This window comes from Pyrus communis, chromosome 8 (genome assembly GCF_963583255.1).
Source record: "Pyrus communis chromosome 8, drPyrComm1.1, whole genome shotgun sequence".
Lineage (NCBI taxonomy): Eukaryota > Viridiplantae > Streptophyta > Magnoliopsida > Rosales > Rosaceae > Pyrus > Pyrus communis.
In genome coordinates, this window is record NC_084810.1 from 9,938,144 (window position 1) to 9,989,620 (window position 51,477).

Here is a 51,477-nt window from a genome sequence, read left to right on the forward strand (position 1 = left end):
AACAAGCAATGCTTCTTGCCTGCACGAGCCTAACGGCACAATGCTTCTTGTTTGCATGAGCTTAAAAAGTGACACTGAACGCTCCTGGCCTGCAAGAGCATAAACTGTGTACGGCAAAACAAAAAAAAAAATCACCATCAAAATTGCCAAAACACATCACCCCCTTGAACTACGTCATGACTTGATCCCTCCTCAACCGAGGATACATAGGCAACTTGAAACTTCAAAAACTTCAAGTACAGTCACATCATCAACAAAAACACAAGCACTTTGAAGAATAAAAAAAAAAATCAAAATGTGAATACTTTATTTCTTTAAAGGAAGAATTTGGCCACAAAGCCTTATTACAAAAATAAGCAAAGACAAAGAAAGCTTAAAGCACAAAAAATAGAAGACACTACTTGCAAGCTATGTCCCTAAAAGTACGGCGACGATCTGCAAGCAAGCTTTCCAAAGTCTTCAAAGTCTCTACATCGGTGGGAAACAAGGTAGGTATTTCCATGACCATACCTCTCCCTTGCTCTAGGCGTAAAATCCCTTCTTGATGCTGAAAAAATGTAGCTTCCTGCTCTGAGAGAACACCTTGAAGTCATGATGCTTCAACTTCCAACTACCCTTGCTTTTGTCCCAACACTTCTAGATGCGCCTGGACAGAAGCTAAAGAAGTCCATGTAGCTTGATAACCTTCTGAAGCAGCTTACTGAGAATATCGAACTTGGGCAATTGATAAGTCTATTACCGCAAGTTATTAAGCTCTAATCTCTGGACTCAACTTCTTCAAGGAAATAGCATGCAAGGAAGAATACTCAGTTGAGGTAGCCATAAGTTCAGCAATCTTGACTCTCAAGAGTAAGGAGTCAATGCTAAGGTTGTCAATCGCAGAAACAAACTTCGACAAGTCCTCCTTAAGCGAAGCAAGGTCCTCCAACTGGCACTTTGAAATCTTCTTCTCAATGTGGCTCTTAAAATCCATGGTCGCGCAAAGCTTGATGTGATGGATAAACTGCTCAGTGTCACTAATGTTTGACCCTCTCATAGAGAACTCAGAGCTACTTGGCAAAGGTGTTGGACACATAACGGGCTCTTGCATACCTTCACTTACACACGGCAAGCTTAGGCAAATTGGCGGATTTGGAACAAGCTCTGCAAAATGCGGATCCCTAATCTTCACTTGTGTAGGTAAATTGCCTCCAAATAGCATCTCCATATAGAAATGAACGCCTATGTTCACCGAGTCAAATTGAGGAGGACTGAACACTTTCTTCTTCCTATGACGAAAATTGACATCACTATCATCTAAAGCATCTTTATGCGGTCACTTGTTCAAAACTTGTTGACACTGCCACAGAACAAGCTCAACTTTGTGTGAATCAACTTCATCACCCGCCTCTTCAAAAGCATCCAAACATTGAGAATACAAGCACAGGCATTAAGGGGTTAAAGCCTCAAGTCCATCTTGCAAATGAGTTACACTAGCACAATTAAAAGGCACTAGCTGCGTAGGAACCACGGAACAACCCTCTCTTGGCATATCATTGTGTGAATGAGAAGAATTAGTGCCACTTATCGTCCCCAAGTCTTCACAGTGCACCTTCGACCACCAACCTACATAGGCACAAGTCACTAGATTGTTATTAAACTCGTCCTTGGCGGAAAGAGTGATTGAAGCATTTGTGCATGAACAAGTACAAGACTCATAATGCATATACACGACTTACAAAGATTCCGACAGTGTGTTTTACTTCAGCTTGCCTGGCACATGTTGCACAAAACGAAATTGCATGCTGAAATGGTAAGGGCTATACAGCTGAACAATACATTGATCTCCTTGTCGCAAAGAACCATACCCCAAGCAAAGACTTGTAAGATAAGACAAGTCTGTTGAACGAAGGTGCGAATAATTTATCACTCCCCGCCGCGTTGAACCAACCCTTGCTAGATGATCCATTCTCAAACCTTCACAACTTGAAAACAACGCTTGCGCTTGCAAATCATCAAGGCTTTTTGCATAAACTACGCCAGAGTACTTTGTCATCAGAGGCCCCAGCTTGGTTAAAGTTGGTGAATAAGGCTCTGACTTGTCTAAAGTCAACGAACAAAAATGAGTGCCAAAGTACTCACCCAACCAACCGTACACATAATGGTAGGGAAACACCGCAGCATGATCTTCGATGCTCACCAAGTTCGAAACAACACTCAAGCCGTTGTAAATATTGGCTAAGACTAGAATAGCAAAGCTAAAAGATTCGCCTACATCCATCTTGCTAGCAACTTTGAAGACTCCAAGACGGATAAAGTTGACATCATCTTTAGGGAAAACAAACTTACAAACCAATAAGCTAAGAAAGCGGCTAGGTAAGATTCTTCCAAGTGCTCTGACACTACGCCAAGATCCTCAAATGCTTTCAACTCCGTAGAGGTACAGCGCCTAACTGGACCAATGGCACCTGATGGATCTGAGTCTCCCTTCGACTTGGTTGTCTTGTTACGACCACTTTTCTTCAAATGCCTCTTGTACTTCATGAGGAAATCTTCACGCTTAACTTACCCTGAGCCTCTTAGGAAAGCTTGTGATACGCCCAAAACAAGTAGCGGCAACTTGCAAGCAAACCTTGGCTGTTGCGATAAGAAAACTCATCCACACTAGGAATAACCTCGTCTTAAAATTTTCCCTAGATTGGCAAGCCTCCTATCTTGTGGAGATCCCAAAGTGAAATCGACATCTCCCCTTAAGCTGTGTGAAGTGTGTTAGTTACTGAACACCAATGCTAAAAAAACACACGAATGACAGAAGGATAACGATCATAGCTAAACAAAGATGTGTGCAGAGCGTGATAAAGGCCAACATTGGTGAGCATATCTTTGGATCGACTCAAGACATCTTCAAGCCACCCCTAGTAAAACTCATCAAAGGCGGCTTCTTCAGTAGTCGACAAGACGTCATTCCAAGTCACAACTCCGCTGCGAATACAATCGCTAAGAAGCTCAAACAGTGTGAATGATTCAAAACAAGAATCCTCAATGTACATGCCTTCTTCTTTGTATTTGGACAACAAAAATCCGTCACCTCCCAAGACACTTCAGAAGACCATAACTTGATGTGCATCGAGTTGTCTTTTGCAGGAAGAACAAGCACCTTAGGGCTGATCAACAGCGCATAAAGTTTCAATGTCGTTCCCCTATCTTGCGGATCACTTTCCTTCGCAAGAATAGTGATAGTATTGCTCTTAAAGCACTTGAAATACCATGGCTGCAACAAAACAAACAAAACAACATAAGCACAAAGGTGGGATGGCAAGAAAAAAACAAAGAAGAAAAAATTGCTTCGCTAAAGCAAAAGACATGCAAGACAAACCTCATAAGCGTTGAAGGATGACGATGACAAAGTCACAACAACAAAAAGAAATCAGCCACAAAAGCTTGAAGAGCACGATAAAGAGGGCAGCTACAAGATGGACCTTCAACGCACGCTACAGTAGCAAAGAAAGCCAAAATGCTACGCAAACTCGTAGCTATTACGTAAATAGTTTCTTGCACTGCATAACAAATAGGCCAAGTACAAGACAATCCTTCAACACGCTCTACAGTAGCAAAGAAAACCAAAATGCTACACAATCACACTATGCAAACCCATAACGATTGTGTAAGCAGTTTCTTGCACTGCACGACAAATAAGGCAGCTACAAAATAGTCTTTCAACGCATGCTACAGTAGCAAAGAAAACCAAAATGCTACGCAACCCCACAGCGATTACGCAAGCAGTTTCTTGCACTACACGGCAACGTGACCACTAAGGGAAAACTATGACCAAAAGGCACTACACAGCGCATACTTGCTGCAGTCTTTTGTACAACACCACACTATAAAAGTGATGCACTGCAACAAGCTCCAAGCAAGAAAAACCCACGGCAAGCAAGCAGCAAAGCCCACAGCAAAGCATAGAAGCAAGCACATGGCAAGGATGTGAATTGTGAAAAAAAATACACACCCAATTGTCCTATAAATAGGGGTCAATTTCTTCTTAATGCTATAAAGGAATACATACCTAAATAGCAAAAGAAAAATCAAAACAAGGAAGCACATTGCACCTTCCAACCGAAAGAACGAAGCAAATTCCAAACAAAAAAATGGCAAGTTTCAGCCAATCTGCGCAAGTAGGACGTTTTTAGTGATAATTCGACTTTCCAGAGGAATTTTGATGCAAGCCCAATTAGAGAAGGAATCTAAGAGGCTGATGATTGTTGTGTCAAAATTTCATAATTTTCCCAAAAGCCAAACATTCCAATTTTCAAAGTTAATCCCGCAGAAGTTGTTTTCCCATAATAATTGCACAGCTATAGGAAAATGATGAGTTGAAGGCTTTCCTGATTTTTCCTAGTGGTGTTTGATATATGCCTGAAAACATAAGAGATAAAGCTACTTTTCCCATATTTTTTTTAGAATTTTCCAAAAGAGATATCGACCTCAAACTTGGCATGCAAATCAGATGACATGTTTCCCAAACCAAGGACAAATCTTCAAAGTTTCCCAAAACAAAAGCATGTTGTTTTGGCACCAAAAATCAGCAAAGAAAAGAAAAGGAAATGAAAAACAATAAAATAAGGAAAGGGCTTTAAAATTTCCAAAATAACAAAGGAAAGTACCTTTCCTTGCCAAAATACAAAAGGGAATCCCTCCAAAGCAAGGACAAATCTTCAAGTTTCACAAACTAAGAGGGAAAATACCCCTTTGGCCGAAAAAAAAAAAAAAGAAAAGAGGAAAGAAAAAATTGCACATCCTACTTACCCAAGGACAAGCATTAAAGCTTTCCAAAACCTTGAAGGAAATCATCGAAGCTTTCCAAAACCTTGAAGGAAAACATCAAGGATTTCCAAAATCTTGAAGGAAATCATCAAGGCTTTCCAAAACTTTGAAGGAAATCATCAAAGCTTTCCAAAATCTTGAAGGAAATCATCAAGGCTTTCCAAACCTTGAAGGAAATCACCAAAGCTTTCCAACATTTTAAAGGAAATTGAAGGAGGTTCCTACCTAAAAAAGGAAAAAACATTTTTTTCCTACAACCACAAGGAAAAAATTAAAAAAATACAACAAATTTATTTTTGCCAAAGATTATGGAAAATCAAATGCGCACAATAAGTATGTGCCGATTTGTCATTTTCAAATTTTCATTCAAGATCAAGCCTCTACGGCCCTTGAAGAAAAATTTTCATTTCTTTTAAGATCAAACCTCTATGGTCCTTGAAGAAAATTTCATTTTTCACTCAAGATCAAGACTCTACGACACTTGAAGAAAAATTTCATTTCATTCAAGATCAAGCCTCAATGGCCCTTGAAGAAATGTTTCGTTCAAGAAATACGCCTCAACGGCCCTTGACGAAATTCATCACTTCATTCAAGATCAAGCCTCTACGGCCCTTAAAGAAAACTTTCATTTCAACTCAAGACCAAACCTCAACAGCCCTTGAAGAAATGTTTCGATCAAGAAATACGCCTCAATGGCCTTTGACGAAATTCATCACCTCAACTCAAGACCAAGCCTCAACGGCTCTTGAAGAAGCAAACTAATTCAAGATTAAGTCTCAACGACCCTTGAGTTAGAACATTCACATTGCAGGACTTCAAAACACATTTCCAACATGTGGCAAGCACATGCCTACAACACACCTTGAAGTGTGGGCATTTGTAGACATGTAAATTTCGTTGCATACAAATGATGCATCACAAAGCTCCACGTGGCATATGACTCATCACAAATGGACAAGTCATCAATGACATGTGGCACAAATCAAGCAAAAGAAGCTTAAAACTTCCCAGAATTCAGCCAAAGAGAGAAAACCTCTCTTAAAAAAGACAGCAACGGTTCAAAATGTTCACAAAACCGGAAAGAAAGTTAAGATATCTTCATAAAACAAGCAAGAATTGAAGATTGCTCATAAAATAAGCAACAAAGACCCTATAATTCGACCAAGGGAGTAAAGATGACTGAAATTAAGACACAAAACATCCCTAAATTCTCCCATGGACGAATTAGGACATAAATCAAAGCGAAATCCACCCAAAGGCAAGCTTTGAGAAGCCTATAAATACAAGGTCCTCCTACAAGCATAAGGGTCAAAAAATTTTAGCATTCAGAAGAACCTCTGCCAAACCTTTGAAGACTGAAACGCTGCCAAAGCTCTCTTCGAAGAATATACAACCAAAGCCGAAGCTTTCTTTCCACCAAAGCTGAAGCACTTTCTTGAAGAATCAACAAGCACTTGTGCCGATTCCTTCAAGACTTTGTTGCAAGCTCATAAACTTGTAACGACGTTCGTTTCAAGATCAAGTCGTCAAGACCCTTGAATCAACGAAAACCCGCATCAACATCATCTTTGCCGCACCTTAAGGTGAAGACCATCCACATGTTGTTTTCAAGCTCAAAACTTGAAGCAATCGTTCAATTGTTTGTCCGAGATCAAGTCAGCTCGACCCTTGGATCAATAATCAACCTACACATCTACATCAAATTTGAAGACTGAATCAAAGGAAAATTGTAAACAAAGATTGTAACCCACAAATTCAAATCAATACAAATCTACTTTGTGCACGTGTTCTCATTTCATTCGTTACAGAATTTTCGTGTTTACATAGCCATGGCTAGGGTTGGTGGCAGTCTTTTCTTTCTACTTTTTGTTGTTCTCTTTCTTACCTTCTTTTATTGTTTTCCCCTGCTATCTTTTCCCTTCAATATGTTCCTTCCAACGCACATATTGTTGATCCTACTAGCCTATGTCCTCAAAACCAATCTTTTCTTTTATCTAACCCCTGGTATCGCCCCATCTTCACCGGCCTTCTCCATCCTTGCAATTCGTTTTTTTCTTTCTAACGTTCATCAATATCATACCATATCCGATTTGCAATCACTTTCAACTGCAATTTGTTGTAGTACATCGAGAGGGTGTGTAGAGCTCCGGTGTTCACATCGGCTCGCGTGTTCGCACCACCACTTTCTCTTAGTCTGCCTTCCTTGGCAATGTCGCAAGTGGAGATCCCACTGGCTTCTTTGTTTTTTTTTTCTACTTGGTGACTGCAATCGGAGAGGTTTTCTTTGATGGATGATGGTGTCTTCCTTCCTTCCACCTATGAGGCGTCGATTGGTCGGATTTATGGCATTCATTGGGGTCCATTGTGCGTACTGAACGAGAGGTGTTGCGGCTATAGTTGTAGAAGATTAGGGGTTTCTTTTTATTTTGAATTGTTTCTGTATTTCGGCCTAATCTCTTGGTTATGCTCATGCTGTTTTGTCTGGAAGGCCCACGTTTTCTTTGTATATTTGTTTGGGGCCTCGACTGTGTAAGTTTTGTTATGTAAATTTTGTTTTTTGTTGGCAATAAAATATGCCTTTGTACTCAAAAAAAAAAAAAAAAAAAAAAAGCAAAGAAAATACCTTTACTAATTAATATCATTCATTTAAAAAAAAAAAATTGTAGAAAACTAAAGAAAAAAAGATGAAAAAGAAAGGGCGGAGACTTTAGAATTTTTTGAGACCACATCTCTCCCTCACCCACCCCCAACTCAAAACCAAGCCGCCCCATTACTTGCCGGTTGCTCCGCCGTGTTCTTCCTTTAAAACCTTGTCCTCCCCCACGCCGAGAACCCACAATGTCCCTAACAGTCTCACCCAACTCTCTCCAATCCTCCACATTCCCATTTGCCATTCATTCCTCACAAAATTACAACCTAACCCAGCCATGGCTTCCGCATCTGCTTCTTCGGAAGCGACCCACAACCCGAATGTCCTGCATTTCGACCCGACCCAAAAGAAATTCGGGACCAAAGACCGAGGACCCGGAAGTCCGGGAGGTGGTTCGGACTAGGCCTGGCAATTTCTGACACGACCCGATAACCCGACACGACACGACACGAAATTAACAGGTGTTTGGGTCGACACGATAACGAATCGGGTCTTATCGGGTAACCCGATAAGCACCTGTTAAGATAACGGGTTGGGTCGGATATACACGTGGGTAAACACGATACACGATAAGCAGAATATTATTTTTATAATTTTATAACCCTAAAAAAATACTGTAATAATTATATACATTAATTTTACAATTTTATACCCCTAAAAATTATAATAAATATATATATATATTAAATTAACTATAAAATTTATAATAATTATAATAATTATATATACTATAATAATTATACTCCCAAAATATTAAGTCTATCTATACTAATTATATATATATATATATATATATATTAAATTTTATAAAAACTATAATAATTATTAATTAATAATTTAATATGCATGATCATGCATTGCATATTTGCATGATTTTGCATCCATTGAAATTTGATGCGTCAGGACTCAGATGTGATTTGTTTCCATTCTCAAATTTCAATAATCAATTTCTTGCCATTGCCATTTGCCAACTTGCCGCCCTTTTTGAAAAAAAAAATGGAGGGAAAATGAAAATGTTAAGAAAAGTTGAAAATAAAACAAAAAAGTGAGGGAATTAGGGAAAGATGTTGGAGGGAAAAGTGAAAATGATAAGAAAAAGTTGAAAAGGAAACAAAAAAGAGAGGGAAAAATGAAAATTAATAGAAGTAGTGAGAAATTTTTTTTTTTTTTTTTAAGTTATTAACTTTTTATCACACACATGACTGTCATGACATATCTCACTATTTTTATAATGACACACGTGACATGTGATGTATGTACTATTCCGTGTACCAGTCAATTATAATTTATACGTACAAAATAAATAGATTTAAATCTACTTAATAAATATATATATATATACACACACACACACGGAACTTGATTGATGGCATACGAATTCTTCAAAACTAATTTCAACGATCCCAACCGTCAAACTTGTTTGTATATGCTTTGAGATCACATCAACAAAAAATCATAAAAAATACACATTCAGAGATCAAGTAACGGGACAAAGCTTTTCAACGGTTATAAACGAAAAATCACGATTTAACGGTTATTTTAACTCTGATTTTGATGATTTTTTATAACTACACTCCTTGACCCTATATGAATACAATGAATGAATTCGATCTTCAATTTAAAATATTTACACAAGTGGATACCACAAAATCTTTTGTTATACTTAATGAAAGTATAAATAAACTCTAAGTGTTAGTCAATTTTTCGTTTTACGAATTCTCCAAAACTAATTTCAACGATCTAAACCGTCAAAATTGTTTGTATATGCTTGGAGATCACATCAGCAAAAAAACACAAAGAAAAAAACATTCAGAGATCAAGTAACGGGACAAAGCTTTTCAACGGCTATAAACGAAAAATCACGATTTAACGGTTATTTGAACTCCGCTTTTGATGATTTTTTATAACTACACTCCTTGACCCTATATGAATACAATGAATGAATTCGATCTTCAATTTAAAATATTTACACAAGTGGATACCACAAAATCTTATGTTATACTTAATAAAAGTATAAATAAACTCTAAGTGTTAGTCAATCTATCGTTTTACGAATTCTCCAAAACTAATTTCAACGATCCAAACCGTCAAAATTGTTTGTATATGCTTGGAGATCACATCAGCAAAAAATCACAAAAAAAAAACATTCAAAGATCAAGTAACGGGACAAAGCTTTTCAACGGTTATAAACGAAAAATCACGATTTAACAGTTATTTTAACTCTAATTTTGATGATTTTTTATAACTACACTCCTTGACCCTATATGAATACAATGAATGAATTCGATCTTCAATTTAAAATATTTACACAAGTGGATACCACAAAATCTTTTGTTATACTTAATGAAAGTATAAATAAACTCTAAGTGTTAGTCAATTTTTCGTTTTACGAATTCTCCAAAACTAATTTCAACGATCTAAACCGTCAAAATTGTTTGTATATGCTTGGAGATCACATCAGCAAAAAAACACAAAGAAAAAAACATTCAGAGATCAAGTAACGGGACAAAGCTTTTCAACGGCTATAAACGAAAAATCACGATTTAACGGTTATTTGAACTCCGCTTTTGATGATTTTTTATAACTACACTCCTTGACCCTATATGAATACAATGAATGAATTCGATCTTCAATTTAAAATATTTACACAAGTGGATACCACAAAATCTTATGTTATACTTAATAAAAGTATAAATAAACTCGAAGTGTTAGTCAATCTATCGTTTTACGAATTCTCCAAAACTAATTTCAACGATCCAAACCGTCAAAATTGTTTGTATATGCTTGGAGATCACATCAGCAAAAAATCACAAAAAAAAAAAATTCAAAGATCAAGTAACGGGACAAAGCTTTTCAACGGTTATAAACGAAAAATCACGATTTAACAGTTATTTTAACTCTGATTTTGATGATTTTTTATAACTACACTCCTTGACCCTATATGAATACAATGAATGAATTCGATCTTCAATTTAAAATATTTACACAAGTGGATACCACAAAATCTTATGTTATACTTAATGAAAGTATAAATAAACTCTAAGTGTTAGTCAATCTATCGTTTTACGAATTCTCCAAAACTAATTTCAACGATCCAAACCATCAAAATTGTTTGTATATGCTTGGAGATCACATCAGCAAAAAATCACAAGAAAAAAACATTCAACGATCAAGTAACGGGACAAAGCTTTTCAACGGTTATAAACGAAAAATCACGATTTAACGGTTATTTTAACTCCGATTTTGATGATTTTTTATAACTACACTCCTTGACCCTATATGAATACAATGAATGAATTTGATCTTCAATTTAAAATATTTACACAAGTGGATACCACAAAATCTTATGTTATACTTAATGAAAGTATAAATAAACTCTAAGTGTTAGTCAATCTATCGTTTTACGAATTCTCCAAAACTAATTTCAACGATCCAAACCGTCAAAATTGTTTGTATATGCTTGGAGATCACATCAGCAAAAAATCACAAAAAAAAAACATTCAGAGATCAAGTAACGGGACAAAGCTTTTCAACGGTTATAAACGAAAAATCACGATTTAACGGTTATTTTAACTCCGATTTTGATGATTTTTTATAACTACACTCCTTGACCCTATATGAATACAATGAATGAATTAGATCTTCAATTTAAAATATGTACACAAGTGGATACCACAAAATCTTATGTTATACTTAATAAAAGTATAAATAAACTCTAAGTGTTAGTCATTCTATCGTTTTACGAATTCTCCAAAACTAATTTCAACGATCCAAACCGTCAAAATTGTTTGTATATGCTTGGAGATCACATCAGCAAAAAATCACAAGAAAAAAACATTCAACGATCAAGTAACGGGACAAAGCTTTTCAACGGTTATAAACGAAAAATCACGATTTAACGGTTATTTTAACTCCGATTTTGATGATTTTTTATAACTACACTCCTTGACCCTATATGAATACAATGAATGAATTTGATCTTCAATTTAAAATATTTACACAAGTGGATACCACAAAATCTTATGTTATACTTAATGAAAGTATAAATAAACTCTAAGTGTTAGTCAATCTATCGTTTTACGAATTCTCCAAAACTAATTTCAACGATCCAAACGGTCAAAATTGTTTGTATATGCTTGGAGATCACATCAGCAAAAAATCACAAAAAAAAAACATTCAGAGATCAAGTAACGGGACAAAGCTTTTCAACGGTTATAAACGAAAAATCACGATTTAACGGTTATTTTAACTCCGATTTTGATGATTTTTTATAACAACACTCCTTGACCCTATATGAATACAATGAATGAATTTGATCTTCAATTTAAAATATTTACACAAGTGGATACCACAAAATCTTATGTTATACTTAATGAAAGTATAAATAAACTCTAAGTGTTAGTCAATCTATCGTTTTACGAATTCTCCAAAACTAATTTCAACGATCCAAACCGTCAAAATTGTTTGTATATGCTTGGAGATCACATCAGCAAAAAATCACAAAAAAAAAACATTCAGAGATCAAGTAACGGGCAAAGCTTTTCAACGGTTATAAACGAAAAATCACGATTTAACGGTTATTTTAACTCTGATTTTGATGATTTTTTATAACTACACTCCTTGACCCTATATGAATACAATGAATGAATTTGATCTTCAATTTAAAATATTTACACAAGTGGATACCACAAAATCTTATGTTATACTTAATGAAAGTATAAATAAACTCTAAGTGTTAGTCAATCTATCGTTTTACGAATTCTCCAAAACTAATTTCAACGATCCAAACCGTCAAAATTGTTTGTATATGCTTGGAGATCACATCAGCAAAAAATCACAAAAAAAAAACATTCAGAGATCAAGTAACGGGGCAAAGCTTTTCAACGGTTATAAACGAAAAATCACGATTTAACGGTTATTTTAACTCTGATTTTGATGATTTTTTATAACTACACTCCTTGACCCTATATGAATACAATGAATGAATTCGATCTTCAATTTAAAATATTTACACAAGTGGATACCACAAAATCTTTTGTTATACTTAATGAAAGTATAAATAAACTCTAAGTGTTAGTCAATCTATCGTTTTACGAATTCTCCAAAACTAATTTCAACGATCCAAACGGTCAAAATTGTTTGTATATGCTTGGAGATCACATCAGCAAAAAATCACAAAAAAAAAACATTCAGAGATCAAGTAACGGGACAAAGCTTTTCAACGGTTATAAACGAAAAATCACGATTTAACGGTTATTTTAACTCTGATTTTGATGATTTTTTATAACTACACTCCTTGACCCTATATGAATACAATGAATGAATTCGATCTTCAATTTAAAATATTTACACAAGTGGATACCACAAAATCTTTTGTTATACTTAATAAAAGTATAAATAAACTCTAAGTGTTAGTCAATCTATCGTTTTACGAATTCTCCAAAACTAATTTCAACGATCCAAACCGTCAAAATTGTTTGTATATGCTTGGAGATCACATCAGCAAAAAATCACAAAAAAAAAAAATTCAAAGATCAAGTAACGGGACAAAGCTTTTCAACGGTTATAAACGAAAAATCACGATTTAACAGTTATTTTAACTCTGATTTTGATGATTTTTTATAACTACACTCCTTGACCCTATATGAATACAATGAATGAATTCGATCTTCAATTTAAAATATTTACACAAGTGGATACCACAAAATCTTATGTTATACTTAATGAAAGTATAAATAAACTCTAAGTGTTAGTCAATCTATCGTTTTACGAATTCTCCAAAACTAATTTCAACGATCCAAACCGTCAAAATTGTTTGTATATGCTTGGAGATCACATCAGCAAAAAATCACAAAAAAAAAAAAATTCAAAGATCAAGTAACGGGACAAAGCTTTTCAACGGTTATAAACGAAAAATCACGATTTAACAGTTATTTTAACTCTGATTTTGATGATTTTTTATAACTACACTCCTTGACCCTATATGAATACAATGAATGAATTCGATCTTCAATTTAAAATATTTACACAAGTGGATACCACAAAATCTTATGTTATACTTAATAAAAGTATAAATAAACTCTAAGTGTTAGTCAATCTATCGTTTTACGAATTCTCCAAAACTAATTTCAACGATCCGAACCGTCAAAATTGTTTGTATATGCTTGGAGATCACATCAGCAAAAAATCACAAAAAAAAAACATTCAACGATCAAGTAACGGGACAAAGCTTTTCAACGGTTATAAACGAAAAATCACGATTTAACGGTTATTTTAACTCCGATTTTGATGATTTTTTAAAACTACACTCCTTGACCCTATATGAATACAATGAATGAATTTGATCTTCAATTTAAAATATTTACACAAGTGGATACCACAAAATCTTATGTTATACTTAATGAAGGTATAAATAAACTCTAAGTGTTAGTCAATCTATCGTTTTACGAATTCTCCAAAACTAATTTCAACGATCCAAACGGTCAAAATTGTTTGTATATGCTTGGAGATCACATCAGCAAAAAATCACAAAAAAAAAACATTCAGAGATCAAGTAACGGGACAAAGCTTTTCAACGGTTATAAACGAAAAATCACGATTTAACGGTTATTTTAACTCCGATTTTGATGATTTTTTATAACTACACTCCTTGACCCTATATGAATACAATGAATGAATTAGATCTTCAATTTAAAATATGTACACAAGTGGATACCACAAAATCTTATGTTATACTTAATCAAAGTATAAATAAACTCTAAGTGTTAGTCAATCTATCGTTTTACGAATTCTCCAAAACTAATTTCAACGATCCAAACCGTCAAAATTGTTTGTATATGCTTGGAGATCACATCAGCAAAAAATCACAAAAAAATAACATTCAGAGATCAAGTAACGGGACAAAGCTTTTCAACGGTTATAAACGAAAAATCACGATTTAACGGTTATTTTAACTCCGATTTTGATGATTTTTTATAACTACACTCCTTGACCCTATATGAATACAATGAATGAATTTGATCTTGAATTTAAAATATTTACACAAGTGGATACCACAAAATCTTATGTTATACTTAATGAAAGTATAAATAAACTCTAAGTGTTAGTCAATCTATCGTTTTACGAATTCTCCAAAACTAATTTCAACGATCCAAACCGTCAAAATTGTTTGTATATGCTTGGAGATCACATCAGCAAAAAATCACAAAAAAAAACATTCAGAGATCAAGTAACGGGACAAAGCTTTTCAACGGTTATAAACGAAAAATCACGATTTAACGGTTATTTTAACTCTGATTTTGATGATTTTTTATAACTACACTCCTTGACCCTATATGAATACAATAAATGAATTCGATCTTCAATTTAAAATATTTACACAAGTGGATACCACAAAATCTTTTGTTATACTTAATGAAAGTATAAATAAACTCTAAGTGTTAGTCAATTTATCGTTTTACGAATTCTCCAAAACTAATTTCAACGATCTAAACCGTCAAAATTGTTTGTATATGCTTGGAGATCACATCAGCAAAAAAACACAAAAAAAAAAACATTCAGAGATCAAGTAACGGGACAAAGCTTTTCAACGGCTATAAACGAAAAATCACGATTTAACGGTTATTTGAACTCCGCTTTTGATGATTTTTTATAACTACACTCCTTGACCCTATATGAATACAATGAATGAATTTGATCTTGAATTTAAAATATTTACACAAGTGGATACCACAAAATCTTATGTTATACTTAATGAAAGTATAAATAAACTCTAAGTGTTAGTCAATTTATCGTTTTACGAATTCTCCAAAACTAATTTCAACGATCTAAACCGTCAAAATTGTTTGTATATGCTTGGAGATCACATCAGCAAAAAAACACAAAGAAAAAAACATTCAGAGATCAAGTAACGGGACAAAGCTTTTCAACGGCTATAAACGAAAAATCACGATTTAACGGTTATTTTAACTCCGATTTTGATGATTTTTTATAACTACACTCCTTGACCCTATATGAATACAATGAATGAATTTGATCTTGAATTTAAAATATTTACACAAGTGGATACCACAAAATCTTATGTTATACTTAATGAAAGTATAAATAAACTCTAAGTGTTAGTCAATCTATCGTTTTACGAATTCTCCAAAACTAATTTCAACGATCCAAACCGTCAAAATTGTTTGTATATGCTTGGAGATCACATCAGCAAAAAATCACAAAAAAAAACATTCAGAGATCAAGTAACGGGACAAAGCTTTTCAACGGTTATAAACGAAAAATCACGATTTAACGGTTATTTTAACTCTGATTTTGATGATTTTTTATAACTACACTCCTTGACCCTATATGAATACAATAAATGAATTTGATCTTCAATTTAAAATATTTACACAAGTGGATACCACAAAATCTTTTGTTATACTTAATGAAAGTATAAATAAACTCTAAGTGTTAGTCAATTTATCGTTTTACGAATTCTCCAAAACTAATTTCAACGATCTAAACCGTCAAAATTGTTTGTATATGCTTGGAGATCACATCAGCAAAAAAACACAAAAAAAAAAACATTCAGAGATCAAGTAACGGGACAAAGCTTTTCAACGGCTATAAACGAAAAATCACGATTTAACGGTTATTTGAACTCCGCTTTTGATGATTTTTTATAACTACACTCCTTGACCCTATATGAATACAATGAATGAATTCGATCTTCAATTTAAAATATTTACACAAGTGGATACCACAAAATCTTATGTTATACTTAATAAAAGTATAAATAAACTCTAAGTGTTAGTCAATCTATCGTTTTACGAATTCTCCAAAACTAATTTCAACGATCCAAACGGTCAAAATTGTTTGTATATGCTTGGAGATCACATCAGCAAAAAATCACAAAAAAAAAAAAATTCAAAGATCAAGTAACGGGACAAAGCTTTTCAACGGTTATAAACGAAAAATCACGATTTAACAGTTATTTTAACTCTGATTTTGATGATTTTTTATAACTACACTCCTTGACCCTATATGAATACAATGAATGAATTCGATCTTCAATTTAAAATATTTACACAAGTGGATACCACAAAATCTTATGTTATACTTAATGAAAGTATAAATAAACTCTAAGTGTTAGTCAATCTATCGTTTTACGAATTCTCCAAAACTGATTTCAACGATCCAAACCGTCAAAATTGTTTGTATATGCTTGGAGATCACATCAGCAAAAAATCACAAAAAAAAAACATTCAACGATCAAGTAACGGGACAAAGCTTTTCAACGGTTATAAACGAAAAATCACGATTTAATTGGTATTTTAACTCCGATTTTGATGATTTTTTATAACTACACTCCTTGACCCTATATGAATACAATGAATGAATTTGATCTTCAATTTAAAATATTTACACAAGTGGATACCACAAAATCTTATGTTATACTTAATGAAATTATAAATAAACTCTAAGTGTTAGTCAATCTATCGTTTTACGAATTCTCCAAAACTAATTTCAACGATCCAAACCGTCAAAATTGTTTGTATATGCTTGGAGATCACATCAGCAAAAAATCAAAAAAAAAAAAACATTCAGAGATCAAGTAACGGGACAAAGCTTTTCAACGGTTATAAACGAAAAATCACGATTTAACGGTTATTTTAACTCCGATTTTGATGATTTTTTATAACTACACTCCTTGACCCTATATGAATACAATGAATGAATTAGATCTTCAATTTAAAATATGTACACAAGTGGATACCATAAAATCTTATGTTATACTTAATAAAAGTATAAATAAACTCTAAGTGTTAGTCATTCTATCGTTTTACGAATTCTCCAAAACTAATTTCAACGATCCAAACCGTCATAATTGTTTGTATATGCTTGGAGATCACATCAGCAAAAAATCACAAAAAAAAAACATTCAGAGATCAAGTAACGGGACAAAGCTTTTCAACGGTTATAAACGAAAAATCATGATTTAACGGTTATTTTAAGTCCGATTTTGATGATTTTTTATAACTACACTCCTTGACCCTATATGAATATAATGAATGAATTCGATCTTCAATTTAAAATATTTACATAAGTGGATACCACAAAATCTTAGATTATACTTAATAAAAGTATAAATAAACTCTAAGTGTTAGTCAATCTATCGTTTTACGAATTCTCCAAAACTAATTTCAACGATCTAAACCGTCAAAATTGTTTGTATATGCTTGGAGATCACATCAGAAAAAAATCACAAAAAAAAAAACATTCAGAGATCAAGTAACGGGACAAAGCTTTTCAACGGTTATAAACGAAAAATCACGATTTAATGGTTATTTTAACTCCGATTTTGATGATTTTTTATAACTACACTCCTTGACCCTATATGAATACAATGAATGAATTCGATCTTCAATTTAAAATATTTACACAAGTGGATACCACAAAATCTTATGTTATACTTAAAAGTATAAATAAACTCTAAGTGTTAGGCAATCTATCATTTTACGAATTCTCCAAAACTAATTTCAACGATCCAAACCGTCAAAATTGTTTGTATATGCTTGGAGATCACATCAGCAAAAAAACACAAAAAAAAAAACATTCAGAGATCAAGTAACGGGACAGAGCTTTTCAACGGCTATAAACGAAAAATCACGATTTAACGGTTATTTGAACTCCGCTTTTGATGATTTTTTATAACTACACTCCTTGACCCTATATGAATACAATGAATGAATTCGATTTTCAATTTAAAATATTTACACAAGTGGATACCACAAAATCTTATGTTATACTTAATAAAAGTATAAATAAACTCTAAGTGTTTCAACGGTTATAAACGAAAAATCACGATTTAACGGTTATTTTAACTCCGATTTTGATGATTTTTTATAACTACACTCCTTGACCCTATATGAATACAATGAATGAATTTGATCTTCAATTTAAAATATTTACACAAGTGGATACCACAAAATCTTATGTTATACTTAATGAAGGTATAAATAAACTCTAAGTGTTAGTCAATCTATCGTTTTACGAATTCTCCAAAACTAATTTCAACGATCCAAACCGTCAAAATTGTTTGTATATGCTTGGAGATCACATCAGCAAAAAATCACAAAAAAATAACATTCAGAGATCAAGTAACGGGACAAAGCTTTTCAACGGTTATAAACGAAAAATCACGATTTAACGGTTATTTTAACTCCGATTTTGATGATTTTTTATAACTACACTCCTTGACCCTATATGAATACAATGAATGAATTTGATCTTGAATTTAAAATATTTACACAAGTGGATACCACAAAATCTTATGTTATACTTAATGAAAGTATAAATAAACTCTAAGTGTTAGTCAATCTATCGTTTTACGAATTCTCCAAAACTAATTTCAACGATCCAAACCGTCAAAATTGTTTGTATATGCTTGGAGATCACATCAGCAAAAAATCACAAAAAAAAACATTCAGAGATCAAGTAACGGGACAAAGCTTTTCAACGGTTATAAACGAAAAATCACGATTTAACGGTTATTTTAACTCTGATTTTGATGATTTTTTATAACTACACTCCTTGACCCTATATGAATACAATAAATGAATTTGATCTTCAATTTAAAATATTTACACAAGTGGATACCACAAAATCTTTTGTTATACTTAATGAAAGTATAAATAAACTCTAAGTGTTAGTCAATTTATCGTTTTACGAATTCTCCAAAACTAATTTCAACGATCTAAACCGTCAAAATTGTTTGTATATGCTTGGAGATCACATCAGCAAAAAAACACAAAAAAAAAAACATTCAGAGATCAAGTAACGGGACAAAGCTTTTCAACGGCTATAAACGAAAAATCACGATTTAACGGTTATTTGAACTCCGCTTTTGATGATTTTTTATAACTACACTCCTTGACCCTATATGAATACAATGAATGAATTCGATCTTCAATTTAAAATATTTACACAAGTGGATACCACAAAATCTTATGTTATACTTAATAAAAGTATAAATAAACTCTAAGTGTTAGTCAATCTATCGTTTTACGAATTCTCCAAAACTAATTTCAACGATCCAAACGGTCAAAATTGTTTGTATATGCTTGGAGATCACATCAGCAAAAAATCACAAAAAAAAAAAAATTCAAAGATCAAGTAACGGGACAAAGCTTTTCAACGGTTATAAACGAAAAATCACGATTTAACAGTTATTTTAACTCTGATTTTGATGATTTTTTATAACTACACTCCTTGACCCTATATGAATACAATGAATGAATTCGATCTTCAATTTAAAATATTTACACAAGTGGATACCACAAAATCTTATGTTATACTTAATGAAAGTATAAATAAACTCTAAGTGTTAGTCAATCTATCGTTTTACGAATTCTCCAAAACTGATTTCAACGATCCAAACCGTCAAAATTGTTTGTATATGCTTGGAGATCACATCAGCAAAAAATCACAAAAAAAAAACATTCAACGATCAAGTAACGGGACAAAGCTTTTCAACGGTTATAAACGAAAAATCACGATTTAATTGGTATTTTAACTCCGATTTTGATGATTTTTTATAACTACACTCCTTGACCCTATATGAATACAATGAATGAATTTGATCTTCAATTTAAAATATTTACACAAGTGGATACCACAAAATCTTATGTTATACTTAATGAAATTATAAATAAACTCTAAGTGTTAGTCAATCTATCGTTTTACGAATTCTCCAAAACTAATTTCAACGATCCAAACCGTCAAAATTGTTTGTATATGCTTGGAGATCACATCAGCAAAAAATCAAAAAAAAAAAACATTCAGAGATCAAGTAACGGGACAAAGCTTTTCAACGGTTATAAACGAAAAATCACGATTTAACGGTTATTTTAACTCCGATTTTGATGATTTTTTATAACTACACTCCTTGACCCTATATGAATACAATGAATGAATTAGATCTTCAATTTAAAATATGTACACAAGTGGATACCATAAAATCTTATGTTATACTTAATAAAAGTATAAATAAACTCTAAGTGTTAGTCATTCTATCGTTTTACGAATTCTCCAAAACTAATTTCAACGATCCAAACCGTCATAATTGTTTGTATATGCTTGGAGATCACATCAGCAAAAAATCACAAAAAAAAAACATTCAGAGATCAAGTAACGGGACAAAGCTTTTCAACGGTTATAAACGAAAAATCATGATTTAACGGTTATTTTAACTCCGATTTTGATGATTTTTTATAACTACACTCCTTGACCCTATATGAATATAATGAATGAATTCGATCTTCAATTTAAAATATTTACATAAGTGGATACCACAAAATCTTAGATTATACTTAATAAAAGTATAAATAAACTCTAAGTGTTAGTCAATCTATCGTTTTACGAATTCTCCAAAACTAATTTCAACGATCTAAACCGTCAAAATTGTTTGTATATGCTTGGAGATCACATCAGAAAAAAATCACAAAAAAAAAAACATTCAGAGATCAAGTAACGGGACAAAGCTTTTCAACGGTTATAAACGAAAAATCACGATTTAATGGTTATTTTAACTCCGATTTTGATGATTTTTTATAACTACACTCCTTGACCCTATATGAATACAATGAATGAATTCGATCTTCAATTTAAAATATTTACACAAGTGGATACCACAAAATCTTATGTTATACTTAAAAGTATAAATAAACTCTAAGTGTTAGGCAATCTATCATTTTACGAATTCTCCAAAACTAATTTCAACGATCCAAACCGTCAAAATTGTTTGTATATGCTTGGAGATCACATCAGCAAAAAATCACAAAAAAAAAATTCAGAGATCAAGTAACGGGACAAAGCTTTTCAACGGTTATAAACGAAAAATCACGATTTAACGGTTATTTTAACTCCGATTTTGATGATTTTTTATAAATACACTCCTTGACCCTATATGAATACAATGAATGAATTCGATCTTCAATTTAAAATATTTACACAAGTGGATACCACAAAATCTTAGGTTATACTTAATAAAAGTATAAATAAACTCTAAGTGTTAGTCAATCTATCGTTTTACGAATTCTCCAAAACTAATTTCAACGATCCAAATCGTCAAAATTGTTTGTATATGCTTGGAGATCACATCAGAAAAAAATCACAAAAAAAAAAAACATTCAGAGATCAAGTAACGGGACAAAGCTTTTCAACGGTTATAAATGAAAAATCACGATTTAACGGTTATTTTAACTCCGATTTTGATGATTTTTTATAACTACACTCGTTGACCCTATATGAATACAATGAATGAATTCGATCTTCAATTTAAAATATTTACACAAGTGGATACCGCAAAATCTTATGTTATACTTAATGAAAGTATAAATAAACTCTAAGTGTTAGTCAATCTATCGTTTTACGAATTCTCCAAAACTAATTTCAACGATCCAAACCGTCAAAATTGTTTGTATATGCTTGGAGATCACATCAGCAAAAAATCACAAAAAAGAAACATTCAGAGATCAAGTAACGGGACAATCTTAAAAACAAAAACTCTTTATCCTTGCACATTTAATATTTGTAATAGATTAGTAGTGTATGTATTATTTTTTTTATTAGGCTTTCATTTTCGAGTGTAGATATAGTACTTGAACGAGAAATGTTTTAATGTTTTCAAGTAATATTTATGTCGCAATGTGTGGTATGTGCAAATTTTAAGAAAATATATTTTTTTCTTAACTGGTCATAACGGGTCATAACGGGTCGGGTCACTTTACCCGTTGGGTAAAGTGACACGACCTGTTAAGGACCCGTTAAGATAACGGGTGTGACACGACACGACCCGTTAAGATAACAGGTGTTACACGAAAACGACACGAACACGACAGACACGACCCGTTTGCCAGGCCTAGTTCGGACGCTCATGACGAGCTTCAGTGACAAAGAGCCGTTGTTGAAGACGTTAAATAAGTATGTTAAGACTGTGAGGACGGAGCATTGCTTTATGCTTTTTGAATAGCTTGGGAAGGCTGACAAATGGCTTCAGTGCTTAGAGGTCAGCTCAATTTTCAATCTTGTGTGTGTGTGGTTTTTTTTTTTTTAATTTAAATTGTTTGATTTTTTTGCTGTGGTTTGATCTGTGGACGCCATTAATAGTCGAAAACTTGATTAATCGATTGGGAAATGATAAGCACACCCTTTTTCTCCTCTTACTGCTTAATGTTGTCGTTGTTTCTGATTGATTTATTCAATCCGATGACCAGAAACAAAGAGAGACGTGTGGGAGGCTAAAAATGGTGTGTGGAAATCAGCTTCCTAAACGATGTGAATTTGGTATGTACAGTTATTGTGCATGATACACTATATAGGGTAATAGAATGCAAGGAGAAATGTATATGTTTTAGAGACCAGCAGGCATTTTGAGTACACGGTGTGACATTTTAAATAATGGCAATGGCATGAATTTTATGGGTTTTTCGAAATCGTGTGAGTTCGATGTGCTTGTAATGTGAACAGTTAGTTTTTACGTTTCGGTGCATTTGATAGTGGTATACTGCTAATTTTATGTAAGACATGTCAGTTCCTGTGTGAGTATTTTCTAGCAGCAATTGTGATAAGATGGAAGATAGTTTCACGTATATAAGCCACACTCAGGTATTCAGATGGATGCAAAGACAGCGGTGGTATGTTGCTGATAATGGCATGTATTCAAAATTGATCTCGGTTATGGGCAAGAAAGGTCAAACTTGGATGGCAATGTGGCTTTTCTCTCAGATGCGTAATAGTGGGTGCCGGCCTGATACTTGTGTTTACAATGCACTCGTCTCAGCCCACCTTAACTCCAAGGATGAAGCGAAGGCTTTGGACAAAGCTCTCGGATACTTTAACAAGATGAAGGGAATGGAAAAGGTGCCAACCCAGCATTGTGACATACAACATTCTTTTGAGAGCTTTTGCACAATCTTGAAATGTAGAGAAAGTTAATGCTTTGTTTAAGGATCTTGATGAGAGCGTTGCTTCCCCTGATATCTATACGTATAATGGTGTAATGGATGCATATGGGAAGAATGGAAATATCAGAGAAATGGAATCTGTGCTTTCTCGCATGAAAAGTAATCAGTGTAAGCCTGACATCATCACCCTTAATTTGCTGATTGATTCATATGGGAAGAAGCAACAATTCGATAAGATGGAACAGGTAAACCAACACTCCCTACGTTTAATTCAATGATCATAAATTACGCTAAGGCAAGGCTTAAGGAGAAAGCGGAACATGTATTGCTGAAGATGACTGACATGAAATACACGCCAAGCTTCATAACATATGAGAGTCTTGTCATGATGTATGGGTTCTGTGATTGTGTTTCAAAAGCTAGGGAGGTATTTGACAGGTTGGCTGAATCTGGAAGGGAGTTAAAATTTTCAACGCTTAATGCGATGCTTGATGTTTACTGCATGAATGGTTTGCCCATGGAAGCTAATAAGCATTTTGTGCGTGCAAATAGTATTGGGGTACGCCCAAATGTATCAACGTATAAACTTTTATACAAGGCTTACACCAAGGCCAACATGAAGGAGCTTCTAGAGAAACTGCTGAAATCCATGGAAAACGATGGTATTGTCCCAAATAAGAGGTTCTTTCTAGAGGCTCTTGGGGCAGTTTTCTCTTCACCAGGGAGTCCAGAGTCTGTGAGTGCCACAACTGGTTTGAGCAGACCGCAGGATGGGGAAAAAACGTAGGTAGAGAAGATTAATAACTTGTTTTACATATTTTTCTGATTTTCTTCTGGTAGAATCAGGTTCGATGCAAATATAGCATAGAGTTTTTGGCTCCACCACCAGATTACTGTGGGACCAGGGAATCACTTGGTGATATAGTAAGTGGTATTTTCTCTGGTTTTTTATCGTTGTGAACACTGAACACCATTTATTTTTGCTTTATGATGAAAATTTCCAATTTGTGTTTACAATGTATTGTTTCCGGGGTATTGTTAGTAATTTGTCTTTAGTTATATTAACTTTCTTATTTGCAGTGAACCTCTTAAACCCTCGTAATTCTGTCTGTTTGGTTTTAAGTCGATATCTCTTGTTGAACTCCCTGAAGTCTTGATTTTAAGTAGTTATAAATTTGTCAAAATGAGTTATGTTGGAATAACCATTGTTACAGTTGGATTAAAGCTGAGAGATCATTTCTCCAATTGAGCTAAAGTTGAGGGACTATTTCTCTAGTAAGATTAAAGTTGAGAGACCATAACTGCACGTTGTGATTAGTTAAGGGACCAGTGGTAATAAATTTTTAGTTAAAGAACCATTACTCCAATTAAGTTAAAGTTGAGGGGCCATTGTTATAATTTACTCTAATAAAAAACCAAATTTTATTTTTTATAATTAAAAACTTTAAAAATATAAAAATAAAAAAGAAGAAGATGATTGACTGTTCATTGTCTTCTTCCCCGTGAATTTGGGGCAATGGAGTCCACCATATTAAACACTGCTCACTGCTTTCCGTTTCCTCCTCCCTCACCGTCCCTACTTCCTCCTCAACTCTCTACTTCTCCTTCACTCTTTTAATCGAACCTCTCGTCAAAACCAAGAAACTTGGGATTTAGAGGTGACAGTGCAAGTGCAAGTGCAATTCAGCTGTCACAGTTACTGTTATTACAATGTTTATACAAGACGTTTCCTACATAAACCTCTTTACAAGGAAATATAAGCGTCTTGGAGCGCAAGAAACGTTAATAAATAATACACACATAAGAACGCTTACATAATATCATCGATGTTTACACAAGATTTACGTTCCTAATATACTGCAGATATATCTATACACCAGATAACAAGTCACCCATGTCTATCAGTTTCACCTTCGTCTGAATAATGCTTATTGTCGAAGAAACTTGGTTAGGCCGAAAGACAAACGATCTGTCAAAGCTAGATTATCCGACCTGCATATATATTCATCGCATTGGCTTGATCAGAAACCATTTCTATCTAAGACAAATACGAAAATATTGAAATGATGATATAAAAAGAAACAATGGTACGCTTCACCTTTCGTCAAAAAGGAAGGTTTATCAGTTTGGAGATTATCCTTTGAGCCTTTCCCTTCAATTTCTTTAGAGATTGTGATATCCTTACTCATATTATTGGAGATGAAAGCCCCCAATTTCGGACAGTACCGTAGGTCTAATCTCTCCAAGGACGGAAATTCAATGTAACTTCCTGCACAAAATCTGGCGAGGTTTGGAAGATCTTCTAGGTGCAGATGTTCTAACTTACAAAACATGTTATCTGCATTTGCTTCACCGGATTCATGTGTTGATACTATCTCTTCCATGAGATGACACCGAGATATCTGAAGATATTTGAGTTGCTCTAGACTTCTAGCCATGGAAGATGAAAACATGAATCTTAAACCATCGCATTGATCCACGATCAAGCTTGTTAAGCTTGGGAACACAACCTGCAGATCACGACAAATGTTTCTTTAAGAGACGAAGAATGACGCAATGGAATGCTATGACAACCGCTCTATAAAATTGAAACTAACGAACATACCTGACCATTCATGAACTGTTGCACGGGCCTTCCAATCTCATTCTCCAGAATGATTATGTTGAACTCTCCGTTTGTTAATTGTTCATCCAACCCTGTAGTAACAACAGGCTTGCTGCCTTTGGAGGAGAAACCAATAAGATTGGGTAGACACCGAAATGTCAAAGATCGTAACTGAAAGAACTCAAGGGGATCAACTGCTTCATCACTGAAATTATCTTCCCCTTCTTCCGCAACAATCTCTGTCATGGTTTCGCAGTTCTCCACTTCGATCTCTTGAAGTTGCAAAAAGCATCTTGCGACTGAAAATGAAAAGAGATTCCTCAGCTTGTGACAACTTTCCACTTTTATGATTCTTAACTGTCGGAAACTCTCCGCTGTGAGTTGGCCACAACAAACACTTTCCAGACTAACAAGGTTGTCAAGAAAAAGTGACTCCAAGATGGGGAAAGCATTATGAGAATAACTCCAGTTGACCGAGTTAATAATATATGTAGTTTCAGCATTGTTTTGAACGTGGAGATGTTTCAGTTGCTGAAATAAACCCTCACTGTCTAAATGATAGACAATATTATTAACACCCTCCAACACATCGAAGTACAAATCTTCAGATCTCTTGAGTAGCATTTTCAAACCTCCGTCCAACTGATTGCTGGCAGTGAGCTTGAGTTTTAGAGTGTTGAAGGTTTCATCCACGCCATGCCATTTCCATGCATCACCGACCAATATGTGGTATCTTTCCAGCTTGTCGGAGAACAGGTTTTCTGGAAGAATGTTAGCATCTGGAATGTGTATGTCTAATGAGCTTAGCCGAGACAATTGTGCTTCAGCTCTGAAAGGCTAGCATTACTTCTTTCAACATTGACTCCTTCCTCCTCCCATTGGTTAAAGCTGTTTCCCATTCTCAAGTCTTCTAGTCTTTCCAGGCTAGATATAACACCGGGTGAAATCACTTCAATTTCAGAGCAACCGCTCAAGTCTAGCAATCGTAGACGACACAACTGCCCTATTTCTTTTGGCAGCTGTTTAACTTGAGATTCCAAAAGGCTAAGAATCTCTAAGTTCCTTAACTGTCCGAGTAGAGCTATGTCTCCCAGCACGCATAGATCTAAACATAATGTTTGAAGACTTGTTAGGAACTGAAGAGATGGAGGTAGTGATGGAATCCGCAGATTGGTTAAATCCAACACCTTAAGTTCTTTCACCTCTTCAAAAAATCTCTCCGGAATTTCAAACGAGTCATCGTTACTCCACAAAAAGAACATTTTTAGTTCTCCACATTTCAGAGCTTCAGGAAGTGGAGGGATATTGCAACAAGGGAAAGAGATCATACTGCAATTTTTTAAGAAACCCTCATCTGGCCATTCTTTCAACTCATCTCCATAAGCTGCTGATAAGATGTGTTTATCTCTAAATGCAATCGAGATAGCAACATCTCGTACAAGGTCATGCATTCTGACAGATGTATTATCATAACCGTCTAACAACAGACAAGCATCCTTAAGCTTTTCCACCAGTGAATGCAATGCATTTCGTGCTTCTTCCACCGTATTGATGTTCTTAAACAACCCCAAACCGATAGCATATTTCAGCAAGTCTCCAAGAAAAATATAGTTTCTCCCAGTAATTCCACAGAGTAAGAACAAAGGCTTGAGCTCCTCATCACCCAATTGATCGTAACTCCACCCTAGAGCCGAGTATACTTTTTCTGTCAATTCTTCCTTGCCAAACCTTTTTAAGCGTCTTAAGGCATCTTTCCATGCATGTAAAGTCCTTCTATTTCTCAAAGCGCTTGCAACTGTGACAACTAAAACTGGCAAACCTCCACATTTTTGGACAACTTCAGTTGCCACAGTTCTTATAGCGGGATCTTTGACAGCATCACCTGCCATCTTTTCAAATAAGCTCCAAGTTTCTTCTTCGCCCAAAACATGAAGCCCAAACTCCTTTTGCGTACGCATCTCAGAGGATAGTATTTCTCGACTTCTACATGTCAACAATATTTTGCATACTCTCCGGGGAAGTCCCAAAGCCTCCAAATCAATTCTTTCCCAGACATCATCTAAAATCACAAGAATCTCCGTGTCTCTTAACCTGTCGCATAGAATCCGCGCTCTTCCAGCTATGGTCTGATTTTCAAGAACATCAAGACCAAGCTTCTCGGCAATTTCTTTCTGAATTCTTTCCAGGTCTGGATTCTGTTTGACATCTAGTACAAGAACCACATCATCAAATAACTCCTCTTTAGTAGCCTGCCTGAAAACTTCTTTGATGAGTGTGGTCTTCCCCACGCCACCAATCCCATACACCCCAATCATGTTGGTATTAGGATTCCTCAGTTCCTCCATGATTTTCTTCACGGTAGAGGCCCTTGATTCAAAGGCCTCGTACTCTTCGGTGGGTATGCTCCATATCTCCTGAGAGGGAGCCTTGAAAGAAAATCTGGGAAATTCTTTATTTGCATGGAGTTGGAGAACCCCCTTCACCATTTTTTTCGATTTCTTGCTTAGCTGATAACGGAGAAACAGATTAGGGCACCATCCATGGAGACACCTTGCCTTTGCTTCTTGTTCATCTTTCAACAATTCTTTTGCCTCTCCAGTAATTTAGTCCACTCTTGTCAGCCACTTCTCGACGTCAATATCCACATTCCTACCCTTCCTTTTAACTTCATTGACTGTATGCTGCACCCGGTTTCTGGAAGCACCTAGGTTGTCCAACTGACTCTCCAGATTTTTAAGGTTTATTTTGTGGTGAAATATATAGCCCGCTTGCCGTCCAACTGGTTGAACTGTGAGCTCCAATACTTTCCCGACAATCCCAGAAACAGCTGCTAAAAGAAACTCCATGCTTCTGTCAGCAGACTAATGTATCTGGTTCCTATTTTCACCGTTTGCTTCTGGTACTGGTTTTATAAACGTCTGTTGAATACAAACCAAATTATAAACAGGTAGACTTCTCTTTCGCAATAAAAAGTAACAGAAGAAATGAAATCAAGGCAGTTGGTTACATGACATACCTTATCTCTGTTGATTATGCATGAAGCTAGTTGTTGTTCATATTCTTTCGCAATAGATGTTTCTTTTCATTTGTTCTTCTTCTTAGTGTATGTCTTGCTGTTGGATTTTTTGATATGAAAACTAGAGGTGATTGAAGCAGAAAGGTTGCTGCAACAAACTGACTGCAAGAGAGCAATCGAATGCGAGGAGAGTCAAGTTGTGAATTGCAAAAGAGCTGTTAGCGCACCTCGGCTTAGATCACAGAGCAAAGAGTATGGTGATGGCAATTGAGATTCAATCTTTGACAAGTTGGGGTATTAGATTCAATAGTCCACATCAATTTTACGGGTGTTTTATTATTATAATAATCGTTCATTTTCAGAATAACCTTAAATCATTGAAGTAAAATCCAAGAAATTGAATGTAAAAGGCATGCAACATGTCGGAAAGAAAGTCAAAGCTAAGTAATAAAAAATATGCTTCTTCGATTTCCTGCTGGGCATCCTGGTAGTTAGTCAATGTTCAAACCACTAGACTTGCTCAAGACGACTTCGACATAGGAATCTAACTGACCGATTCCTTGGAAAATGCATGGTACCTCCTACTAAATTGGGTCCCACTGCACATTCGCATCTTCAAAGAGCATCTTCAAGGGATTAGACAATTGTTTGAGGCAGAACCGTAAACTCGGTATTTTGAGTAGTCTATTTTAAGATTTTAGAATGCTAATTAACTTAACTTAACTCGTATACAATGCAATATAAGTTGATATTGTCTTAATTTAACTCATAAACAATGTGATAGATGTTGAATTTTATCACGTAAGAGCTCGGTGTTAAGAAGATATCTATTTAAATCATATAACGTGGGCGTTGATGATTGAATTATTACTGAAGTGTTGATTAACATGCTTATTTCGTATTGGTGACACATCATATAGTTTGTAAATATGATCTAAAAAATTTATTTACTTAGCATTACTCTTCATTTATGAGTAGTAATATGAGTAATACTAAAAAGACTAAATTTTATAAACATGGAAATTGATGATTGGTTTATTACTTAAACGTTCATAAACGTGTTCGTTCCTACTAGTAACACGTCATTGAAGTTGCAAGTTTAATCTCCAAATTTAGTCTCACTAATATTAGTCGTAATAACATATTTTCTCATGCTTTCGATGTGGGATTGCATTTTCCAACACTCAACATTATTAATTTAATAAAATGTTGGAGGAGTGTAAAGTATGTCAAGCAATATTTTACTTTTAATAAAATAAAATATTGGGGGAGTGTAAAGTGTGTCGAGGAATATGTTATTTTTTTCTTAAATAAAAATAAAAAATATTAGTAGGCCCCAAATTGCCTAACAAATTTTTTTTTTAATACATTGATATTTTTACACTAAAAAGAGAGTAAGTTCGGTTAAGTCACATAATGGGCAACCTAATTTGATATCGAATTCGTCATCCACGAGATTCAAATCTAAAACCTCTCACTTCCAAGTGAAGAGGAACACCATTAGACCGTAGTATTGAGTGACGATTGCCTAACCACTTTTAACTTGGCAAAATAGCCTTGTGAACGAGAAATTATTATATAGGAAAGGGATCCTCCCTGGATCCCTTCCATCAAGTCTACAAAGGCCACAAATTCAGGTCTTTGAAATTTGATCTAACGATAAAAATTATTTTAATTTTTAAAATGAATTCATGTTTGTACCTGTTGGATCAAATTTTAAAAACCTGAATTTGTAATATTGATAAACTTGATGGAAAATGTCCGAAGAGTATCCCTTTCCTATTCCATATGGGAACCAACCAGTTGGATATATGACCCACTCACACAAAATCATCCTTACCTCACCGTTCGTGACTTATCATGTTCACCCAACATCAATGTGTCTCACTCCCCTCACATGCAACACGGGGGGCCCACCACCAACGGTGGCCGCACCAAGACCTTCTCCTTGTGAACCTCCACTAGGTATTTTTACCTACCATCTAAAAGGACATTCCACGTATGTGGTACGACTCATGCCATTTTATTAGGCATTTGGAGATGCTCTAAGGCAAATTCTGCATGTTCAGTGCAAAACCCCTAGGAAAGTTGGGAACACATAATTTCTTATGCAAATGTAAATGCTCTTTATTACTTGAGTTACAAGTCTTTTGTAATTTTAGAATAATTTTCAAATGTCATATCTTTGATTTTTTGACTTTCTGCCTAATGTGTGCATGAACAATGCATATTTTGAAGAGGATGGGGATGCTTGATTATTGTAGATTTGGTGGGTGTGAATTTTGTTTACTGAAAGAATACATGTATATATGTATGAGGAATGCTTAACTCCTTAAGATTAAGGAGAAACAAGATATTTGTGATCAATTCAAAACATTTTGTATTTATGATTGAAATCGTTTATATAATAAATTATTATGTAAAGATTAATTATACAAAAAAATCTTTTAAAATTAAGGATGTTTAGTCAATCAAGTTGGGCAAATAGACAGACTGTTCATAATGCTTTTATCGTATCCGACCATCTTTTTTTATACGGTTTAATGACTACATGATCTCATATTTTATTGATCTTTTTTACAAAAATGATCTTTACAAAGTAACTTATGATATGAGTAGTTCCAACCATGACCACGAAGTTTCGTGAATCAATCACAAAGCATCTGGAGGAACTCATACGGAGCCAAGTCAACCTACATTTGTTTAGAGACCTTGGCATTGATCAGACCACAAAACTGGAGTCCGGGATTCAAATTGAGGAGCAGGACCATGGCTTAGCTATGCGATGTAAGACAAATTTCCTTTCAGAATGTTATGCCCTAGCTATGCGATGTAAGACCTGCCTTGTGACTGCAGAGACCAGATGCTCAAGTGCATTTGATTGAAAAAAATTATAAAAATAACAGAATATACTATGGAGTCGTTTAATAAACATGGAAGAATCTCAAAGGGAAATTACAAAAACAAATGGCGAGAGAGAGAGTACTCAAATAGACACATACATGAAAGTGATATGGACTAATGGAGTGAGTTCATCTTCTAAGTTCTAACATCCTCCTCTACAAGAATTCGGCGAAACAAGGCTCTCCAGGTAGATCCCAACTTCAGTAACTATGGGGAATCCGGACACTGATAATTTCCGAAATCTTTCACCGTTAAAATTGTACATAAACAACCGGTCCTTGAACACCAAAAGATCATGATTTTTCCTCTTGAAACCTGAATGTAACAACAAAGAATATGGCATGGAGATTCTTACTTTAGTCCAAGACTCCCTCACTCCATATTCTTTCATGATCCAAAACTCATTGTGTGTTTGCCCATCACAACGTGTTATGCACAGCATCTGTCTAAATACTCCGACAATATAACCTTTAGCGTCAACCAAATCACATGGCAATGGGATTTCTTGAACATGCTCCTCTGCTAAATCAAAAGATATAATCACTGATGAACCTCGAACTCTGTTCACCAGCCAATGAAGGCCTCCACTGACCAGGATCCCATGTAACATGAGATCAGATTTGTAAGGATATTGCCTTTGAATCTCCCGCCAAGAACCAGTTTTCAGCGTGTACACAATAAACATAATTCCACCCTTCAAGTATCGCAAATCAACCACCTTGTAATCATCAGTGGAGTGATCAAATCCAAAACCAAAGAGATCAAAATAATACGCAATGCTAGAAGATGGAATATCTGGTAGTTTCTTGGATTTCCTTGTTGCTGGGTTAACCAGATACAACTCCCAGTTATATAACTGGCACAGCAACAAACCATTGCAGTGAAACACCATGAAAACCCAATTATTTGGGATTTCACTATAAATGTAGTCGAGCTCAGTAGCCACTGCTTCATCATCATCATCGTTGGTATTAATATCATTGTCATTCTCTTTTTCATCAAGATAATTATGAACTGCATCGTTATGGTTGAGAAACTCATCGAGGTCCAAGGAGTAGAGTGACGTATGTGACCCATCACTAAACATAAGCCTTCGCCTTTGATGGAAAATCTCCACATTCTCAAAAGCTTTGTTAAGGTGAATTTTAACAAAATCAGGGTCGGTGACTAGAGAACGCCATGACTTTGATACACACCTGAAGCGGCACAATGACTTCACTGGTAGCCTTGAAAGAATGTCGAGCATGATATCAGTTGGGAAATTAGGGTTTTCCATCAACTGATCTTTAATTTTCTTTCACCTTCAGTATCTAGCAAAAGGAAAACTGTGTTTAACCGCTTTCAGCACAAGTACAAACTCTAACCTTAACCCATAAACCTGAAAAAACAAAAGGAAGAAAAAAAATCCAAAGAAAGTAGGTAGATGGAGCTCCTGAGAGACTGCATACATTAAAAGAACAAAATTCGAAGCAATCAAAATATACTCAAGCAAGCCCCAGTTACGAGAAATAAATCAATAAAATGCATTTATACATATTCCACATAGCACATCATACGATTTTTAATCCACACGAAAGCACAACCATGAATACTAAAAACCTTACATAGTGACAGAGATCTTGAAAGCTTCTTTAGCCAGATTACAAAAGTAAAAGCTTTTGCTGGGCAAAACATCAACATACTAAACCACTCAAATTAATTGTCATTAAAGATGAATGGGAATTAGATTGAAAATAAGCATACAGCAAAATCCTCTGGCCAAAGCTAATCGCTATAATATTCCATAATTAACTGGCACATATTAGCAACTAACACAGCTTTAAGGTTCCTAACAACTTTTACTTAAGAACAAAAAAGGAATTGAAGAACGAAAGCCAATAACTATGCACAGGTCCGCACACGTTACTAATCGTCTGAGCAAGACTATGCAGCTTATGTTCAGGTGGACAGGTAGAGCTATGTCCACTGCCTCCTAGACCCCAGGGCCAGGGTACAAGGAAACTGTGGCCACCCACCGTTCAATCTTAATACAACGGCGGAGGATAAAGTACAACAACAAAAGTTAAATGACTACCTGTTATCAGATTAAGGAAATTGTGGTCACCCACCCTAATATCTTTAATCCAACGGTAGGTATTTATCCTCCGCACTGGGTCTAGGAGAATGGGACTTCCATGTCAGATTGCAGAACTAATAGATACCATCAATAAGCGCCTAAACTAGCAAAAGAACAAACAATCCATGAAAACTGACCCAAAAATACTTGCAGCATCCCGCAGCTTTGATGATAAGTAAGTTAGAATCCATCAAAAAAACCAACAAAAATGGCCTATACATCACCCAATTCCACTCCTCCAACACTAATTGTCGAGAAAAACAACATACCTGAAACTCAATGGCCGCCTTTGACCAGCAGAAAACCTAACACACACACCAAAAATTAAGAGTCGATGAAAAGAAACACAAAGACCCAAAATCCAAATCCCAATAGAGGTACCTTGAGCGAAAGAGAATCAAGCGCCAGGGACCTAGAGAGAGGAAGATATGAAAGAGAAAGAGAGAGAGAGGGGGGGGGGGGGGGGGGGTGTGGGGTATTGGTTGGGTAGGGGTTTAAAGGCCAGAGCCTTGAGAGAGTGAGCGGGACAGAGACGGGCGTGGGAGTTCAGAACTTGACAGAAAGGAATTTTCAATTTTTAAGCAATTTTTTCCAAATTTTGGGACTTTTTATTTGGATCAACTTGCCAGCCCAAGGATGACGTGGAGTCATTCAAAATACTTTGCGTCTATTTATGAAACTTCATATATATAATTGGAATTGTTGATAGCAAAAAAAAAAAAAAAAAAGATCATTTGGTTACGAACAATATAAAATAGATGGTCGAAATTGGTAAAAGCATTATAAACTTTCTATTTTGTTTGTTACAATTGATTGACTAAACAACTCTGGTGGAACACAGGTAGGGGCGGAACGCCCTTCCGGCACGCTGCTCTGACGCCCTCTTAGCATGTCAATCCTTGCAGGCATGTTTGCAACCGGTGTTTGTGATCTCATCACTTTAGCTAGACTAGAGAAATACGTCTAGAGCAACATTCTGAAATTTAGAGTGTATCGCACCTGCTTATCATACTATGTGGTACGAGGATAAAGATGAGACATAGTAGGCAATGTCCATGCAAATTCAAGTCGTTCATTACGAACATTGATGTTCTTTCCTTCCCCTAACAGTGGGGAGACTGTCTCATCGAAGGGACAATCCACAAAATGGAGAAAAGAAATCCCTTGCAAGGGATCTAAGAGTTTTGAAGACCCATATTATTGCAGCAGCACAAGTGGCACATAAATCGCACACCCAAATACATAAGTACGAAAAAAAGGATTGGATGTCGATAGGCTTAGATGGACCAACATTACTCCTAGATTGCATAGCCCTGCGCAAATTCTAAGGTGTGATATACATTGCCCGTGCGTTAATCAAGGGCATTTTATGACCACTTCTGCGAGGCAGTTTGGGTGTGAGCATGGGAAACAACAGATCTGACTTCAATCCCACAAGATATGAAATAATAATTGAAAAGTTCTTTGATGTAAACTCTGCATAATCCTAGTCCCTCAGACATTATGGGATAATTGGGGGTAGTGAGCTCGCAACCTAAAAATTAGTGCTAGGAGATTAGCAACATTGGCATCTGGACAATAGATATGTGACCATTATGTCGATACATCAACCAAAACCAATATAATGTTTATATGGTCTGGTTTTTTGTTGGATTAGTCCACACATATTCCCTTGAATCCACTGTAGAAAATAGTATTTCACATCTTTGTGGGGCATGATATAAGAATCAACTTTCCCAAGAAGCACGTTTGGCATGGTACGTTTGAATGTACAATCTTAATATAAGTAAGACGATGCCCATGGGTGGAATACAGTATACAGTGCATCAAAGCAAAGAACTGCTCGAATCGCACGGCTTTGGCCGACCACATGGTGCACTCTATTCAGGGAGCTGAACCATGGTCTCCAAAATATGCTTCGTACCATATTCACTGGAGGTGATGCAGTGACATTCCACTCAATTTTCTCAATGGTTTCAACTTAATCGTTGTCCTCTCGAATAACTTTAAAATCTCAACAACGTGCTTTCCTCATTATGTTTTTTACATTTGGATTTAGATGTTGTTTTATAGTGTTCAGTTCTTTGTTTCTTTTTTTTCATCACTCATACGCCTTTTACGTGTTCGTTTTTACATTTAAATTCAGACAATGCAATGCAATGTCCAGTTCCTGGTTTTGTTTTTACTTTTGGATTTGGACGCTGCGTTGCAGTGTCCATTTCTTGGTTTCATTTTTTCCATCACTCAAACGCCTCCTATGCGTTATTTTTACGTTCGGATTCAGACACTGCACTGCAGTATACATTTCCTGGTTCTGTGTTTTACTCTTGGACTTAGATGCTGCATTACAGTGTCCATTTCCTGGTTTCATTTTTTTCATCACTCAGACGCCTCTTACATGTCTATTTTGACATTTGGGTTCAAACACTACAATATTATGTCCATTTCCTGGTTTCGTTTTACTCTTGGATTTAGATGCTACATTGAAGTGTCAATTTCCTAGTTTCGGTGTTTTTTTTTTTTCATCACTTACACGCCTCTTACGCGTCCATTTTGACATTTGGGTTGAAACAATGTAGTGCCGTGTCTTTTTCCTGGTTCTTTTTTTTTACATTTAGATTCAAACATTGCGTTGTAGTAACCATTTCCTGGTTTGAAATGGAAGGGTGTTTGGCTCTAATAGGTGACAGACGGTGCAGATGAATATAATGAAATTATGAATTTTGAAGGACGACCAAAATCAGGTGACATACGGTCCAATATTCGAGATTACTCTGGTAGGATTCGGCAAAGTGGAGTGTTTTTCCAGAATAGATACTTCAGAATGATATTCGGTTGAAGTTACTTGCTAATTATGATGACAACATCGTCTCCTTAAGGTGAGATGTCTTATTTCATTATCAAGCTTCAATTCAATGTTTCTTTGTTGAATGTTGCAATTTGGTTATCTGTTTAAAAGAATGCATTCCAAGAATAAGAGGTCTTAGGCTGATATTGTTGGATATGTTTTTCCAACAATATTTATACTGGTTTAACCCCATGTGACATTCTAAACAAGAAAGAGAGAGGAGGATAGAAGCGTCAAGTTATAACTATTTATAATGATTTAAAACTCACGTGTCATTCATCATTGAACTATACATAAATATATCATTTATTAAGTCCAAAACAAAAACATAAAATTGATATAACGCTAAATAGTAAATTTTTATTGGCTTTTGACCAACTTACCTATAAATATCTGATTGGATATTGGTTGTATGCATTACTTGCCACATGAGATGATACATCAATCTAATTTAAAAATGTGGTCTATCTAGTATTATTCGTTTTTTTTAGTAAAGATTGATATAATTTTCTTCACAGGAAACAAATATTATGAAATAAATTGGAATTGATAAATGTCATGAGTGGATTAGGCAAGCGAAAGTGCAGGACTATATATATCAGGACTCGGATTCCTATTCTTTCGAGTAAATCCCGCTTGTTCACATCTATATATTGAAAGAGAACCAGACCTTTAAAAGAACACCCGTACCCAATCCAGCCAATATACCAATATCAAATTTAAATAGGCCTCTTAAGACCTTTGTCCACTTTACAGTAAGAAGTTTTAAGTTTAATTCTCGTTATAAGCAAATTTAAACCACATTATTAGTAGACTTAGCCAACTCTCCCACCTCACTAACTTTAGCGTAGATAATATCATTTATTTAAAAAAAATTAAAAAATAATGCCACTTGGGAGGTGAGGAAAGAAAAACGTACGCAGGAAGGAAGGAAGAAAGAAGGTACGGGAATGATTCTTTCTAAGATTCACTAATTTCAGGACACATCTTTAATTCCTAAAATCATTAAATCATCACAACTTTTAACCTACGGAACTTCCTTTTATATACGTTAATTCCTTTTATTTATTTTCTTTTGGACGTTCTTTTGTGCAGGAGAACAAGATTGAAGAGATATGGAAGGATCTTCTAGGGCTAGTGCTGGCTGCGGGATTAATTCCAAGGGAGGAGGAAAGAGTCTTGTGCAGTGGCTTAAAGAGTGTTCGCAACCGCACGCAAAATCGGATGATGGGAAATATAAATTTAGAAGTCATATATTTAGGATTGGGACACGGCTCTCTCACTGCGTTGTTGATATTATGTTGTTGATGTCGCAAGGATCGGATGAGATGGTAGACAAGTTCCAAGAGTTCAGCCGTTTGCTATCAGTCCAAAAGAGCGTAATCAATTGGGAGAGTTGTGCTGTAAACAAAAGAGTCACTGGTCTCCTGAGAATAGCATTTCACGAATTGGTCAAAATTAACAAGAGAAGGATGCGAGCAATGGGGGGAAGATTGGCTACTATGGAAGGTTACAATTATGGAACCGAGCTGTATGAATGCTTCTGCCTAATAACGCTTACTGAAATTCTGAGAGTACTTTCTCCAGTGATTTCAAAGACGGAGGCTGCTTTGAGCGTCCCAGTTTCGAACGAAGTGTTGACATGGTTGATGAAAGCACTCCCAGAAATTCTAGATGAGATGGAAACCAAGATACGTTTATGCATAAAGACCTACATTGACTTCGTAGTGGATGCAGAACCAGTAGTGAATGATTTTCAGAATATAATGAAACCGAAGATTAATCAAATGTGGAACAATTTTGGGTCGTCTGAAGAAGAACGAAAGAGAAAAAGGACCGAAGAATTGAATGGGTAAGCTTCAGTAGGTCCTCCTAAGTTAATTGTTTTGTTTCTGTAGTTGCTGCCTTATACTGATTTTCTTTAGTGCTTTAGTTGTAATCGGGCCAATTATTCGATATATATCCCTAAGTGATTTTTAATTCTCTTGAATTTGTGGATATATATTGTAGACATCAAAATTTCGGTGAAATGAATGTTAACCAATAATTAAAATTTCAACGCTCACGTATCACATAAATTTTGCATGTAGCGTGTGACTCAACGAAAAATTGAAATAAATTGGAAAGGTCATCAAATAGGACACGTGTCAATATATGGCAGAAATGATTTATTTCATCTGATTATTTAAATCCAAAAATCAAGTTTTGGAATTCTATAAATAGGAGGCCAAGGCATTCATTTCAGAGGGGAAGGGAAGGGAAGAAGGAAGAAAGAAAGGAAGAAGAGAAAGAAAGAAGGGAATTTACATCACACCAAAACCTTGAAGCCTCGAAACTCTAAAGCTCTCAAGCAAATCCCGAAGGATCAAGAAAACACTCTTCGTTCTTCGTCAAATCCTCCTTCAAAGGTCAAGCCCCAACGGCCCTTGAAGAACTTCCGCCGACTCAAGATCAAGCCCCGACGGCCCCTTGAAGAAAGTGTTCATCATCCGTTCGTCCTAAGATCAAGCCCCAACGGCCCTTTGGATCAACAACCTCAACAAATCCACACATCCAATCAGTCTTCAAGATTAGGCCCAAAAGCCCTTGAAGATCCGCTCATCCATCAACCCTCAAGATCAAGCCCCGACGGCCTCTTGAAGAAATCCATACACTCAGTCTTCAAGATTAGGCCCAAAAGCCCTTGAAGATCCGCTCATCCATCAACCCTCAAGATCAAGCCCCGACGGCCCCTTGAAGAAATCCATACACCCAGCCTTCAAGATCAAGCCCAAAAGCCCTTGAAGATCCGTTCATCAACTGTTCATCCCTAGATCAAGCCCCAACGGCCATTTGGATCAACAGCTCATCCACAAACCTACACCCTACGAAGATAGAATCAGAGGATCAAATTACAAAGAGATTGTAACCCCAAAATCATTAAACATAAAATATATTTTGTACACGTATTCTTGTTTCTTGTTTCAGGAACTTTTTTTCGTGTTTACATATATATTTACACACCGTTCTAAAAATCCAGCCTAGGCCTAGGCAGGGGCCTTCGCCCCGATTAATATCTAGGCATTTGAAAATTAAAAAGAGGGCATAAACCTGCTTAAGTGTTTGCCTAACCCGCCCAAGCGCCCGCTTAGACCATCTAGACCCGCCTAGGCATCCGCCCAGGTTGTGAATCTCACTTATACAGAAATTTGATAACTTTTGTTTTTGCATTTTATTTTTTCAATAACATAAATAAAATGTAAGGAACTTGTTGAATACTCGAATAAACACTCATTATATGTTGTTCCCCATGTTCTCAATATGTTTTAATAATTTATAATATATAGTTCACTTTATTTTGCAGTTTACATGTCTCCCAATACAATATATATCATTTTTAAGTATAAATAAGAACTTATTTGTACGATGTATATTACATTTATTTAAATCCGCCTAGACCCCCTAAGTCCCGCCTAGCCAACTAGGCACTAGGTTCCAGCCCTTCACTCGACCAGCGCCTAGCATTTTTTAGAACCTTGTATATATATGTATATTCTATCACAAGGGATATCACTAGTTTAATCTACAATAAAGAGAGAGAGATTGTTTGGCTTCTGGGTTTGGCATCGCCATCAATGCGTGGGTGGTTGGATCGTCAATGTAGTATCAATCCGTTTTCCTTGTTTCTTAGTTTTAGAAAAGGAGTGGTAGGCTTAAATAAATGTAGGATAATGCTAACAAGACTAAATTTGTAGACAAAATGTTGTAAACTAAATGACATGGAAGTTGATGATTGGATTATTGTTTAAGCGTTGACAAACGTATTCATTCCTATTAGTGACATATCATTTAATTTGCAAATTTTATCTACAAATTTAGCATCTCTAGCATTACTCATAAATTGATTCAATTAAGTTATGAATGCAAGTTCGTCATGCAATTTCTGATACCATATAGAAAAATAGAAATTGGTAAAGAGATAACTAGTGCATTGGGAAAGTAACACCCTCATCTTTTTCTGCCATGTCATCTTTATCCTCCTCCTATCCAACCCCCAAGCCTTCGAGCTTGGCCACCGGGCCCGTTCGTATCGTGACTGAAACAGCAGTACGGCACGGCCATTCATCGGCCCCATCTGCTTAAGCTCAGTCTTGAGGCACTCGTAATCAAGATTGCCCTCGCTGACGCAGCAGAACTTGATTACGAATAATGTGGCGGCGAGGATTCTAAGTTGGCTCCAAAAAAGTTATCTAGCACATATGGGTCGGTAAATCCGACCATGTAAGTTTTGGCAGTATTAGACTCGGATGGAATTTAGAGCATTCCAAACAGGAATACAAGTTGGTATATTACATGCCAAAGATATATTTTTCAGTGTTTCTCCACAGGTACTTTGACAAGCAGTGTACCAGCTTGTGATTCGAGTACATTGAAATATCTCCACACCTTGCTAGTTACATTAAATAAGAGAACGAAATATAAATCTTGTTTTGTGAGATAGTCAACTTTATTGAAATAAGTCTGCTGTCTCTGATTCCACTCAACATGAATAAGCTTGATGTTATACCCAATATGTATTCAAATTTTTAAAAAGTAATATTTGTTGCAGTCCTATTTAGAATAAGAATGTGATTGTGTAAATCCTAGTGTATCTAGGAATATCTCTTATATTCTTATTAGGAGTTGATTACCTATTAAGAGTTGTAATCCTAAAAGGATAAGGAATTAACCTTCCCTACTACTATAAATAAAGGCACAATGGGGTGGAATGGAACACACCTCACAATTACACATCTTTCTTTTCTCTCTCTATGCCACACCCCCTTTCTCTCTCTGGCCTCCATAATTGTTCAGTAAATTGTGCCTACAACACATTATCAACATGCTCTTCATGCTGCGCTAAAAAGAGTTTGATCTTCAATCAAGAAAGTATTACGTTTTAATCATTCTTTTTATGATTAATTTATTATTTTATTGAATTGATCTACATGTTATTGATTCAATTTAATGTTTCTGTGTTGAACATGATACAACGCATTGGAGATCCAATTCCGACTTTCTGAGAAGGATCTTCTACAAATTCAAAGGCTTTTATTGTTTTCTGCCAATCAGATACGCTTAAAATAAAGTAAGATATTTGAAACGACCGGGAAGAATGAAAACATTCACATGATGCATGAACCCCCTACATTTATATTTACCTTCCGATATATAAATATATATATATATATATATATATATATATTGTATATGTTCATATATTTGCCACAATACACACACACACACACACACACACATTTCATGCATTACACAATTTTTGCTATGTGGAATTTGTGAGTCAAAGAATCAAAAGAACTTAGAAGCAATTTAGGATTTGTCAAACCCTAAGTATGTCAAAAAAAAAAAAAAAAAAACAAATTATGGGCACTGTGCGGCACCATTGCCACACCTCCACAATGGCATCACCATAGCAACAGCCATCTGGGCCTTGCTGCAACCATATGGACACCCCCTAGGCCTTCGGCCTGGTTGACTTGTATAGGCCGGAAGCCCGGCATGTTCCCTAAGGAAGCCCGTAAACTTCTTGGCCTGTCCTTATGATCTTAGCCCAATCTGCCAGCAAGCTTTGTGCTTGTTGGGCTTTGCATCTGCCATGGCCTGTGATTCTATACGCCAGCCCATATGGCTGGGCTTATCCCGTAACCCAACCCGCAAGCTAGCCTCGGGTGGGCTTGCTCCCGCTATGGTCTCGGCCCACATATGCCAGCAGCTTACTGCTAGGCTTAAAAACCCTCGGCATGTGGCCTGCAGGCAACTCGAGCCCAAAATGCCTTTAGGGCTCTGCCCTACTCATGGCACCCAAGCCCAAACCTTTTTGGGCTATACTTTTTCAACCTAATGCTAATTTTTCTAAATAATTTTAACCCGAATGTTATAATTATTTTTTGCTTCTACGATTGACCCCGTTTGGTCCCAATTTATTAAATTAATTAAAAGTGACCTATATTCCATTAATCTGACAAGAAATCCAAAATTATTGACTTGAAGATCACTTTTGGACATTATCGATTCAATAATTTATTTCTCTTTTTTGAACCATTGACATCCTTTCGTAGTCTTGAAGAGCTCACACTTGAGTTCCTGAAACAACTTAAATCCACTACACTTAAATCAGCATATTGCGTTCTATGTTCTTGCATGAACCTCTCTTTTATAAACTAAACGTTCATAAACTAAATTGAACCTGCAGTTTCAAATTTAATGCCTTTGAAACCCAAAATTTTCATAAAACAAATACACCCATGAAAACTCGACATATTTTCATGAAAACCATGTCTTAGAACTCGAATGTTCTACCGTTGATGCTTATGGATGATTCATTCCCATAGCACCAATCACAATCTTATTCCCTCTAATTCAATGGATTGTCGAACCGTCACAAGTTCGATTTCCCTTATATGGATGTTTCTAATAGAAACCACTTTATGTGGGGTACAAGACATGAATCTCCACTTGACTATCAAGAAGCTGAGAAACCATTGAAGCCAATAATGGCAAGGAAGAGCTGAATAAGCCTCCGCCATGATCTTCATTCGAAGACTTATGCCTGAAGCATTATAAACGGAAGTACCTCATGTATGAAGATTCCATGGCTTTTTGGCTCGCTCCTACAGACTGTTTACTCATGAAAGACATTGTCTGAAGCACACCATGATTACATCCATGAATGAGTACAATTCTGAAGTTTATAAATCCGAACAAATTTTGACTAGAGAATACTTTTCTCGTCCTTCTATGTTTCCAACTCACTCTTGAAGCAGTAGTGTAGAAAGTGGAAGTTTACCAAATTCTCGGATTTAATTACTACCACAAACGTGAGAGAATGATATAGACTCAGTTCGGTTAGAGTTTACCGAAATGGCTCGACCCAGTTCGATTAAAGACTACCGAACGGTGATACCCTGCTTTGGCACGAATGCACGTAAAGGCATGCTCTGTTTCAACAAAGGTGCACCAAACGGTGCTACTTTGCTTTGGCAAAGGCCTAGCAAACAGACCCCTCCAGCTTTGGCTGGAACCTACCGAACCCAAGTTCGGGGCTATCTCTTTCACGATCTAATTTCGAGTTTGTTTTTACAACATTTGGTAGAATCAGGGCCTGCCAAGGTAATATTATTCTCGAACCTCAACCCTGCAGAATCTACTTCCGTCTCGATGGAATAAACCATTGGTTATGCACCTACTCATGCCTCTACCAATGTCGTTGAGGAGTACCATTCTCATAGTCAATATGTGAGACTAATTTTGCTCTACCGAACACAGTTGGAAAAGCAGAATTTTGACATGGATAGCCTTGTTGGCCGAATCCCCTTAGTAAACCATTTACTTTGTGAACATTTTGTGCTTACAAGCACATTATGCCAAGCCTGCTCATTAGGGAAATTGATTTTCTATATCATTCCTTGCAAAGATACAAAATCACCCTTTTTCACAGTGGATTCAAGGGAATATATGTGGACTAATCCAACCAAAATGTGGACCATATAAATGCTTATGGTTTTGGCTAATGAATCGACAAACTGGTCACATGTTTTTCCACACACATTGCTGCTAAACCTCCTAGTTGATTAAGGGTTCACTACCCTACTTATCCTATAAAGTCCGGGAGACTGGATAATATTAAAGAGTTTATATAGACAGTTTTCGATAAAGTATTACATGTCTCTTGGGTTTATAATTAGACATCGAATTCCCATGTTCACCGTAAAAACAACCTCGCAGAGCGATCATAAAGTGCAATTTAATTGATCACCCAGACCTTGGTGAACGCACCAAGTTTTTGGTTTCTGCTGAGGGCTATGCAATCTTGTACGTAGCTATGTTGGTCTACCTTAAGGCCCATTGCCACCCAACCTATATGATGCTACAGTCGGTTACTAGGTACCAACCTGATGTTTTTCATATTTACGCATTTGGGTGTGCATTCCATGTGCCAAGTTGCGCCGCCACAACGTACCAACTTAGGTCTTCAAAAGAAGGATGTGAATCTTTGTCGATTATCATTCTCCTTCATACTAGCTCTCTTAGAGCCCTTGCATGCAATCTCTTTACCGCTCATTTGTGGGTTGTCACTTCAATGAGACAGTCTTCCCGCCGTTAGGGGGAGATAAGAATGTTAACGTTCCTAGAGAACGGCGCGAATTTGTGTGGACGTTGTCCACTATGTCTTATCTCGATCCCAGTATCGTACAAGTGTGATAAGTAAGTGGGATGAATCCTAGCTTTCAGAATGTTGCTCCATACGCATTCCTTTGATCTAGCTAAAGTGACGAGATCATATACCAGCTGCAAACATGCTTGCAAGGATAGACGTACTTAACGGACATCCAGTCAACATTCCTGGAGGGTGTAACGCCCTTATTAAATGATTTGGACACCCATGTTGGACAGTCCGGTACATTGGTGAATAGCCAATCAATCTGTCCTGGCCTAGAGCACAACAGATCACTCATTTCATAGGATTCACTTCACTAGAAGAGGAAGATACGGCACAACAATGAATCTATACTTGATTGCTGTCTCAAATCATTTCCATCTCATGAGATTAATTTGAATTACTCCCAAGACTTAAAGTTCTTGGTCCAGTATACTACTTTAGATAAGCTGAATGGAATTGAAATGAGATTACCATCGATGATGTTTTCACTTATATGGTAGCTACTGACATAAATGAAAAAGCAACGATATTGAACCGTGTTGCGTTGATTAAGTGACAACATAGAACTGATTGGACAACCGAAGTTACAATCCAGGTCAAATTCCTTACCAAAGTGTGTTTTGGACCTATTGTTCCTACATTGCCCAAGGTAACCCTATTGTGTTACAAGTAGGAAATGAAGTGTTATGAAATGAATGAAATAGTGCGATATGATGCACACTTTACGGCGCAAGGTTTCTCTCAAACGTCCTGTGATTGATAGCAGCATTATGAAATATGGTTAGTTTTTTCTCCATGGGGATATAGATACGAAGATTTACATGTAAGTTCCCGAAGAATACATGGACTGGTTTAAATAGTTCCAAACCACAGAACACCCTCTTAACTCGTTTGAGGCATTCACTTACAGATTGAAACAATCCGACGGATGTGGCATACCCATTTAAGTGATTATTTGATTAGTCAGGGATATGATTGAATGCCCTTACGTGTTAAACTATGAAGTCTTATTTCGAATTGCTAGAGTTACAGTTTATGTCGTTAATACAAATCTCACTAAGATTCTAGAAGAGCTTGAGAAAACTGCCTTGCACCTGAAGAGGGAATTTGAGATGAAAGATCTTAGGAAAACTCGTTTATACCTTGACATGAAGTTCAAGTGTTGTTCTAACGGTACCTTGGTCTACCAATCGAACTACACCCCGAATGTGTTATCTTAGAGTATATGCAAATGAAACCCTTTAAGAGGTTATAGAATCCAAAATTCCATATCTAAGTTCAACTTTGTACTTCGTTGTACTTAGCTCATTGTATTAGACAGGACATTTCCTTCGTTGTTGATCTATTGGTAAAGATGTAGCACTACGCCTATATGCAACCACTAAATTGGTACTAAAGACTTACCTTGAAGGTACTACGAATTTGAGCAAATCATATCTCAATAAATCTCGAGCGAATCCAACCCCTTGATCTTTGGAATGATGTTTGCCTTGTTTGTTATGTTGACGCAGGTTACTTATCAAACCCGCACAAGGTAAATCCCCGAATGGTTATGTCTTTACCGTTAGGGATATCTCAATATCTTGGAGGTTTGTGATATGACCTTAGTTGTGAAATCTTTGAACCATTCCAAGACTCACCTCACTTCACTACGTCACAAGTGAGACATGGTTAGGAGTTCTTGTTAAGCATATTAGAAGTACTTGCTGTTTTCATCCATCGTTGAGTCCCAACAACAATCCATAAAGATTATGCGGCATGTATCAACCCGACCAAGCCATGATACATCAATAAAGTTAACACCAAGACATATTGCGTCTACATCTACATCAGCAAAGCATCAGAAGATTGAAGTCATGCAAGCCGATCCCAGACAACCTTACCGACCTCTACACGACATCACTGCTGAAGTCAACCTTCCAGAAGCTTGTCCGAGGAATTGGTAGGTCTTATTATCAATTGCAATGCTTGTAGTTCTCATTTAGAAGTTATGTCAAACTCAAGGGGAGTATCCAGAAGTATACTCACTTGATCTTAATGTACTATTTTTCCCTACGATTAAGAGCATTTTTCCCATTGGATTTTTGCTACGTAACTAGGTTTTAACAAGGCACCCATCCTGGGCTGATCATGCTCTTGTGAGCTCTTCTACTTGTGTCCAGAAGATTTATAGTTTTAACTTAATGCAACTTCTCACATTTCTTCTTAATCTATGGGGTTTTATCCCACCTAGGTTTTACCATGACGAGGTTTTGTGAATTTTACCTTTTTATGCATTCTTCCATTGATTTGAGACTCGCATTCGCTCATTATGCTGAAGACTTCATCAACTGTACTTACTTCATCACTGATGACCTAATGAACCATTTAGTTGAGTATTTACACACTAAAGGGGGAGTGTTGCAGCCCTATTTAGAATAGGAGTATGATTGTGTAAATCTTAGTGTATCTAGGAATATCTCTTATATTCTTATTAGGAGTTGATTACCTATTAAGACTTGTAGTCCTAAAAGGGTAAGGAATTAACCTTCCCTACTACTATACATAAAGGCACAATGAGGTGGAATATAACACACCTCATAATTACACATCTTTCTCTTCTCTCTCTATGTCGCACCCCCTCTCTCTTTGACCTCTATATATAATTGTTCAATAAATTATGCCTACAACAATATCTTAAATCATAGTAGTAATACTCGGAATTAAATCCCTTCATACATTATTACTTGTATTGTCTACCTTTATGACATGGTTTTTTCTTTTTTTTTTCTTTTTTTCTTTTAACTTTATAACAACTAGACGAAAATCTAAAAGGAATTAACTTGATTCCTCAATGGATGATAAGAAGGACCTCCGCAATTTCCTACGTGACTGATTTATATATGAGACATGCTTATGATAAGAACCATTCTTATTTTAACACTCTGAAAAGATTATATGTGAAAAATCAATAAAATATGAGATCTTTTAGTCATCGAACTACCAAAAAACAAATAGACAAATTTGGTTAAAGGATTACAAATTGTCTCTCTATTTGCTACAATTGATTTACTAAATAATCTTAGTTTCAATTGGCTTTCTTTTTTCTTTTCTTTTTTTGAACAAACGTTATTATCTACACTAAGGGACAGGAGGATGGGCTTAGCCTCACAATGGGCTAGCAATAATGTGGTTCAAATTTTCATTTGGCGAGAATTAAACCTAAGACTTCTCACTTACAAGTGAAAAAAAATACCACTAGACCATAATACTAAGTGGCTGTTTCAATTGACTTCTTAGAGATGCATGTGGACCAATATCTTAGAGCATAGGGTGTTGGGTTTCCACCCTGCATCCTGGGTTCAAAACTCGACCTTCCCAAAATTATTATAATAGTTTTGAACTTTCCCACCTCTTCTTAGTAATAATAATTTTTAAAAAAAAAATAAATAAAACAATTGATTGTTAAGATATGATCTTTCCAACTTTCCATGCCTCTCCTTAATAATAATAATTTTTTAAAAAAATAATTGATTTTTTAGATATGATCTTTACAGAGTAATATATAATATGAACGGTTCTGATAGTAAGCAGCGGCGGAGCCAACATGGGGTCATTGGTTGCTCATGACCACAATAGCTTCATAACCGCAATGTATATTTATCTATGTATTTGTATATGACTATACACAACTACGGCAAACTGAAAAAATAAAATAAAAAAGAGAGTCAAAACACTTAATTACAAACTGCTTCTTTTGTGCAACCTTCTTGTATAGTTATTGTAAAATTTTTTTTTTCTTTCTTTCCTTTGTCGTTCTTCTCTTATTTCTTGTGTGCGACCTTATGGTGATCAACAAGTGTTTATAAAAAGCATCACTTGATAGTCATAGGCAAAAATCAACAAAACTCAGCATAACTTGGCAAATACCCACCAAAAGTTCGACAAAATGATCCAATGAAGTTTTTTTGACCCAAATTATGACCTAATTGTTATTAAATTCTAGCTTTGCCACTGATAATAAATATGAATTTCTATGAACCGGCCACTCATTAAATTGAAAAGGAACTCCTCCTCTATTTTGAGGAGCCAAGCCTTTCTCAATCTAAATAGCATCTAACCTGCCTCTATATAAAAGTTGAGAGCAAACAAAATGATCTATCTATTCCCTAAACACTTTTAGTCAACCAAAACCCAAGGAAATTATACTATTGTACATTCCCATACATAACTAAAAGAAAATATCGAGAAAAAAGAAAATCATGGATATAAAAGTAATCTTGTACAATTTTTTTTAATCTTTTTTTCTCTTCCCTCACCCATATGTACAAAAGAAATTATCCCACCCCACGTTGCCTCTCTCTCTTTCACATTCCTCTCCAATTTTTTCCCTTTCATATATTGCTTTTTTAAATTTTTATATCTACATACAGAGTGGGCTTAATCTAGTAAAAATCTCGATATATAGAGTGAGAGCAGTAAATTGATAAAGCTTCAATATTCTCATAATGCCCTCACTTAATAGAAGATAATACAAAACTAGCCAAATATAATGGGGTTACAACTGTAAAATGACATAATTCAGAAAACCGGAGTTGCTCCTCTACTGATAATGTTTGGCCCATATCTTTAAATGACAGTTTTGAACCGTTAGATGAAGCACACCCAAAGTGTACATTAAAAAGGATTTGTTGAAAGATTATCTTTTCTCAATTAAGTACTAAACAAACTCACTCTATCTCTTCATATGGGGAGGAGTTGGAGGGTAATTTTGTTTAACTTTTAGAAACTCAAATAAACCTAATAGAATAAAACAACACTCAATCATCAAAACAAGAGAAAATTTGCTGCAGTAACCAAACTCTATTCCTTATGCAACTGAGTTTTCAATTTAATGATTAATGAACATATTTTATTTTATTTTGTGCGTACTTTTTTCTATTTTATTTGATTAGAGAAGCAAGGAACCTCGTGGGATCGTGGGTGGTGGTACTCGTGTATCGTGGTGATTGAGTTTTTGTAATGCGTAACATTGAGGGGTTTCCCTACTCCAGCACATTCTCGCATCACCAAAAGGAAAAAAGAAGCAAGGCCATTCGACATCTCCGTGCAGCTTAGTCTCAATTGAGCTTTTCAGGTAGGAGTTTTGTTTTCTTGGCTGGTTCAAAGAATAAGATTTTGCCCCTCCCTTTGTGTTTCGTCCCATTTTTAGTTTCCCCATTAATTATCACTAACAGAAGTGATCAGCCATTGTATTTGTTCGTTGTTCGTCAAAATGGAACAACTTCAATGTGAAGGATTTGAAACATTGGTTTGTTGCTTACATTCTAACCTCTTTTTTTCTTTTTATTTTGATCTTATTCAGGATGAGAAATCTACGCTGGAAGGCCTTCAATCACATTCCCGAAAAAACCTTGATCGGTATACTAGTAAGACTACCCGTAAAATCCCTTTTTCGGTTTTTGTGTGTATGTAAGTTATGGGGTAGTTTGATTGGAAGCTCAGGTTTTATTGGCACCCATCTTAATAGTAATGTCACAAAGCATGCCCATACTTTTCGTATCGCTCTCCACTGCACTAGAGGCAACGTTTAAAGAGTGATTGGAGATTGGACATTCCTTGGGGATGAAAAAACGTTTTCAGATACACGGTTCAAGTAATGGTTTATTATGTCCGTCAGATGATCCATTGCGATATTACAGTCCTATATGGATATGCAACCCATCAATAAAGAAATTTGTGCACCTTCCTACAGCCACCATTCCATTCCGAATCCTTTCGAGGAATTCCAATGTTCTTGCATTCGGGTTCCATTCCAGGCTTAATGATTGCAAGGTGGTTAGGATGGTGAACTTTCAGGATTATAAGAAAAGTTGCTTTGAAGTGGAAATTTACTGTATAAGCACGAACTCGTGGAAGAGGATTCAGGCAATTCCTCATTTGATAAAGACCATGTGGTGGCATTCTGGTTCTGCATTTCACAATGGAGTAGCATATAGAATTATGGCTAAGGCAATTTCCATCTTGTGTCTTTTGATACAGGGACTGAAGTTTTCGAAGAATTGATACTGCCAGAGACGACGCTATTTTCAAAGGTTATCCATCTATGCCAACTATTAATCTTTACAAGTCATCACTTTGCTTGCTCAATAAACGTGTGCCAGATAAAGGTATTGACATATGGGTTCGGAAAGAACATTCTTTCGAAAAGTTGCACACAGTTCTTCCTGGAATGAGTACTACTCCGTTAGGGTTTAGAATAAGTACTGAACTCCTTTTGGAGTATCATGAAAATCTTTGTGAAGGACATGATCTGGCTTACTATAATCTTGAAACCGAGTAACTTAATGGAACTGGAATTCGGTTGGCACGAAATTCCCTTTCCCGCTACTATACGGACACTTATGTT

At 35.6% G+C, this 51,477-nt stretch overlaps 1 protein-coding gene and 2 pseudogenes across 3 annotated transcripts; 1 reads left to right on the plus strand and 2 right to left on the minus strand.

Moving 5' to 3' along the window:
- The first annotated feature begins 22,583 nt into the window (after window positions 1-22,583).
- LOC137743807 (pentatricopeptide repeat-containing protein At4g39620, chloroplastic-like) lies at window positions 22,584-24,422 on the plus strand (annotated as a pseudogene).
- A 1,479-nt stretch (window positions 24,423-25,901) lies between these two features.
- On the minus strand, window positions 25,902-29,295 carry LOC137743783 (disease resistance protein At4g27190-like; annotated as a pseudogene).
- A 2,580-nt stretch (window positions 29,296-31,875) lies between these two features.
- On the minus strand, window positions 31,876-34,490 carry LOC137743351 (F-box/kelch-repeat protein At3g06240-like). 3 transcript variants are annotated; one of them, XM_068483230.1, is made up of 3 exons: window positions 34,426-34,484; window positions 34,314-34,349; window positions 31,876-33,306 (listed from the first exon to the last, which is right to left on the minus strand). In XM_068483230.1, exon 3 carries the CDS (start codon window positions 33,202-33,204, stop codon window positions 32,071-32,073), a length of 1,134 nt encoding a protein of 377 aa, XP_068339331.1. In that variant the 5' UTR covers window positions 33,205-33,306; window positions 34,314-34,349; window positions 34,426-34,484; the 3' UTR covers window positions 31,876-32,070. The 3 variants fall into 3 exon arrangements, with proteins under 3 accessions (XP_068339331.1, XP_068339333.1, XP_068339332.1); XM_068483232.1 differs by having other exon boundaries at window positions 31,876-33,238; window positions 34,426-34,477; XM_068483231.1 differs by having other exon boundaries at window positions 31,876-33,238; window positions 34,314-34,490.
- Between the last annotated feature and the right edge of the window lie 16,987 nt (window positions 34,491-51,477).

Bases quoted from the DNA above. Each gene is read 5' to 3' on its own strand.
- LOC137743351 (XM_068483231.1), bottom strand. From the start codon at position 33,204: ATGGAAAACCCTAATTTCCCAACTGATATCATGCTCGACATTCTTTCA.